Source organism: Saccopteryx leptura, chromosome 2 (genome assembly GCF_036850995.1).
Source record: "Saccopteryx leptura isolate mSacLep1 chromosome 2, mSacLep1_pri_phased_curated, whole genome shotgun sequence".
NCBI classification, from domain to species: Eukaryota; Metazoa; Chordata; class Mammalia; order Chiroptera; family Emballonuridae; genus Saccopteryx; species Saccopteryx leptura.
Window position 1 is genome coordinate 119,238,408 of NC_089504.1, and position 72,089 is coordinate 119,310,496.

A 72,089-nucleotide genomic window follows, 5' to 3' on the forward strand; every position below is an offset into this window, starting at 1 on the left:
GAATGATGTCAAGACTGTAAAGCTGAACTTCAGCTCTAGCGTATCCCAGTGTACCTAGATCTCAAGCTGTGTCTATAAGCCAAGACCTTGACTGAAAGAAAAAAAAAAGTCTCAGTCTAGCAAGGGAGAAATGTAAATAAAAGAGAGAGTGAGAGTACGTTTTGTATTCTGAGGTATGCACAAAGGTCTTTGAAACAGAAAAGAAGAACCCTTAGCTGGTGGTGGATGGGCTTTGGTTATAATGCTTCCCTGGGGTCTGACTCTTGAAGTAAGACTTTGCCCAGGGACATATGAGTTCCCCTTATCCTTTTGACTTGTCACACACACACAACTTTTCTGGGACTTTCTAAGGAAATTTTATTTCACGATTCTTTGTTCTCTAAATTTAAGCATGAGGATTCCAAGTTCTCCTTTTCTTTCTTCACCAATTAGTTTTTCCTCTTGTGCGTACCAGTATTTCTCACGTTCCTTTCCCCAGAAGAGCTACATTCACTTCTCTCTCCGCTTGGACCTTGTAGGAAGCCCCGGCACTGTTTCACATTTCAGAGGAGACTCCCAGGCTGTCTTCCCCAGCGTCCTACCAGTTTCATTAAACAAAATTTTACTCATTATAAAAGCATGGCCCGCCCTTGCTTTCTATGGCGCAGCAGACAGCAGCTGGCCCTAAGTCTGCACCAGGAGACGGTGTTTCAGTTGAGGCTCTGAAGTAGATTGCTCAATTCTGACCTTCTCTGGATGATTAACCTCAAATTACTCATCCCCTCTTGTGCCCCAACTTCTTCTTCTGTAATATGGAAATAATTTAGTACCTACCTCACAGGGTCATTGTGGCAATTTAATGAGATAATTCATGTAGAGTATTTAGTGCTGTAGTTAGCATGTAGTCACATTTTAATAAATATTGGTTATTATTTTTAAATGTTCAGCCAGCCATTTAGTACTTTCTTGCTTTGTATGCCACATGTTTACAGCCTGTGATGGTTAATTTTATGTCAAGAATTAACCAATTTGACTGGACCACAGGATGCTCGGTTATGTGGTTGAAATTCATGTCTGGGTGTGACCAGGAGGGTGATTCTATTTTTATTTTTAATTTTTAATTTTTTTTTTTTTTTTTACAGGGACAGAGAGAGAGTCAGATAGAGGGATAGATAGGGACAGACAGACAGGAACAGAGAGAGATGAGAAGCATCAATCATCAGTTTTTCGTTGCGACACCGTAGTTGTTCATTGATTGCTTTCTCATATGTGCCATGACCACGGGCCTTCAGCAGACTGAGTAACCCCCCCGCTCGAGCCAGTGACCTTGGGTCCATGCTAGTGAGCTTTTTGCTCAAGCCAGATGAGCCCACACTCAAGCTGGCAACTCCAGGGTCTCGAACCTGGGTCCTTCCGCATCCCAGTCTGACGCTCTATCCACTGCGCCACCGCCTGGTCAGGCAGGAGGGTGATTCTAGAAGAGATTAGCATTTGAATAGATGTACTGACTAAACAGATGGCTCTTGCCAACGTGGGTGGGCATCATCTAGTTCTAGTCCACTGAGGACCTGACATAGAACAAAAAGGCTGCAGAAGGTTGATTCTTGTTCTGCTAAACTGAGCTGAGACATCAATGTTCCCCTGCTCTCGATGCTCTTGACTACCAGGCCCTCATGCTTGGACTGGAATCTGCACCAACGGCTCACTGGCTCTCAGGCCTTCCAACTACCCTACAGGCTTTCTTGGATCTCCAGGTGCATACAGCTGATCATGGGACTTCTCAGCCTCCATAACCGCATGAGCCAACCTTCATACTAAATCTGTTTGTGGGTATATATCCTATTGGTTCTGTTCTTCTGGAGAAACCTGACTTAAGGCACAATCTTTTTAATCAAAGTGTGGTTTGTAGCCAGCAGCATCGGCAGCATCTGGGAGCTTATTAGGAATACAAATACTCAGCCCCTTTTCTGTAATTTGAGCAAGATCTCTAAGTGATTCAAATACACATTTGAGCACAGAGTGCCCATTCCTCATGAAAACTCCATGTTTATATCAATGTGCTGTCAACTAGAGAAAAGCCACCTTCTTTGTTCCACAGACTTTGAAGAAGATCAGCCAGTTAAACTACAACAATTTCAGCCAAGACACAGTTAACATAGATCTACCCCCATTTCAAATGGTGCAGTTATTAGGAAATAAATTCTATGGTTTTCAAGACCTATCTAGCAATTCTCAGGGTGATGAGGACAGGAGAGATGGATCCCTACTCTGAGTACACTTCCACACTGCGGAGAAACAGGGGAAATAGAGGGGAAGAGACCCTCTAACCTGGGGCGGTATTCTTCACCCTGCTCTTTAAAATAAGGTCAAGAAAATCAGGGAAGTAGGGAGAGACAAGTACTTGAGAATCAAACATCTACTGAGAAAAGTGAACTAAACATGTAAAAACTAACCACTAACAAATGACCTTTGAGCCAAGAGCTCTCCCACTGACTTGGTTTCTTATGGAGTTAACTTCACCTTGAAAGGAGAAATGATCAAAATTTAAGAGGCATTTTTGTTAATGGGATTGGCTGGGTTGAAGATCAAGACATGTTGGAAAAGTGCCTATAGACAACACCTTCAGCTGCTCATCACCTATGTCTACCTTCTCTATGACTCTCCTTTCCTCAGTTTTCTGACTGAAAGCATATTACAGCCCCACAAAAGTCCAGATTTCCAGCCTGAGTTCTAAGCACCAATTCAAGGGACCAGGTAAACTTCAAAGGGACATGATGGTAATCCACCAATGCTACTGGGCAGATTATCAGGACCAGATAAAATTGTGCCCAATAAAAGTTAAATAAGAAGCAGGTCATAAAAAAAAGAGAAAGAAATGTGACATGTGAAAGAAAGGTGGCACATAAAACACATTAGAATAATAATTCCGGAAATAAAAACAATAGACTACATTTTCTCTCAAAGGAATTACCTTCATCGTGAATGAAAAGGAGAGCTGGGATGCTTAAGAAAGACATTAAAGGGGAAATAGGATCAGTTTTGAAATGAAAACTGCTTAAGAAGCTGAGAGGAGACAGAATCTACATTGAAAAAAAAAAATCAGAGACATGAAGGGTAGGCATGAGAAGAAACCGTCCAGAAGGAAGTGGAAAAATACAAGGCAATGAAGGAAATTAACTAGGAGCTCATAGATTCAGAGACCCAACATAGGGATGAACTGTGTACTGGAAGATGAAAAAACTAGAATGAGCTGGAGCGAAATAATGTATCAACATCTTAATAAACATACTTCTCAAACAAAACAAAGCAATGGCAGAGGGATGCATGCAGATTCCTTTTATTTATCTAACTAAAGCTTAAAAACATACGAGTTGTAATGACAAAATATAAAGCAATGGATGAGAATGATAAACGCCTAATTCAAGAGTGGCTACCTCAAGGGATTGGGGGATGGAATCTAAAATGTATACACAATGAGCTTCAGTTGTGTTGGTTACATTTTGTTTTATTTTTATTTAGGTAACTTAGTGGGCTGGCTACTCATTATATTATCATATTATTTACAGTTCTGTATTTTTTGTGCTGGTCAGGATGTGAGAGAACAGGCCTTCTCATACCTTACAGATGGGAGTATGAGTTCTGTTAAATTATTTATAGAACTTAGTAGGCATTTTTTTTAAATTTTGTTTTTCAGTTAAAGTTGACACATACAATATTATATTAGTTTTAAGTGTACAACATAAAAATTAGACATTTTAGTGGGCATTTTTAAAATTCACATTCAGGAATTCCCTTATTCAGGAAGTATTTCTTTTATGTCTTAAATTTTTATAAACCTTTTAATTGTAGTTATTAAATTTCTTATTAATAAATAATAAAAAATTTCTTACTGGTATTAAATTTAGGTTCTTATTTGGAAAGATTAACATTTTAATAATATTAAGATTTTCTATCTAAGAAAATATCTACATTCATTTATACCTTAATTTTTATAATTTTTTGCATGTTCTTGTTAAATATATTACTAGATAACTTATACTCTGTATATTACTGTGTGTAAAATAAATTATATATGTCCATTTCTAACTCCATAATATTAATATAAAGATAATTATTAGTTTGTCCATAGTATTCTTATGTTTTGATGCCTTGCCAAATTTTCTTATTAGTCTTAACTAATTGAGCCTAGGCTCATTCTAGTGGTTGGTCTTTCATGATATTACAATTTATTCTTTGATGAAGAAGAAAGAAAGCGTATTAAATTGTTTTTACATTGTCTTTTTTGTATTATATTTATGTGTTTTATATACCTACTTATTTGTATGTGCTTGATCCATCAAATTCTAATGCAAAATTCTTCACTATGACTTGTGATTTTCATAGTGGTTATATCTGCCTTTGTCAGAGTTTTGCCTTATATGTTTTGCTGCTGCAGTTTCTGGTGTACAAGAATTCATTAATTGTACTTGTAGATCTCATAATACGCTTCTTTTCCTTGCTTAATGGTCTTGATCGTGAATTCCTTTTATCTGATTTTGATTCTACCATTTCTGCTTTCTGTTTGCCCACATTTGCCTGGCGTAATTTTCCATATATCTGTATTTTCAACGCTTTTTCATTCTATTTTAGGTATGTTTCTTGAATATAGCATTGAACTGGTATATCTATTAGATTAATTTGGGTTGCAAATAATGTGCACTGGTTTCAAAAAATTAAAGGGAATATATTTGCTCTTATAAAGTTGGAGGATAGGGTTAGTTTCCAGCATGGCTTGTTTCAGTGTTGCTGTTTGATTTCCCTCAGTTCTTTCAGTTCTGTGTTGGGTTGCTTCTCTCATGGGAGCAAAATGGCCATAGAAGTCCAAGGCCTTCCATGTGTTTATACTTTACAGGCCAGAAAAAGAAAGAGCGCCTTTTCTGAAAACCTTGAAAATTCTTTCATCATGTGCCAAACCGTAAAAGAAAACCCACCATGACTGAGTAGTGTGTCATGCCCCATTGGGTGGGAGCCTGTGCTACTCACCCTTGAACCAATCACCTTGGTGAAAATGGTATTATGATAAATGGTTAGTCTGAGTAAAGTAAGGCTCAGGCCTAAAACCAAAATTTGAGATTCATTCCCATTCAAGCTAATGAAGACAACAGAATAAGGAGTGTAAAAATTTTAAAGAAGTTAATGCAAGTCTCACTACTGGATTACAATAGAATGCTTCATCTTCAAAAGCTAAGTGGATCAACTGATAAAACATACCAGAAATAATTAGAAATAATAAGAGGCCCTGACTGGTTGGCTCAGTGGTAGAGCATCGACCGGCATGTGATGCCTCAGGTTCAATTCCATGTCAGGGCACACAGGAGAAATGCTCATTTGCTTCTACACCCCTCCCCCCTCTCACTTCTCACTCACTCTCTCTTTCCCCCTCCTATAGTCATGGCTGATTGAAGGGAGTTGGCCCTGGGTGCTGAGGATGGCTCCATGGCCTCCTCCTCAGGCAGTAAGAAACGCTTAGTTGCCAAGTGACTGAACAATGCCCCAGATGGGCAGAGCATTATCTCCTGGGCTTGCCAGGTGGATCCCGGTACGGGTATATGTGGGAGTCTGTCTCTGCTTCCCCTCCTATCATTGAATAAAAAGTAAATAATAAATAAATAAGGTTATTGTTACAATATTAATATCAATAATTGGAAAAATCAATGGTTTTTCTATCACAAAGAATAACCAATTAGAAAATATAATTGAAGAAAATATTTTATTTATAAAAATTATAAAATATATTGAATAAGTTTATTAGGAAACATGCAGTATTTATATTAAAATATCTGTACTTTAACTGAGAGATTTAAGATGTTTCTATATAGAGAAATTCAATAATAGAAAGATGTTTGTTTACTTTTAAATACTTTCTACATTTTATGCAATTCTAATCAAACTCAGAATGAGATTTCTCTTGTGGCTATGTATTGGAGGAAGGCAGTTTTCCAGCTGAGACAAAATATTTTAAATATATCTAATAAAATTAATTATGCTAAACTATCCAAGAAACTTAAAAAAAAAGAACAACAGCAGCAAGAAACAAAAACAAACAAAAAAAGCAGGTATGATAGGCTTGTATGAAAGAAAAAAACCTTTTCTTACCAGATGTAGAAACATAATATAAAGTTTCAGTAATTAAAAACAGTGAGGTACTGATGCAAAAATAAAGAGAAAAACAATAAAACAGAATAGGATATTCAGAGAAAGACCAAAATAATATAAATGTGACTTAGCACATTAATGGAATGTGTATATGTGTGCATGTGTAAAATCCAAGAGAGTATATAAATTATTCAATATATAGTTAAGCAATAATTAGTTATTTGGGGAAAATATAGAGCCAAATCCTTATCTCACACACAGCTCATACTAATATCAATGCCAGCTATGATGAAGTAGAGTAGGCCGTTCTATGAATGATGAAAAAAAAAATCAAGAACTATGACTATAAATATTTTAGATTTATGTGTGTAAAAACAAGCATATTAGTAAACAATTCTTTTCTTTCTACTAAGAAAATTACAAAATCTGGATAGAATATCAAGGGGAAAGAACCACTGAAGTCACCAGAGAGACAACAAGTCAAAGAAAGAAGGAAACCTAGAGAACAACTTTGCATCTGGGACTGCTAGAGGCATCTACCAGTCCTGAAGGTTAGGTGAGCGGCTGAGAAGGGGAGCAGAGCTTTGGAAAAACTCTTGGGTCTAAGGGAGGGACAGGAGTTCAATGCTGCCAAGGAGAGAAGCATTAATAGGGTCACAAGTTGGGATTTCAAACTGGAAGGTAACACTCCATGAATAAGAGTGATCCTGAAATAGATCTTCCCCCGAAGGGACTGAAACCTAGCTTCTAATCATATCATTTTGTCACTGAACTGGTATAATCCAGGATTGCTAATGTCCTTAGCCACCTGTCAGAAGCAAACAATCCTCTTTGAAGGAAGGTAGCATTCTAGTCTCAAATGATCCCCTACTGTTTTTCATATATAATATCTGACACTGAGTGAAAAATAATCCGACATAAAAGGAATCAAGACAGTGTAGTAGAAAGTCAAAAGAAGTATAAAACTCATCAGGAATCTTAAAAATGGAACTTTCATACATGAATTTTAAATTATCTCATGTAGCTGAGATAATAAAACATCAGATTGACAATTTTAACACATAACAGTATACAGTACTATAAAAAGATACAAAATGAACATTCTAGAACAAATAAATACATAACTGAAATCAAGAGCCCAGTGAACAGAATTAACATGAGGCTAGACACATTGAAGAGAGAATTAGTGAACTAGAAGATAAATATGAAAAACATATATACAGAATGATGCAAAAAAGATAAAAAGATACACACAGAGGGAACAAGGTAAGAGACATAGAGAAACTAGTGAGAAGCTCTAAACTTGTATATTAACAGAGCCAAAAGAAGAAGAGAAAGATAACTCAGTGAGAAACAAAATTTGAAGAGATAATATTTTCTTTAAGAAAATTTTGTGAACTCAAGCTGGATAAATACATACACACACACACACACACACACACACACACACACACACACATATATAATGCCAAGGCACAATGACAAAGCCTCATGTAGCCAGTTAGAAGAAAAAAAAACCCCAAAACAACTACCATCAAGGCAGCAACAATGAACCTTATAGCTGACCTCCCTACAGGAAAAAAAAAAAAAGAAAAAGGAAGCCTGAAGACAATGGAATGATATATTAAAAATGCTGGGAAAACATCTGCAAAAGTGTTTCTATTAGCTGAAAAAACATTTTTTCAAAAATGAGCATAAAATCAAGGTATTCTCCTGTAAACAGGAATTTTGCACCCGCAGACCCATGCAGAAGGAAATGTCTTCTAGCTATGTGACTATTAGAGAAGAACGTTTTGCTAAACAGAAATTCAGAGATACAGGACCGGTTTAAGAGCTTCAAATAGCATTATATAATGTTGATATGAAATGATAATATTATCTTGTAGGGCTGCATATATTACAAATAACATGAGTTAAGAGGATAAAAGCAGTTACCATGCTCTACGGATTTTGCATTGTCTGAGAAGAGGTTGTTTGTCATATAATAAGTCATCTATGCATGTTGTGATCTCTGGGGTAACAAATAATAATAAGAGGCTGTTGTAGTGACCAAAGTAATAGCAGGAGGAAATGGAATTATTAAAAATAAGTGAACAAAAGAAAGAAAAAAAAAACAGAACAGCAAGTACAGATAAAAAGCAAATAGCAAAATGTAGACCTAAACCCAATCATATCAATATTTACATTAAATATAAATAGACTAATATTACACTGAAAAAAAACCAATACTGTCAGAACAAATTAAAAAAAAAGAGCCATTTATATGCTATTTATAAGAGAAATACCTAAAATATACAGAAGAGAGTGAAAAGTAAAAAAGATGCAAAAGTTAAATAATGTAAAAACTAAGAAAAAAAAGCCATCATCACTTTTATATATATATAAATATATTAAATAATAATATATCAGTTTATATCATTAAAAGTGGGCTTATGAAAAGCAGAGAAGAAAAAGTTGTAAGGGGTAGGAGGACAGGGAGAGCAAGCCAACGATGTAAGCAATCTTGTCCCCTGAGGCAGTGGGCAAGGGGCGGGGCATGACTGGGCTGGTGAGTGTGCAGCATGGCAGAGTCGAGAAACTAGCAGGAGATAGTGTAGGTTTGGAAAAAAGGGGCCAGGTTTTGCAAAGCCTGAAAAGTATTTTTAGTGCATATTATGTCATGGATTTAGTCATGACTGTAAGCCATGAAAGTTGGTTTATTGATAGTTAATGATTATGAGGATCTGACAACCATTATGTCTAATGTTAATTCAGTCACACCAGATTTATTGATTTTAGTGAGAGAGAGGAGAAAGGAGGAAGGGGAACAGAGAAAAAGAAAGAGAGAAAAAAAAAAAACAATGAGCTGTTCCTGTGTGTGCCCTGACCGGGGATCGAAGGTAGTTAATAATTATGAAAAATAAGAATTTAAAATTTAGCATGCTCAACCCCATTAACAGACTTTAGATTATTGGAATAAGTCTATTATCTACTATAAGTATTATTTCTTTTTTATTCTTTTTTGAATTTTTTTCATTTATTTACATATTTATTTTTGATTGGGGTGACATTTGTTCATAAAAACCATACTGGTTTCAAGTGTACAACTCAACAAAACATCATACTCTAAGTATTATATTTTCCTTAGCCAACCTTAAATAGATGGTTAGGAAATATGACACTGCAGAAATTGCCTGGGTTCGAACTCTGCTGTCACAGTCTGCATCTAGTTATTCCTAGGTTGGGGTATGACTATGAGCAGAGACACTTCACCTCTCTGTAACTCTGTTTTGGGGAATAGTAGGAGACCACAGCTAGTAGGCTTGTTCTGAGAATTACATGACTTAGTAGTCATGAAACCTGAGAATAGAGGCATAGTAAGCGCTAGCAAATGGCTGTCCTTTTTATTGATAATTATGACTTTTACAGGGGGGATCGTTTTCTGAATTAAATGCTGATTCAGTAAGTCTGTGGGCACCCAGAGAACAGCTTTTTTTTCTGGTCTTGCCCTGTCCTCAACTCTGAATCAGGAGCTTAGTAATAAATAGGTCATGGGGCTGGTCTTTCCTGTTTGAAATATATTTGTGGAAATCTGACCAACAATGCAGGGATCCTTCCTATGTATGGACCTTCTGCTTGGCACTGGGAATATTGTTCAGTAACATACAGGCTATAACCTTGAAGGAGTTCACAGGCCTACAAATTAAGAATTTCCATAAATAGAGGATTTCCATGCAGTGGAATGTGGCTAAAGGAGGAAGGATGCATCTCAGAAGTAGGATAAAGAATGTACTTTGCCAGCAGAGGGGAGGGGTACAGTAGCTCTGACCCCATATGCTCAGGGGATACATTCCCCCAGTGGATGCCTGAAATCAAGAATAGTACCAAACCCTATAGATACTGTGTTTTTCTTTTTTTCCTATACTTACCTTTTATTTAAAGGAAGCATTTTATGGCTTCTTTTTGGCATGTCTGAATTGCCAGCATCACTATTATTGCACTTTGGGGACATTATTAAGTAAAATAAGGGTTTCTTGTATACAAGCATTAGAATACTATAACAGTTAATCTGATAACCAAGATGGCTACTCATTGACTAATGAGAGATGGGGGGGGGGGAGGGGGAGGGTGGAGAGTACTTACAGCACGGAGGAGGCTCCAGACAAAAGGATATCATAATTCGCATCCCAGGTTGCAACTAGGGGAAGGAAAGATCTTTAGGAAATTATTATTCCTAAGAGATTACAGTTTGAATTTTATTTTTGATTTAGAAAAATAAAGACAATTCTGTCAAATAAGACTATGGTTCTAAATCGGTTATCTTCCCTGGGTTGAGACTGGTATTTGCTACGTTAGAGATTCTAGCAGATATACTAAGTTTCAAGCAGGCTGAGACTTTGCCTTCTGTATCTGCCTATCAAACCAGGCTCAGAGTAAGTCCTATAACATTATCTCATATCTCTCCCCACTCACCACGTTTGCACAAGATCAGGTACCACCTCAAGATAGTCTCTAACTCTCTTCTTAGGAATATTTATTTACCTGTTTGTGGGGAAAACAGAATGAACATTTGAGACTCTTAAAGTACTATCAGGAAAATGTCAATGCATATGCCCTCAAGTCTGGAATTAATTACACAGAGAAATTGTGATGGAATAGTCAATTTAGAATTTAAATCTTGGACTTAGATTCAGAATTTTTTTTTTTAAAAAGCAAAAAACCCCAAAAAACAAACAACAACAAAAAAACCGCTCCAACCTCTTGCAGAAAGTAGGTATTTGCTTAAAGTTCTTTTTAATCCCTAACAACTGTGGGTTGAAGATTTTTCACAAAATGAGAGGAAATAAATTATGTGTAATTTTCTCATCTGAACTAGTCTCCTTTTTGCCCACTGCTTTCCAAATTTCAGCTACTTAGCATGTCGGCCAAATCCTGCAGTGAACGTCACTTTCTAACAATCTGAATGGGAAACCACAGAGCCCAGAGCTCTAAAATTATGCACAGACAAATCCAGAATAATCAGAGAAGGCACAAGACAGATTACGTTTTACCTAAAGTGGAATTTGAGACATGCCACAAGTAATTGATTCTCTTTCTAGGATAATTTAAGGACAAAGGCTTATTTGACTTTTTGAACACAAAAGCAGATCACTATTTTAACATCAGGGTAAAGTCAGAATAGTGAAGACCTTTTCTGTTACACTGATCTATTTTTTCTTTTTGCCCCATTGTGCTGTCCCCTCTATTCTAGCATCTGTCACTCTATTACAATTCTTAGTTTATATGCCTATCTGATGGTGGCATCAGATTATGAGATTCTCCAGAGTAGGAATCTCTTCTTGTTTACTCTTGTAAAAGGTATCTCAAGATTTGCCACAGTATCTGGTATATGGTAGGCAGTCAAGCAATGCTGTTGAATGTGTGAATGGATAAATGTATGCATGCTGTGGTGAAAGCAATAGTGAGAGGTCCTGAATTCTATTTAAGCTCTGTCATTAACTAAGTTAGCCTGATCAGTTGATTTGTTTCTTCACCTACAAAAGGTGATCCTGAAAATTTCTTCCAATGAACCTTTATTTCTATAGCAAGTAATACACAGTTTTTTACAAAATGTGAAGTATAAAGCATATATTATGAATGAATAATTCCGATTTTCCTCTCTGACCACCATGTTTCAGGTACCTATCATGTACCCACTTTTCCCTTTACCTTGCCAAAGTTTTGATTTCTTTATTTTCTTGCTCATTGTGTTTCTTTCCCACTGATTCTTAGAGAAAGAAAAGAAGTGGGGGAAAACAGTCGTTGTATTGAGGATATTAAAAGTCAGAAAACTTTGTTTTTGTTTCCTTTTTTGCTTGAATATTTTATGGAATTTGTTAGGGTGACATGGGTTAATAAAATTATATAGATTTCAGCTGTACAATTCTGTAATCCATCATTTGTATGTTGTGTTGTGTGTTCACTACCCCACTTACTTGGAGGGAACTTTGTCCTTTTTTTTGCGTGTGAGAGGAGAAGAGATAAAAGGACAGACTCTCACATGCGCCCCAACCGGGATCCACCCAGCAACCCCCATCTGGGTCCGATGCTCAAATCAACTGAGCTATCCTCAGTGCCTGAGGCTGACTCTTGGACCAATTGAGCACACAGGACTGATGCTTGAACCACTTGAGCCATTAGCTGTGAGAGGGGAAGAGAGACAGAAGGGGAAAAGAAAGGGAAGAAAAGCACACACTTCTCACGTGTGCCCTGACCAAGGATTGAACCCAGGACGTCCTTATGCTGAGCTGACACTCTATCCCCTGAGCAACTGGCCACAGCCGGGAACTTTGTTCTTCATGCTGGCTGATGGGGGCTTCATTTCTATGAGCTTGGTTTCCATGCCAGCCTGAAATAATGATCTAGGCCCTTATGTGTGTTGTAAGTCTACTACAATTTATGACAGTGAAGAGAAAAACTGGGAGAGGAGAAATCAGGTGGGATTTTCAAACCACAGATTGGTTGTGAGGTAATAGCTACTTGTTTTAAAAATCATCTGAATTCTTACAATTGTGTATAGGTAATAACGGCCCCAGAAATTTTCCAAGCTTTTGAAATGTTTACATAATTGCTTACGTGGCAATTGCAAAATCATCCCTTGATGTGAACTTAACCCAAAGAAGGAAATTTCAACATTTGTCCTCCTGAAAATTTTAGGCTTTTCATACTGCAGAGACGGAGGTGGGGAGAAGGGATGTTAGTGGAAGATAGGAAGGGGGCGGAGTTTGTGTAATGAGTGGAAAAATCATCAAAGAGTTTATAAACAGTTGCAGTGCATTGAGGCAACCACATTTGAAACTGTGGAAAAGAAATACATAAACCCGGTCATTTGTCCTCCTTTCAGTGCGGGAGGAGATTGTCCATTTTATGTTTTGGTCTTCCTTGTTTCCAAGATTGATGTCAAAATAAAGATAATAAGATACTCTTGATATTTTCTTTCCTAATTTGCCAATTGAAAACCAGCTATCCAGAAAGTGGGATTTTGAGTGTACTGCCCATGAGTTTATTCAGAACCTTTCTCTTAGCTGCTGTTTTCAGAAAAGTTTTTTTCTTCTTCATTGTAAGGGAGCAATAAAAGGCTCAGTGAGAAATTTGTTACCAGAAATCAGTTTCAAAGTCTCTGATTTAGGGGAGGGTTGGTGGTCTATAATCAAAAATCAAAGACTGGAGAGATCTTTTTCAAAATTATCAAAAGCACGTTGATACCATACGCTGATACAGGAGAGCCTCATTCAAGGATCTTAAAGGCAGCTACTTCATGTTTCTGCAGAAAGTCTTGGTGCTTGAAAAGGAGAAGCCTTTAAATCCTTGTCTCTTCCCGGGCTCGTGTGCCCGTGGTGTGGTGTGGTGTGGTGTGGTGTGGTGGTGGTGGTGGTGGTGGTGGTGGGTGTGTGTGTGTGTGTGTGTGTGTGTGTGTGTGTGTGTGTGTGTGTGTTTGCTAAGTAAATTTAAACAAACAAAAAGACAAATAAAGCACCCCTTTTCAGCACTGCTGAGTATGTTCCCCTCCGGCAATCTCTGCAATCTTCCCTTTTGCAGGTTCAGGGCAGCTTGGCCTGTGTAAAACAATAGATATGCAAGATAACAACAGGGCAGTTGCTCTGAGGCCTTGGCCTTTATCAGGATTAACTGTTACACCAATAAGCAAAATAGGGCAGCAGGGTTTTTCCATCACTGGCCTTTGCTGTTCCTGGGTGCCAGATGGCATTTTATCCATGAAAAAAAAAATGCTGCAAGTTATAATGTTGACCAGGCGCTGTTACTTCCACTTGATCACACTGTTTGGGGCTCTCTTTGATGTACAAAACACTCCTCAGATAATGAAATGCGTTGGCAGCTGGCTAATGGCTGGGAAAGTGCAAACCCTGCACTGAACTCTCCACCAGACTATTCAATGGCAAGGTAACCTCAGGCCCACACTGGAGAGGGAGCAAAGAGGCTAGTTGCCAGGCAGGCCCGGGACTCCTGGGCAAGCGGCTGTGGAGGAGCTGGTATTTTTCTCTCTTCAATAGAAGTGGTCTGTGCCTGCAGCAAATGAGAAATAAATCCATCAAGGCCAAGCTCAGGCTTAGTTTTCACCAGCTGCTGGAATTTGCATAAGAGCCTGTGCACACAGGTAAACAAAGATGGTTTGCCCATACAGACCTAAAACTGTTAGTTTTTGATTGTGTACAAAGTAGGGCCTTGTCTTTATGCAAAAAAAAAAAAAAAGTCTTATGAATTAAATTTGACTTTGCTGTTGCTAATTTTTTCACTGGCCTGATTCGCTGGGAAAATAGAGCATGCATAATTGGATAGGGAGCCATTGTCTCACCCCTCTCTCCCTGGACGCTATAGGCCAGCTCTGGGGAGAGACCCCCTGGGTACCAGACGCTTTGGGAAGTCTTCCTGGGCTCCTGCACCTTCTGTCCCTGCAATCCTCCTCCAATTCCAGCTGAATGGATGGCCAGCAAAAATCCGCCTCCCTGCCCCCCCCCCCCCCCCCCCGCCCCCGTGGACTTCCCCGACGCCACCTAAGCAGAAATCCTCTCCATTTACAATGCCTCCGGATTCTGCAGTGTGCTCTTATCAATGTGATTAGAGTGTAAACTTGAAGCAGGGGCTCCGCTTTCAGACCGAAGGTCAGGAACGACCTGCCTGGCGCAGCTCACGGACCACATCCAGGCTGGAACCGGTTCTTGTACCGCCAACAAAGCTGTGAAGAGTTTTTATATTTTTAAAGAACTGAAAACACACGCAAAGGAGAATATTTTGTGACACGTGATCATTCTATGAAGTTCAAATATTGGTGTCCAAAAATAAAGTTTCATTGGTGACCTGCCACGACCATTCGTTTTATATTGTCTGCGGTGGTAGGGGAAAACTACAGCTGTGCATCTGGGTTGTTTCAGAGACTTTAGGAAGGCCAGCCAAGCCTAAAATATTCACTGTCTGGCTCTTGACAAAAATAGTTTGATCCCTGCCTTGAGCATTTTGCAGAATCACAGAGTGGGGGCTTCATGTACTTTCTGACCATTTCTGAATTATGAGTGTTTAGTGGGGTGAAAAGTTCTCTGCAGTTCCAGAATTTCAGTCACTGTTACTGAAGAAGTTAGTGCTACCATTTGAGACACTTTCCTTCCTTTCTAGCTTCACGTGGAACCAGTTTTTAAAGTTCTTGCTAACACTTCCTTTCTGTATTGTGCCTCTCCAACAGTCAACTCTTGCACTGGCTTTTGAACAAATACTTCAGGTGGGAAATGTCCCACTGGTGTCCGTTCAGCTTGAGTGGAAACCTAAGGGGAAAAGTTGGGGTGGAAGGGATCTGATAATAAAGCTTTTTCCTGTGGCATTTTCACTTTCCAGACTCCGTCTGTCAGTCCACAGTGTTGTGCAGGTTTACAGCTCAAGGTTGTGCACTTATCTGAGCCAACAGAAATGGATCTGCCCATCCCACAACTGTTGTCTTGTGTTTCTGCTCAGAGTTCTGTCTTTGTTAATTGGAACAGTATGCTTTTTTGTTGTTGTTTTTTTCAAGAAAGCCACTGACCACGTTTTTGTTTCCTCCTCATCCTGTTTGTCAGGGGTACTGGGTGTGTGGTCTATAGCTTCCGACCTACTCCACTCCGTCTTATGGGGCTGGGACCTTGTTATTGAACTCTGGCTTTTGCAAGATTGTTGGCTACAGCTGTTCTTGGTCTGTTGAACATGGAACCCCTTTTTATCAGAAGTTTCAGTGGTTGGCGCAGTGTGGTAGATTACGGGTAACTGTTTCTCCTTTGTGCTTTCCTCTGTTTCCTAGAGGAACATGTAGTTCTTTTATATCCAAGAAAAAGCATTTTAAAACCAAAGATCTAAGAGTACCAGGATGGTAGTAATCTTTACTTACTAATAAGTGTCTCAATTCCTTCCTTCCCTCTCTTGAAGGATGCCCAGATATGTACAGATAATATTGAAATCCATAAAAACTAGATAGATCAACTCTGCATATTGTGATTTCATTTAAAAAAATTGTATGTATGAGAAAGAGAATATCTGAGGGTATATAGTATTTTCAATTAAAGAAAGAAAGAAAGACAAAACGACAACAAAAAAACCCTTGACATCTAGTTTCCAGTTCCAAAATCTGAGACTAATATGTAAAAAGATGAACAAACTGAAAAGAAGACATAGAATGATATTCATCAAGTTACCAACAGTAGTTATCTCTGTAAATAAATTTAGAGATAATGGGTACTTTTACTTTATCCTTAACTTGTTGGATTATTTTAAATTTTTGACTGTGAAGATGTTATTACATTTGTAATGATAAAAATATTTGAAAATAATTTTAAAGCCCCAGTCCCACATACATTTTCCACAGACCTTTGACTGCCTGTGGTCCCCGCCGACACTGTTATTAATCAGCCCCTTATTCCCACCTCCTTGCATGGCAAAATTCCTTGACGCTTAGGCCCCGAGATCACCCTCCACGTAACAGTTGAAAATGCTGGTGTATGGATCATCTGGGATGGGTAAAGGGAGCCAGACTGCCTTTATGGCTTTAGATTTTGGGATTAAACATAGAAAGGCTTTTTAAAAATTATTTTTAAGCAGTTTCTTAAAATTGTATTGATAACACCAGAGTAAACGGTTCTTCAGGCTAAATCAATGGAATTAAGGTGATTCTTCTTTATGGAAATCATACCTTATTTTTCTAAATAAGTTGCTTTTTATTCTGATGTCATTTACATAGGCATTGGTAAATCTTTAAGGCTGGTTGGCAACGAACCTTTTGCATTTACAGAATTCACATACTTAGGTCTATATTCGGACTCTGGTTCATTTCATTTATCTGCTTGCCTAATCTGCATTGTTTTTAATTATTGTAGATTTAAAGTAGTGACTAGTTTAAAGTAGTGAATAGTTTGCCCCCTATTAGAATTATTTTTCAATGTTGTCTCACATTTAGTCTTCCAAGTAAACTTAGCATCAGCTAGTTTAAATAAACTTGAGATTTAATAACTGGTTGACAAACTCTATGATATAGTCATTTAATTTTAATTTCCTGCTTAAATTTTTAAAAATATCTTGGCTTACTTTCATCTATCATATGTTATAACTATTTATCATCTAATCTTTATATAGCTATATATCTGTATAATGAGACATATACTATATATGTAGTTATATGCTTGGTTTTAGCTTTTAAATTAATCACATTTATAGTGGTACCTTGACACACAACCACTTTAAATCATGAGCAATTTGAGAGACGAGCAGTCATTCACGGGATTTTTTGCTTTAAGTCATGAGAAGATATTTGAATCACGAGCTTCTGCCACCCTCCACTAGATTTAACACACTTGAGTTACGAGCTTGGCCATGAAACGAATTAAACTCGTGGGTCAAGGCACCATTGTATTTCATTTTGGGTTTTATAGTTGTTGTTGTTGTTGTTTTATTTTGAGCCCTTAGTGACTCTTTGTTGTTCATTTCTTTTGAATATAATTTTAGTTAGTATATTATGTTTTGTCCACTATTTATTTTCTACAATAATAAGGCCTGAGAGCCCTAGTACTCCTGCTGTTCCACTACAAGATAATTTTGGCACCTATTTGATAGTAAAAATGGCAAAGGTTTTTTTTTTTCTTCTGAAATTCAATGTACACTCTAAGTGTTGCTGAAGGGCCAGGATGTTTAAGTGTCCTTGCTAGTCGGATTTCCCAATGTCTTCCTTTTTCTCTTTTCCAAAGAATAACAATCTGTTATTCATCCTGTCCTTTGCTGTGTCCTCTACATTCTTGGATGAAATTCACAAGGAGCTTTTAAAGTCTACCTCTCCTATGATGATAGTGGGTGACTTGAATTTGCATTCTAATGTCTCTCCTGAGAGGAGAGCCTCAACATTCATCATGCTATACTTTGCGAATTTGATGGTAGATAATGGACACTTCTTTGAACCGTTATCTCATTTATATATCACTTGTTTATGGTTTATTTCAGGGTTAATCATATGACCTTTGTGTTCCTACGTTTTTGTTTGTTTTTGAAAACCACCCTTTATATACAAGTTATATTTCATGGAGATGGAAATTAAGTCTAATTTCTAATTCTATCTTCAGTGTATAAAATAATGACTGCTACATAGCAGGTACACAGTAAACATTGTTGATTGACTGACTTGTGTATCTTTACTTCCAAACACAACTTTTGAAGAATGCTAGGTTATCTGCCCCAGATGTCATTGTAGCATGTCAGAAACAAACCTGACACCCCAGAGCCTCTCACTCCCAAACTCTGATATTGGTGTCCTCCTCATGTGTTTAGACTCTATGCTTTTCAATCATTTCGAGCTTCTTCTCTTCCATCTCTCTCCCATTCCCTTCACATCCACATGCAATGATCCGTCACATTTATTGATTCTACTTTACAGTGTTCCTACACCCACTCAGTTCTTTCAGCTCCACTGCCTTACTTTAAGATCTTGCTCCCTCTCACTTGGGCATTACAATTCCCTCCCTACTATTCCCTTTTCCTTTAGGGGCTCTCTCCACGCCATCGCTTCACCAAAACCCATGTTAATACTGTTTCTAGAACAATCATCCTTACACAGGTGCCCCATCACTCGGCGCCAGTAATAATTTCTTATTACCTATAGGTTATAGTTTAAACCCTCTAACTTGCTTAACCTAGTCTTCTAAAACGCGAAGGTCCGAAATATTATTTTTGTTTTCATCTGTAAACTGCCATGCACAATTTTCTCTAGCCAGGGTGGCGTCCTGTCATTCCCTGGGCAACTCCAGAACCTCTTTGTCACTGATCTTTGTTCCATCTCTGTGCTCCAGCCACACAGGTTCTTTTCGGTTGACTGCCCTCTTCCACTACAGGCTTTGCCAGCAGTGCCCTCCTAGCTGGTTTGCCAGCTGCACTTTGTGGTATAACTGCCACTCATTCTCCGCATCTCACACCACAATCACTGCAGAAGGCCTTTCCTGATCCCTTCCCAGGGAGCCTTCCCCGTTTCCCACTCTTACCAGTCAGATTAAACGCTATCATAGCTCCAGTACTAAATGGTGCACAGTTTATAATTATATGTTATAATTATAATAATATAATTACAAAATATATAATTTAGAAATTTTTTTTATATTTATATGTAATGTATAATATATACATAATATAATTTATCATATAATCATACAGATTCATGAGTTTATTTAATTACACTGTTTCCCCACTTTACTCTAAACTCTGTGAATGAAGAAATCTGGACCATTTTGTTCACCATTGTATCTGCTGTACCTAGTCCAGGAGCATATACTAAATACTTATTGAATGAATAAACCAATGTCTACAAAAGTCTTGGCCATGATTTTTATCCCATCTCCCGTCAGAAATTGTCCAAGACTTCTCATGTTCAATTAATCTCTCTTTCCTCTAATCCCAACATTCTGACCTCCTCTCCCATTGGTGTTAGTTCCTAGAGGGTAGTTGTCTTGTCTTATCCACACCATAAGTATACCCTAAGAAGCCAGGAGGTTGTCAGATTTGAGTTTGAGGATGAACACTACTAACACAAGGCTTTGTTTATAAGAGTGAGCAATATGGAGGTCCAGAATGAGTCACCCCAAGGTGTGACTCTGTGGTACGATGATTGTTTTGAGTTAAAGGCAAAGTTAGCCATAAACTTAACAGAACTTTCTGCCCCTCTGTTGACTACCTGGAAGAACTTGAATTAGGGGCCTTGCCCATAATGGGAGATTATTAGAAACAACGTCGTTTGACCTATCTATAAGCAAGACAAACTCTTATTTACTTAACATCTGCTCTTCTTATCACCCTGCAATAAAAGGACCCGTAGAAGCCCCCGAGGTGCATAATCTCATCCCTAGCTCAGGTCTTACATACCTTGGGCCCCGTTTCTATTTCTGAACCTCTCCTGCCCATGAGGCCTCTGACACACTCACATTTGCAGGGTTCCCATACATATGTATGTATTAATTTGGTTACTTTCTCTTGCTAATCTTTCTCATGCCTATTTGATCATTAGAGCAGCCAGAACAACCCTGAGGGCAGAAGAAAGTTTGTTCCTCCCCACAGCAATAAAGGTTTGCAAAATTGAAATATTGGTTAAATTTGAAATGTTCAGAGTATTATATCATGCTTCTAATGACACCAAAATTTGGCTCAGAAACCCATTTGAATCAGTGTCTTCTGATTATACCTTAATCTTATCCAATCAATTCACAAATGTGTGAAGATGTTAATTAGGGAGACTGGGCTAGAATATGTGATGAGTTCAGTGGGAATTCACAGCCACTGGTAGGAAGCCATGCCCAAGCGCTGGTGGGTAAATGATATCTTCTTACAGTTTTATTTGGTTTTCTTCTGCACACCTAACATGATAATCTTGTTAATAAATTCTAGTGGATAACAATAATCAGAAAGTAATGATTAACTAGTCTGTGGTTCTCCTATCAACTGCACACCTTAGCTGAGGACATAAACACCCTCATGGAAAAATTTGGCCTTTGCCTATTTAAATCTCTCTCAAAGGCAAGGTAGTTCGAGTTTTTCTGAAGCTGCAGGTTTATTGCTCTTAATTCTACTCATAACAGAATGAGTTGTTCTTCAGCCTGGTTTTGGCACATGTTTCATTTGGAGTAATAGATGCTATATTTAAAAAAAAAACCCAAAACTGTTCAAAATGTGATATAATAAAATTAGCTTTGGACTCCCACAAAGGGTTTAGAGAATTTCCTGGAGCCTGAGTGCTAATTTGAAGTCACAGGAAAGAACATAGGAAGGGACAGGAAAAACTGTGGCTATAATTGGTCCTGGAGCTTTGGAGGAGGTAGATATTAATGGCATCTCACAGGGCTGCATTCTGGGTATTTTCTCAGTTATTAGAAAGGTGTGGGGGGTAGGGTATAGCTTTTCATAACAAAAATATAATCATTTATCATTTTTGCTCTTGGGGATAGTAAGAAAATTCCTAAGAGATATTCTTCTGAAAGTCAGAAAAGTATTATTCTGATCCCTGTGGGTGCTCAGAGATGCAAATTACTCAGTTCTGTTAACATTGCACCTAGTGTGTTTCTTGTTTTTGTTGTTGTTAAAGAGAAGACTTTCTTTTTTTTTTTTTTTGTCTTTTTCTGAAGCTGGAAACGGGGAGAGACAGTCAGACAGACTCCCGCATGCGCCCGACCGGGATCCACCCGGCACGCCCACCAGGGGCGACGCTCTGCCCACCAGGGGGCGACGCTCTGCCCCTCCGGGGCGTCGCTCTGTCGTGACCAGAGCCACTCTAGCGCCTGGGGCAGAGGCCAAGGAGCCATCCCCAGCGCCCAGGCCATCTTTGCTCCAATGGAGCCTTGGCTGCGGGAGGGGAAGAGAGAGACAGAGAGGAAGGAGGGGGGGGGGATGGAGAAGCAGATGAGCGCTTCTCCTATGTGCCCTGGCCGGGAATCGAACCCGGGTCCCCTGCATGCCAGGCTGACGCTCTACCCCTGAGCCAACCGGCCAGGGCTAAGAGAAGACTTTCTTGATAGATAAAGGCTAGAAAAAGAAGTTAAGTTTCAGTGCTCTAGAAGAAAAAGCTGAGGTCTCTGGGATTTCAGGTAACCTGCTCAGTGGGGAGTCAGGATGTATAAATCAGAATGAAAGACAATAAGATTATTGTCAGGTTCTGAGACTTTTGTGACTTGTCCATGTTTGCCATTGTGGTCATTCTCTATCCACATTATGACTAACAGAAAAATGCTTAAAATAAAAATAATTTATGGACAATGTGTTGGATATGGTAAGTTAATTAGTTAACTAACTTACTAATTAAACCAATTTTTATTTAATGTTTACTCTATGCCTGGGGTTCCTCCAGAGCCTGGGAATATAGCAAAGATCTACATCCTCACTGAGCTGACACTGTAGAGGAAAGACAGACAATGAAGGAAGTAAATAAAATCTATAAATTATTAGATGCAGATAAGTGCTACAGAGAGGAAACGCAAGGTAAAAAGGATAGAAAATTTGTTACAGAACAATTTGTCCACCCTGCACTGGCAGAGGCAGACACTAAACACCAAGAATTGCAGTGGAGAAAGATTGGCTATTTTATTATGAATACCACCACCCACAAGAATGGGAACCTAATGCTCAAAAGCCTGAACTCCTCAATCCAAGGTTCAGGGTAGGTTTTAAAGGGTGTAGGAGAAACAGGTAGGTGGAAATGCTGGCAGGGCAAGAATTGGAAAACCTTGGAGCTTGGCCATTTATGTTTAGTAGCATCAACACAAGATATTTCTGGACAATGGACACTTTGCTTTTGAAAGAGTCCTGGTGTTAAAGTTCCATTTTGTCCAAGTCCTTTGGTTCTGTGGGAGAGGGGTGACAGTTTGGTGCTGTTTGCAGCTGGAAATCAGAATTCTCTTTTTTGCCCTTGCTTTGGCTGGATGACTTGCTCTTTTGATCTGTCATCTCTGAAAAGCAACTCGGTATCTCATTAAAAAGTATGGGACCATTTTCAGCTGGTACTGTGGTTACAGATGCTATAGATGAAGGTTGCAATTTTAAATATGGTAGTCAAGAAATGTTTCACTGAGAAGGTTTCTTTAAGTAAAGATTTGAAGGAAGGGATGGAGCTAACTATAGTTATCTGGAAGAAGGGTGTTCTGGGCAGAGGACTATGAAGTGCAATGGTGACTTCTGGAACTAAATTAGAAAAAGAACTTATTGGCTCAATGTATATGAAAACTGAAGGGCTCATGGTGACTTCAGCCACCAAAGAGATTAAGAAAACATATTTTCTTTTCTGTTTCACTTTAAGTGAAGGTTTCATTCTTACATAGATGGGCCTTTTGTGGCTGTAGGATAGCTATAGTGTCTTTGATTCTTACATCTTTATACTTCAACTCTGGAAAGAATCAAGGACTTTCAGTAGTAATGGAAAAATTTCATTTTGTCTCTTTGGCTTTGATTGGGACATTACCTATTTCTGAACCAATTATTGTGATCAGAGCAAATGCTGTGTGCTGATTGTTTTATGCTTGTGTCACTTGCTCTACTGGAATGACACAGTCTGAGAAAGGATGTATGTGCCTTCTTTGTGGGGGAGAAGCATTCTCTTAAGAAAAACTGGGGAACCATTAGAAGGGTTAACAGATAAGGATAGCAAAAGTAGTGAGTCCATTATACCATGTCTTTTAGCTTAAATAAGATCTTTGATGGAGCATTATCTATCACAAACTTGCTGGGGAAAGTCACTTTATCTCTGTTGAATCCAGTGAACAAGTTGAATTCATGAACGTTAAAGTCACATTTTAATTTATATTCTATGGCTAATTTATTCTTTATTTTAAAGTCTTAAATTAAAAAAAATAGGTTATGATATTATAAATGTAACCTATTAAAGGAAAGTAAAATAATATATTTAGCCTTCACTCTGGCTGTAGATATCCGGCCTAAGAGCCAGCACGAATTCTTGAATATTGGCTTAAAATGAAAGTTTCTTAAAAGTTGGTGTGATCAATCCCAGATGCCTTTGTACACTCATTTACTACTACTTCTACTTGATGAACGTTAGGAAGAAAAGGACAAAGAAAGTGTATGTATCAGGATTTTTCACGGGACTAATTTCCAGCCTGGAGTTGGGGGACTCACTTGAAAGGCCCGTTCAGGAAGCATATTTAACGCAGCTCTCCATATTTGAGACTAAGAGTGGAGAGTCCATGCACCTTTTGTGCTGGCCTCTGTGACATTATGATGTGAGCATAGGCTCTGCTAAAGATAGAGGACCCTTGGCATTCATTTCCTGAATTTTCAGGATTGCACAGTCCTTTCTAACGACTGAAGGAAATGGCCACTCTCTAATGAAGTACCTTGAGTCTTAGACTCTAACAAGGGACCTCTATAAGTGTTTGCTTACATTTAATATCAGAACTCAGCATTTTACACTAAACTTTATGTTAAATTTGTGAATATGTGTGTCAGATACATGGCATTGCATAAGAAAGACAAGTATCTTCTTCAAGCTTTCTGCATGATTTGGGCAACACCTAAAATACCTTCATGTGCAATTTCCATGTGTTAAGTTTAATGCACTTAGGTAACCCAAGACTTGCCTCTGTGAATACTCTCTTGGAAATTTCCATGTTCTTCAGTATAGTACAAAAAGACCACATCAGACCCAAAGTATCCTGTTTCTTCTGTGACAGATTCAGGGATTTATGCACACTTGGCTTCCTTAACCAAATCAAGAGAAATCCTTATCCAGTCTCAGGAGGTCTCAGAGGCCCCGTGAAGACCATTTGCTTTTCTCCAGTCAGCCTTTGTTTCATGTTTTAAGGGGACTATCTCAGGAGGAGGTGGGGTCCCTGAGACGCCCTCCTTACCCACTCAAAATATTCTCCTTATTGTGGTTGCTTCATCAGAATGATATTTGTCTCTGAAATATATTCCAAAAATAAAATATGTGCTAATCTATTACAGTACACTGTGATCACATATTGTTCCCATACTCTGAATGTTATCATATGCTCTCACCAGTAAGAGCTGACTCAACAAACTGTGACAACATTCTGTATTTCCTGAGTTGTGTTTGCAATGTGTGTTGTTTTTTTCTACTGCAGTTTCTCTGAAATTTTATGTGTTCTTTTCATGGCCAACAACAACAACAAAGCAATAACAATAGACTTTTTGCAAGAAATGGAAGGTATTTGCAATAGATATTAAAATGTAAGTTTTGTCAACAGAATGAGAAGACAAACAACAGAGTGGGATAAAACATTTGCAAATAGCATATCTTATAAAGAATTGTTTACAATATGCAAAGAACTCTTAAAACTCAACAGGAAGAAAATAACCTGATTAATAAATAGGCAAAAAGCCAAATAGACACTACATCAAAGGTGACCTACAGATGGTAAATAAGCATATGAAAGGATGCTCAATATCATCTGTCATTAAGGAATTGTAAATCCAAACAGCAATGAGATATCACTACATACCTATTATAACTGCCCAAATTTAGAACATCAAATGCTGATGAGAATATGGAGCAATAGGAACTCTCATTTATTGCCTGTGAGGATGCAAAGTGGTTCAGCCACTTTGGAACATAGTTTGACAGTTTCTTGCAAAACTAAACATACTCTTACTATGTGATACAGCAATTGCTCTCCTTGGTATTTACCTAAATGAGCTGAAGGCTTATGACCACATAAAAGCCTGCCCATGGATGTTAATGGAAGATTTATTTATAAATGCCAAAAATTGGAAAAAACCAACATGTTCTTTGGTAAGTGAATGGATAAGTAAACTATAGTATCTAGACAATAAAATATTATTCAGCATGAAAAATAAATGAACTATTAAGCCATAAAAAGACATGGAGGAACCTTAAATGCATGTTACTGAGTGAAAGAAGCTACATTGCAAAGGCTGCACTCTCTATGGTTCCAACTGTAAGACATTCTGGAAAGGGGAAAAACATGAACACAGTAAAAATATCAGGGGTTGGGGGGAGGGAGAGATGACTAGGCAGGGCACTGAAGATTTTAGGGGCACGGAAACTATTCTGTAGGACGGAATGACCTTGATACATGTGTAATTCTACATTTGTTCAAACCCATAAAATGTACACCAGCAACAGTGAACCCTAAGGTAAACTATGTGCTTTGAATGACAATAAGGTATCAATATAGGTTCATGGATGGTACAAATATCCCAGTCTGGGGGGTAGATATCAACAGTAGAGGAGGCTATGCCTGTTTTTGTGGTGGCAGGGGGTATATGGGAAATCTCTATACTTTGTACCTCACTTTGTTGTGGCCCTAAAGCTGCTCTAAAAATAAAGTCTATTAAAAAATGCAAATTGTATGAATTTTTGAGGTGTCTTCATGTGGAGTTCTTTGACGTTATAAAGGGCATCGTCACCTCACCATGGGAAGACCAGCGTTTCTGTCCACAGGGGAGAGAGGAAACAAACCGTGGTGCCAGCGCCTCTCGATCAGGGCTGAGCATTATCCACCTGTTTAGAGCCATCAGCCAACAGGTAAGCTTTCTTGGGTCTGTGCTGTACCTAGTTTGTTACTCCAGTAAGAATAAGCAAGGAAGATGGAGAGGGAGAGTCACTTTGAGTTTCCAGGAGGCCTTCAAAGGTCATCGTTCCCTCCCTTATCAGAGTCGGGCAATGTGAAGGCCCGCCTTATCTGGGAGGACAGCTCCGTGGCAGCTGGAGCCCTGTTTACCAGTGCAGCTGCCAGTAGCAGCTTGGGTCCACTCCCCTGCTGCTGCCATCATGGCCCATGCTGGCTGGACTAGGAGAAGGGTTCATTGAGTGACTTTAGTGAATACTTATGACAATGACCAACATATACTGCTCACAAAAATTAAGGAATATTTCAAAATGAATATGAAACAATTTAAAAAAAGCATTTTTTTTTATTAAGAACATCAGAAAAGCAAAAGACAAGTTAAAGAAAGTTGTTCCTTTTGCAGATGAGAAGCAAACTCAATTATTGTGATTGAGTAGTAAGTGACATATTGGTTGGGGAACAGAAGCATGTCAAACTGGACGAGAGTGCCACACATTGACTATTCAGTAGGGTGCATGGTCACCCAAGACTGCCCCAACACACTGACAGCGATGGGGCATGGACAGGATCAGACTGTCCAGCAGTTCTTGTGGGATCCTCTGCCACTCTTGCTCCAGGGCAACTTCCAGCTCTAGAAGTGTTGTGGGAGGCATGGGACAGTTTGCCAGACATCTTCCCAGTGCATCTCAAGCATGTTCAATGGGATTCAGGTCTGAAGAATATGAAGGCCAGTCCATGCATTTAATTCCTGCCTCCTGAAGCATGCTGTTGACAAGATGCGCACGGTGGGGCCTTGCATTATTGCCCATGAAAAGAAAGTTGTTTCCAACTGCTCCAGCATAGGGTACCACTATAGGGTGTAGGACCTCATCTCGATATCTGACAGCAGTCAGCGATTCGTTTCTGATGATGTGGAGGTCGGTATGACCACCAATGCTGATGCCAGCCCACACCATGATTCCATCACCACCAAAGTAGGTCCTTTCTTGCATGAAACATGGATTCTCCCATGTTCCTCGTTCACGCCAGATCAGGACACGATGATTGTCAGGCTTCAGACTGAACTATGACTTATCAGAGAAGAGGACAGTTGACCACTCATCATGGATCCAATGATGATGCTCATCAGCCCACCTTCTATGGGTTCTATGGTATTCAGCAGATAACAGAATGCATACCACTGGTCGCTGGGCATGCAGTCCAACACGATGGAGCTGATTCCATATAGTCTGGGTGCATATCCATTGTCTGATGGCAGCAAGAAACTGTCCCTGCAGCTCTGTTGCATTGCTGTGCCTGTTCCTTCTTGCCAATAAGGTCAAGTAGCGGTCATCTCTTGCTATTGTGGCAGATGGGTGACCCTGCCCTCATCATCTTGGTACTATGTCAATCTCTTGAAAGCAATTCCACAGTCTGCTAATCTCGCTTTGGGATGTTCCAAGTGCTGTTGCTACTTGTCAGCTGTGTTTGACCAGCTTCAAGACATCCTATGGCTCTCCAGGCTTCGCATTCAGGCAAATTATGTTGCAGGGGCATTGCAAGGGCTGGGAAATTGCAGGATGTGCACTTCCAAGATCAAGGAATGTGCAATACTCCATCCAGTACTTCCAGCCTTTTGTATAGTACATTTTCACCAATGAAATAAAAGTTGGTTTTGCATCTCATTTGCATAATTGGACAACTTTCTTTGACTTGTTTGCTTTTCTGATGTTCTTGTTTAATAAAAAAAAATCAAATGCTTCTTTTTCTATCGCTTCATATTTATTTTGAAATATCCCCTAATTTTTGTGAGTAGTGTTGATTTTGACAAGCAGGACACTAAATATTTTAAGTGGATCATCTCATTCCTCAAAAGAATGACAGCTAGTAACACTTGGCACGTACCAGATATTATTCTCAGAGTTATACATATACATAATACTAATTTAATTCTGACAAGAACCTAACGAGATGGTAGCATTATCTTTCCTGTTTTACTGATGAGGAACCTAAGGCTTAGAGAAGCTGGGTCACTTGGCCAGTGTCACACAGCTGCTCAGTGATATAGTCAGAGATCAAACTCAATGATAGGATGACTCCAGAATCGTGTTTTATAGTTGTGCAGGGTTGAGTCATTATCATTTTATCCCAATTATTTTCTAAAAAATAAAATGTATATAAATATCTATTACAGGACAATGTGAATACATGTTTTTCCCCCATGTTCTTAGTGTGCTCTATGTTTTTCACTAATGAGAGCTAGCATAACAGACTGTACCACACACTCTTAATCAGTTTAGGTGATTGTATCCTGCTATGATTGCAGTGGTTAACATTTAGAGAAGACAGCATGAGACAAGTTTGGAGAAGTAGCAGGATAGGTGGGGTAACTATCCAAAGACACATTATAGGTTTCCATCACCTTGACAAGCTTACTTGATCTAGGAGCTAGCCTACATATCTGCAGAAACCTGATTTGGTCAGTCCAATGGGAGGCTTAGCCCAATCTGGGGTGGGGTCCTAGAGACTATAGTAAAAACCAGAACACAAATTTACCAAATATACAATGAGAATTATAACCGTCAGGGATACCAAGGCTTCTCCTTTTTGGGTCAGCACATGTTCTCCTTATAGACATGCTCAACAGAAAGTCAAATTATAATTACGTTGTTAGATGAGTATGAGATCAAAGTTAGGGATTTTTTTCTATGATGCAACTATCTCAAGGTTATGAGAGCTGGATACATTGAACTTCACTGCAGGGAGAAAGCTCCCACCAAGGAGCACCTAGCTTGACTCTTTGAGCTCAAGTAAAAAATTGGGCAGTGTTCATTCTGCTCTGGATAGTGCTTGCCCATATGAATTATCTGGATGTGAGAGGTAGAAAAAAATAAAATGAGATAGGTGTTTATTTCTAATACATGTAAAAGTCTGAATTAATAACCATGAGCCCCAAGCTAGCATAATGTTTCATTATGTCAGAGACCCACATTCCCTTCTTCTTGTTTCTTTACCGCACAGAGCTTTGACCTTATTGTCCAAGATAATGGGTTTCGTGTTTCAGAAGTAGGCCAGAAATTGAGCTAGAGAAAGATCAAAGAGCACACGCATGTTCTCCTCTTAAGGTAGGCTCCTGGAAACTGCCACATTGCATATTTGCTTATAACACATGGTCTCCTGGCTACACCCTCCTGGAATGTAGTTTCTGTCCTGCAGAGCCAAATGCTCTGCTAAAAGTCAGAGTCCCCATCAGCAGAGATAAAGTGGAGAGGGGTGTTGGGGTGGGCAATAAGGAGTCATCATCCAAAACTGATCTCCAAGGCTTGACACCAGCCTTTATCATACCAGAGAGAGCCAACTGCTCACTCTCCACAAACAGATATAGCTAAACCTGCTGCCACCTCGCTACATCACACAGTTGCAATTGCAAGGCTTGGGCCCCAGCTCCTGATCACTTTAAAAAAGGCACTGGGAACTTTCTTCCTTTGAGCCCTGAAGCTGAGGCAAGAGGACAATCCTGGAAGCCAGGTTCTTCCATTTCTGAATTCAGTATCTTTCATAGAGGAATTTCTAATAAGCTTTCAAATCCTGGGACTTGATTCTTCTTTTAAAAACAAAGCCTAATTTAAATACACTGCTAGGATTTGCATTAGTGAACTAAATAAACATCATTTAAATCTGTTTCTGCCTGTTCTTTCATGTTTGTTCTTCCTAGGTGTGCCAGGTGCCTTCATTAGCTTCACTCTCTGCTTTCTCCTAGCGTCAGTTTTCCTTTCATTTTCTGTCTGAGCTAGTTTGAGCTTGTGGTCTCTAATTTTAGGCCTCTCACTCCTCCCTCCCCAAATAACTCCATATGCAATCGCTAGAACGATCCTTTTAAAGTGCTAGAGCATTTCAGATAATAGTCTTTATGGTCTGACCCAGGTTTTCCTTTGCAGCTGGAGCTCTTTCCTCTCCCCAGCCTGTCCCCTAAGACCAGCCACACCAAATGACTTACAACCCCTCCAGACTCCCCATCCCTACCTTTGCACCACACATAGCTTTACCCTCCATGTAGAGCACTCCTGAATCCAGATGGAATTCCTTGTCATTGTCAGTCCTAAAGTCAAGCTACCCTATTCTGATTCCTCTATCCGCTTTTCTTTGGAATCATGAAATCCTGGACATACCTTCATCTCAGTGTAATAAGTACACACTTCAGCTCACATAATTTTTTTCTATTGATCTAATGTAATTTCCATTTTGAACCCTCATGGTACCTCTTGTTGGATACCTAAGCTCAGGGAAAGCAGGCTACTTTTCCCATCTCTTCTTGGGGTTATGTTCAAACACATGTGTCTTACATGTCTCATTAGGACCAAAAGCATTTGGGGTAGGAAATGTGTCATTGGCCATCATCTGTTCTTGCCGTCTTCTTCTTGAAGCCTATGTATGTCTTTACTGTCCCTTTGGTTATCAGTCCAGACAAGTGGTTTTATACCACTCGCATTTCCAAAACAATTTAGCAAAATTCCCTGCTTTAGCACCCTCTCTGGGAAGACAGAAATATATGTTCCCAGGCTGTGCTGAGCAATGGGACAGTTCAAAGTGCCGATGCCTGCCTCTTTCTCGATCATTCTCAGAAACATGAAACCATTCTGCTAACTCAGGGAGGCTGTCTGAGGCCCAGTGCTTTGGTACAGTGTACTGGTATTTCTTCTCTGGGATCTGAACGCTCCTCTAGGGCTCTCTGAGAGACTCCAGAGCAAATGCTTCCATTGCTGAAGCCCTCAATATCATTTGAAGGTTGTGTCATCTCTTCTTCTTCAGAACAAGGGCCCTCCCTGCAGGCCCTGCGGCATGTCAGTTGGCCTATCTTCTGAGTCTCCTTCTTCCCCACTCTGGGAAAATGTCATTCAGTAGTCAGTGAGGTGGATGGAGGGTGGGAGGGAGTGTGTGGAACCTACTAGTTTTAGGGTTTTTTTGGCAATGAGCCTATATTGTGAAATAGGGCAAGAGCAAAGAATTTCTAAAGCAGAGATGATATGTGTATTTCAGAATAGTTTCGTCCCACTCTGGTAATATTCATCACAGTATTTTAAAGCAGATAATTTATTTTGTCTTTCACTAGACGGAGAGCTTATACCTTTCTAAATCCTGGCATAACCTCAGAAAGAAAGATGGAGCAAGGACCTTGATTTGTCTGAGCATTAGTACCTATCAATAGGCAGAATGAGGATTCAAAATGTAAATTGAATTGAGCAAGAGAAGAAAAAAATTACATGAGTTGAAACATGTACTTAGTGCACTAAAATCAATGTATGTCTAGGATCCCATGAAGGCACAGTGCCCCGGAGAGAGCAGGAACTCAGTGTCTGGTGAATGAATTAAGTCATTATGTGGCTAATGCTAACAGCTTTCATTTCTCTAGTGTCCACCATGTACCCAGTAGGTACAAGCCAGTCTTCTCAGCGATCTTACAAGAACAGCATTTCCCTCATTTATAATTGAGGAAAGCAATGGAGCTTTAGAGAGGTAATATTTTTGTCCTAAATTGAACAGATAATGAGTTGCAATTATAGAATTCTTACCCATGTTTATTTGATCCTAAATCCTGATGTTTTTCCTCTGGCCACACTATGCAATCAATTTTCTTTAAGTTATGAGGTATTTAAATGTGCAAGTTTCCATGTGAGATATAAATGTATATATGCATATGTAAGTTTATGATAAAGTCTCTTGTTTTGTTAGGTATAAAAAGCATATTCCAACCACCAGATAGGATTTTTAAAATATATTCTCTTGCTCTGCTGTATTGACCCTCTAATATTATATTTACTGTCTCACATATTAATAAAAGCAGGATGCAATGTCATTTACACTTAGAATCTTAACACTTGTAATCACGGTATGTTTCAGCCAAATGATGTATTTATCATTTAAGCTATTTAGGTTTTGGTTGGGATGACGAAAAAAAATGTTTGTGTTAGTTACGTGAGGATAAATGTTTCCTTCTTGCACTGCTTGGCAAGATGGTGGCAGTATATTTTACAAATAGGATATGTAATTGTGTGCATATTCCAAGCAGCTTGTTTATATTTTCCCCTAGGGTTTGACTTTCTTAGATGTTGAAAACACTCTGAGGGGAGGAAGGAATGCATAAATTTTTACAAACAGACATTGTCCTTGTTTCCCAGGCAAATTCAATGCACCTTCTGTTGGGTAATTGGAATCCAAGAAGTAACATGGAGTGTTTTAGCAAATGTGTGTGAATGAGCTGTATTTATAATGGAATGGCAGAAATTTGGAAACCTAAAATATTTATGTGAGAGAAAGTGATTAAAAAGGCACAATAAGAGATCAGAGTGTATCGACTCAGTTGTAGAATCTGGCATTTAACACAGGTAAACATAGGTAAATGTGAAGATTGGCTTCACAGCCTTATTTCTGGGGTAGAGTCCCACTGCATTTTAATGATAGTATATATTATTCTTTTGGGGGCTGGTGGTAAACTGCACCATTAAAATGTGCTTTAGTATAGTACATGTCAGAGTGGTATTATCTTTGTTTTTCTGTTTAGAGTTAATTTGATAGGAAAAAAGAGGGAGCTGTGAGTAAGCCTCACATTACTTTTTTTTGCATATTAATAACTCCTTTTATAAATGGCCATATGCTTGCCTGCATATTTGTGTGTGTGTGTGTGTGTGTGTGTAATGTGAATGTAGAACCTCAGAGCTCCTAAGACTTTATAAATGCAGTGCCTTTACATTTGAGGACACTCTCCTCAACAGTGTCAAGAGCCAAAGGCAAAGGCCAGATGCCACGTCGCTGGGAGGAGCGGAGGCTGGGCTAGGCTGTCCAGTCTTCTGCGAGGAAGAAAAAAATGCAGCTGGTGATTGAAAATCTCTGTGAGCTTTCCATTTCCTCTTGTATTTATTTCTCAAACAGCCCTTTAATGAATGTTTACTCATATGAACATATAAATACCTCCTGCCCCCCCTTTCTTCCCAATCATTCATTCTAGTTTTCCATTTGCCTGGTTGGTTGTCTAATCTCTCAAAATTCTCAAGTTGCTTTTTCTTCTGTGGGAGAGCAGTGGTTTTCAGTTCTCACATACCTTTGAGAATTTTATAAATGGTAGTATCTTCCTAAACAAAAAAATCATAAATACTCAGAGAATATTAGGGGTTCCAAGGTCCCCAGCAGATTGTCAATGGAGTTCCAGTTAAGAACCACCATTCTCTACGATCTCCTGTTCTCATTTATCTCGAATGCCATCCCACTGCTTCTTGTCCTCTTATAACACCTTCCACTTGCAAGTTGGCTAACTGCTCTAATGTTAGTTGGTCAAAGACATGTTGTTTTTTTTCTATCATAAAGTAGTGGAGGTACAAGAGCAGGCAGTGTGAGTTCCCTCAGTCCCAAATCACCTTAGTAAGAGTCTTTTTCTATACTGGAAGAGGTGCCTAATGAACTCTTCCTTCTACCTGGTGATGATGATACTGACATACAATAGCAGAAAATGATTGTTCAGTTGTTTTTCCAGGAATGGCAATAAATTGTGTATAAAAATGTCTATACCCTTTGACATGGACCCTCTTGAATTGAAACTGCATATTCATGTGATAGCATTCCCATCAGATAGAGTCTTTGGTGGAAGAGCTGAACAAAGTTAATCGGTTCCCACAGGAATTCTGTCTCTGATTAGAGAGCAGGTCTACATGAAAAAAGCTAAATGTCTGGGTTTATCAAACTAAGAAATCTCTTTAAAATATTACAGATATTCAAGATTGTGTGTTTACCTATTCCAACTTGAAAAATGCTGATTTATAAAGAAAATACTATTTTAAGTAATTTTTCAGTTGCCAATTATAAATGAAAAAATGTTTCTGTATTATGCAGAATATTGTCGCCCCCTTGACATCTACCTCTTAATTTCCCAAAACCTATAAATATGTTACCTTACATGACCAAAGGGACTTCGTAAATGTTATTAAGTTTAAGGACCTTAAAAGAGGGAGATTATCTAGCTGGGCCCAGTCTAATACCTGAATCATTATACTCGGAGTGGCTTTCTTCTAGGCTATGGACAAAGAAAGAGATGTTGTAAAAAAAAAAAAAAAAAGGAAGGGTCAGAGAGATGCTATGTCACTAGCTCTGATCATGGAAGAAGGATGCAACAAGCCAAAGAATGTGGGTGACCTCTTGCAGGTGAAAAGGTAAGGAAATAGATTTTCCCATTAAGCCTGTGGAAAGAGGCCCAGCCTGGCTGCTACCTCATTTTTAGCCCAGTGAGACTCGTGTCAGACTTCTGACCTCCAGTACCATAAGAATAAATTTGTGCTGTTTTAACTCAGTAAGTGTGTGTTGATTTGTAATAGCAGAAATAAAAAACAAATACAGTTCTGTTGTTAAAGCTGTAAAATAGCTTAGAAATAGATCATTAACGTTAATATGCAAAACAATTGAAAATTTTATGTAATTCATAATTTCTGAACAGATGCTTGGGGATTCTCCAAAAATCCTTGGGTCCCAAAGTGAGAAATACTGCTGTGTTTAAATATAATATTTAATTAGAAGTAGCTGAGTGGATCCATAGATTCCTTTCATCTGTGCTTCTGTGGGTGGATTTGTAAGCTCCTTAGTTCAGTACTTCAGATTTAGCAGGGACGTGTGCTGAGCCACTTTCCCTTACAGTGTTTGCATTTCTTATCTGTCCGCACTCAGGTTACTAATAGTAGCCTATAAATGATGTATCAGATGTATCATGGCATCTAATAATTATTTAATAATAAGTAATAAATTTTTTAGTAATAAAATTTTAGTAATGCATTTTATAGTCCACAGAAGCTGACATTACTTTTTGCATAATTCAAAGTTTCTCTCTTTAGGATTAAAATAGCAAATTGGTTTATCTATAGTGAGAGTCTTTTATTTAATAAAATTTTATCTAGTTTTTTTTTTATTAATACCTTAAACTGCTATTGTTATCTCTTGGAATATTTCATTTGTACCATTTATACCATGTGGAAAAGTATGCATCTCAGACAATACGGTGGTCCTCTTTCTATCTAAATTTATTGATAAATTGATTAAAATATAGCAGAGAGAGACTAATATAGATCAAGAAAGGATTTTGAGAGGTCATCTTTTTCTTCAGACAGGACTGTATCTAAGGGATTCCAAACAGATAAATATCTACCCTAGGGATGAAAATAGAATTTTTTCCCTTAAGGGAGCTCTAAATGTATTTCAGTCAGTTCATTTGCATGAATTATTTACATTGATTTTCATGAACCATTCCTAGGTCTCTATTCTTCATAACGCTTGACTTAATGAGATTTTATCTGTCTGTCTGTCTCTCTGTCCTCCTCCTTTTTATTATTCATTCAATTCATTATTGAATGTCCACTCTGGGAATGGCCTTATGCAAGGGTATCATGAGAACCTTTGAGAAATAAAGTGAAGAGTCCTACCTGAAAGAACTTACACTCTACTGAGGATGACAGAGTTTGGGCCTTCAGGGAAGGATAAATGACTATGCAAGAGATCTTTCTAAAACATTAGACAATGAAGTCCAAATAAAAGATGGTAACAGATACGTGTAGGTAATGGGGATGGCAAAACAAGCATCTGCTGAGTACCTACTATATGCCAGCCCCCTTGTGTATGTTACCTCTTTTAATCCTCAACAAACTTTTGAAAGACAGGTTTTTATTGCCATTTCTGTAATTATATATATTACATAAGTGTAATATGTATAATCTATTTTAAATACAATATCAGAATATTGAACTTGGTATTCCAATGGACTCAGATTTATTCGCCTCTAAAAAGCATGCTCAGTTTGTTGGAACACGCTATCTTTCATGTGTGCAACCGCAGAAGGATGTTTTCCCTTCAGATTTAAAGTGTTCTGGAGGATGTAGTAATCGTTAGATTCATTTACCATGCATCTGCTATGTGCCGGGCACTTTCTCTATCTATTCTCCCATTTTATTTTATTTTTTAAAATTTATTTATTGATTTTAGTGAGAGAGGAAGGTGGGGAGAGACACACACAGAAACAGATCTGTTCCTGTGTGTGCCTTGACTGGGGAGCGAACTGGCAACCTCTGTGCATCAGGATGTTGCTCCAACCAACAGAGCTATTTGGCCAGGGCTCTATTCTCCCACTTTAAAAATGAGAGACTTGACCTGGGATGGTGAACACAATACGGTATACAGATGATGTATTGTAGAATTGTGTACCTAAACCTGAATAATTTTATTAACTAATGTCACTCCAATAAATTCAACTAAAAATGAGGAAACTAAGGCATAAACAGGTTAAGAAAGTTGGCTAAAGGCCCATGTTAAGTGAGTAGTAGAGCCCGGATATGAACTTAAGTGGTCTAGTTCCCAGTACAATGCCGCCTTCTCGGCACCGGGCTGGATATTGGGCTATAGTGCTGAGTGGCACAGGAGGTCTCTTCACTACTTTCAGAATAACACAGAGTGGAAACAATTCACCAAGTTATACCATAAAGTGTGATAACTATTTTGATAGGGAAATAGAAGACTGGGGATACAGGAAAGGGTTTCTAACTTGGACAAGAAAAAAAAAGAAATCCTTTCTCAAGGAAATCAACATTAAGCTGAAACCTGAAGAGGACAGGAACACAGGCAATTTAGTCAATAAAACCCAAGCCCTTAATCTTTAATCACTGACTGGTGCAGAAATAACAAACAGTGTTTGTTATCCACTTCCCCCAGACATATACACTTGGCTCACTCCACTGCATTTAGGTTGACTCAGATGTCACCTTCTCACTGAGGTCTTTCTTAACTTCTTATTTAAAATCATACCACACCCCTAACCTCCCTGATTTCCTTTCTTGGGCATCTATTTTTCTCCATGGCATCTAATTTGCTACTACATGTTTTATTTATTTACTGCTTTTTATCATCTATTTTCTCTCACTAGAATATATGGTCAATGAGGGAAAGGTTTCTTTTTCCCTTGCTTTTTGTTCACTGTTATATCTCAAAAAATTAGAACAGTGATTATAACATGGTGGGCTCTCAATAATGCTTGCTGAATGAATGTGAAGATATCACATGTTTCTGATTTCTTTTCTTTCTTTTTTTTTTTTTTTTGTATTTTTTCTGAAGTTGGAAACGGGGAGGCAGTCAGACAGTCTCCCGCATGCGCCTGACCGGGATCCACCCAGCACGCCCACTGGGGGTGATGCTTTGCCCATCTGGGGCATCGCTCTGTTGCAACCAGAGCCATTCTAGAACCTGAGGCAGAGGCCACAGAGCCATCCTCAGTGCCTGGGCCAACTTTGCTCGAATGGAGCCTTGGCTGTGGGAGGGGAAGAGAGAGACAGAGGAAGGAGAGGGGGAGGGGTGGAGAAGCAGATAGGCACTTCTCCTGTGTGCCCTGGCTGGGAATCGAACCCGGGACTCCTGCACACCAAGCCGATGCTCTACCACTGAGCCAACCGGCCAGGGCCCTGATTTCTTGACTACTCTTTCACAAGTCAGAGATACTTTCACTCAGGTATCCCTGGAAACATCCTGATGCTCTTAATATGTCGTGTTCTATTCCAGTCACTCCAGGAGCCACCGGCCATGTGGAGAGCAGGCACCTTTCATCTGGTGTTTTTCATCTCGTTACAATCTGCATATCCCCTATAGAATGTTCTTCAGCTGTGTGTGGAGCAGAATCACTGAATGTTTGTCTCCACCCATCACTGGTGCATTCTCCTTTCCATTTCCTTTTATTATTTATCGATTGATTTTGATTTTCTGGGGTGACACCAGTTAATAAAATTATATCGGTTTTAGGTGAGGTGTACAATTCTATAACATATCATCTATATATTGTATTGTGTGTTCACTATCCCAATTTCTTTCCATTTTCTTATTTGAAGAAACTTGTTTCTAGAGCTCTTTGTCTAGTCAGTCCTCTGAAGCTCGTCTCTGGAATACATTCTCGTCCCATGATGGTTATTACATCACAATTCAACACTGCCCTTTCTTATTTCTACGGAACTTATTAGACCTCGGACTTTTGGTTGACTAAAAATCTTTCAACCTTGAGGTGTACTCCCAAAAATATTTGGCAGAGCAGAGCTACCGAATATACCCTGTTCTGTCCAAGTTAACAGCTTTTATTATTTTCTCAGATCGTCTAGTTTACTTTACAAATATGGACTGCAGGTTGGTACTCAGCTTGTCCTTTTCCGTCCAGGTGGAATAACTGAAGCAGAGAGCCCAAGGTCTGTGTGCAGAGGTCTCATGATGGCAAAGGCATTCAAATGTGCGTGTGCGCGCGGGAGAGGCAGAGAAACAGAGAGACTGAATGCGGTGAGTGTATTAGTTGCCTGACCAGCAAACTGCAGAACATAAGCATTCCTTTACCCTTTCTGCATGGAGGTTTCAAAGAGGTATAATTTTGTTGCTCTGTTGATATATTACTAATGTGAAAGATTTTGGTTATGGTTACTCTGTGACCTTTGAAAATGGTTTGTAGACTCACTGGTTAAGCAGGTCAACTCCATCCATATCATATCATTAGGGTCATTTTACCAGACAATAACTAGCATATTAGAAATTATTAGCATATTGCCTGACCGAGTGGTGGCACAGTGGATAGAGCGTCGGACTGGGATGCGGAAGACCCAGTTTCGAGATCTCGAGGTCACCAGCTTGAGCGCGGGCTCATCTAGTTTGAGCAAAGCTCACCAGCCTGGACCCAAGGTTGCTGGCTCAAGCAAGGGGTTACTCTGCTGCAGCCCCACAGTCAAGGCACATATGAGAAAGCCATCAATGAACAACTAAGGTGTCGCAACAAAAAACTGATGATTGATGCTTCTCATCTCTCTGTGTTTCTGTCTGTCTGTCCCTATCTCTCTCTCTCTCTGACTCTCTCTCTGTCACTGTAAAAAAAAAAAAAAAGAAATTATTAGCATATTAGAAACTGGAAAGGAAACTATGAAATAACATTTAGTCTCTGACTCCTTGATGTGACCTGAACTTCACATCATGTAGCCATACCTAGAATAGTCTGAGAAAGCCAAGGTCAAAATAGCAAGCTGTTCTGCGCTACTACTTCCCTGTTAACCTCGTTTCAGCCCTTGGATTACAAAACAGGCTCAATTTAGAATTTCCCCAGCTGCAGAGGCATCAACTTAAGACTTTTTTTCAGTGGTCTGTTTTTTTTGTTTCTCCAATATTAATTTAGAAAAAAAAAAGCATAAGATCTATTTATGTCTTTTAACCAACCAATTAAGTGTTTTCTTTGGAATTTGAGCAGACAATTAACATGAATTCCTGAAGGCCAAGCATGTAATTCTGAACAAAATATAGAAGAAGGTTTCAGGTTTCATAACTGTTGAATCTTTGCGTAATAGTTTCCATGTGTTTCTTCTGATGAATCAACCTATAGTCATTTCATAGTTTCATTAAAAACATTTTCTTTCTTTTCACAGTTTTGTTTTTCTATTACATATGTGATTCTCTTCATCCCACATAAAATCTTCTATTTCCCAAGAGACTTCATGAATGAGAAAGAAGAGAGGACCAAGCAATAAAGTGTTGAGCACAAAGTCCGTTGGACCAAATCCCAAGGCTCTTCACACATGAAGAATAACAAGGGCGGGGCACACAAAAAGCAGGAGCAAATACTGACTGAGTCACATAGGGGCTAGTGCTCCACGCCGTGACCAGAAGACTGTGGCAGACTGGCAAGGAATTGTCTGCAAGTCTTCTCAGAGGTCACTGGGATACTGAAACCACTCTCTCCAGTCATACGATAATACTCCATCCAGCAACTCAACTTCTAAGACTCTTCCTTTTGACTCATGTGTCTCACTGCCCAATAAAGATCATTTCATGAACTTATTTGTGGTTCAGAAAGAGATGTGTAAGACATCTGAAATAGTTAGTGCAAGGTAGCTCCCAGAGTTAGTTAATTCAAATCTCTGCATGGAACAACTGTTATGCATCATGAATTTTTTAAAGAAATTAGTGATAGAGTTATGGGTCACCACTCTCTGAAACTTATATTCTCGTTGTGGGTAGACAGTGGTGAAGAAAGATATTCAGCAGTTAAGACAATAAAAAATATGATGATTTCCATTGGTAGAATTTATAGACCTGGGAGTTTTGATTGAAAGTGTTGAAGGTGAGGTGAGGTGGAGCATTCCAGGCTTAGAGAACAGAATATGTTAAAACACTATTGTCAGACAAGGGGGTGTCTTCCATCCACCCTTTCTTCATCAACATCAAAGATTTTCTGGAAATTCTGACAGAAGTTCTGACATCATCAGGGGGCAGGGCCCTCTACTCAGTTGGTATTCAAATCTAGGAAAATACAGGCCCGTGGGCAGTATGGCCTAAATTTATGGAGTAAGAAGACACAAGGTGAATTACAATTAAGCAGAATGGTATGTAATTTACCGTGTGTGCTCTTTTGCCATTTAGCTGTTTTACTTCTCTCAGCCTCTATTTGCTTTTTAAAAAAAATCTCACCCTTTAGGGCAGCTGCATACACAGCCCCTAGGGAAATGCTGAGTGAAATGTTTGGGGAACTTCTGTAAATAACTATGAGAAATGATACTATAATCACACTGGGTTTTGGTAAAAATTCTACACTGTGGGATGCTGAGTTTTAGTACTTTAAGCCAGTGAGTCTCAACTGGGATGATCCCCTCTTGCCCCAAAGAAGACTTTTGGCAATGTCTGGAAACAATTTGATTGTTAAACTTGGGAAATTGGCCAAATGAGTAATGAGGGTGTAGAGACAAGAAACTCCTCTAGACATCTGACAATGATGCACAGGACAGTCTCCCACAACAAAGGATTATCCAATTCTGCATTAAATGCTGAATCCAGATTCCTTTAATTATTCTTAGTAGCATGAAACTAACCCCCTGCAGCAGTCTCCAATACTGTCTGGGTACAGAATAGGTTAGGAATTTCTGGTTATTGCTAATATTCTAGACTCATCATTGGAGTTCAAAGCCCAGCTCTGCATCTTACTAGATACATGATTAGATGTCTGTGTAAGACCTTGGGAAAATTAGTTAACATTCTATATCTCTGTGTCCTTATCAAAGAATGAAGATAATACAGTTAAGTCCTGACCTCTTAAAGTTATTATGAAGAAGTGAAGTGGTCCATTTTATTATTAACAGGGTCTGACATACAGTGATTGCTCAATAAATGCTCTTTTTTTTTTCCTTGCCACAGTGGCCTGGTTTCTGGAAATGTGATTGGCAAATATCAGAAAAGTAGGGTGGAGATCACTTACACCAGCACACCCTGCCTCACAAGTTCAATTCCACCCCTTCATTGATTGGCTGCTGCTTGCCGGGTATTCTGCGGGGGATATGGAGAGGATGATGAATGTGGAGCGGACAGACTCTGTGGAAGTTTTCTCCTTGGGTGCAGCAGCGTGATGACCCTAGAGAAAATCAGTAGACATATTTATCTTTCACTTGAAAGCAGAGCTGATATTTTACAGCCTCGCTAACTATCTGAAATGCATGTGTCACTGCACCACTGTCCACTGCATCTGACCCTTACACATTACTCAAAGTGGAACTGAATCATCTTTGATGTCTGCTAGAAGGTTTATTAGACGGGTTCTGGGGATAAATCTCTAAGTGAGTGTGGAGTGTTAGTAAGGTTTCTCCAGAGAAGACAGAACCAGCAGGGTGTGTGGATATATATATAGAAAGAGATTTATTTAAAGGAATTGGCCTATGTGTTTATGGAGGTTACCATGTCTAAAATCTGTAGAGTAGGCTAGTAGGGTGCAGAAATCTTAGATCAAGGCCAAAGGGCGTCCACTGGCTGAATTCTCTTTTGCTTGGGGGAGGCCTGTCTTCTGTTCCTCTCAGGCCTTCAGTTGATTGGATGAGGCCTATCAACATTATGAAGAGCAGTCTACCTTATTTAATATCCACCTATTTAAATCTCACCCTAATGCACCCTCACAGAAATGTCCAGAATAAGGTTTGATCACCTGCCTGAGCATCCTGGCCCAGCCAAGTTGAAACACAATCAACCAGCACTGTGAATAAGAAAGTGTGGCCAATTACTAGTCAAGAAATAATATTTGAAACTGGTTTCGTTCAGAAGTAGTGGCTATCTCAAAAGTTTCTTCGTCTGAGTTAGGCATAGAGCAAGCAGCTAAGTGGCAGAACTTGCCTTTCAATTACACGTGTGACCTGGCAGGAGAATACTTCATCACAAGGAGCTGCAGCTTCCTCTTTCTGAAGAGTCTAGAGGCTCTGGTTTTCTTACTGATGGACCAGGGTGCTAACCTTTCATTAAAATCATCTGTGGCATTTTTGTCACGGGTAGAAAGGAACAAATCTTCTCCATGTCCAAATATTTTCTTAGATTTCTACCATCTTTTTAAAGCTTAGTGACAAGGATTAGCTGATGCCCTGCTGTCCTATTTGAACCTCCTAATCATTTAAAATTGTAATTTAAGAGACTCAACTCTTACAGAAAAATTCTCTGAGGAAATGGAGCAGAGACATGGAAAATAGATTGTCATTTGTTTATAATCAAATTCATGCCTTTTAAATACATTTTATATGAGAAGCTGCCAAATCTACTTGCAGCTTCCTGTTCCTCCTGCAACCTGGACACAAAAGCATTTCATTCAACCACCCCTGCTAGTGACTGATTCCTTGCCAGAAACTCCCAGCATGCACTGCCATCTGGTCACCTCTTGGCTGCTTGAACCTACCTCCTTCCTAAATTAATGCTAAAATGTATCTTCCAAATGCCAGTCTTTTGGCTGGTCCTTTAGGCAGCAGCTCTCTACAACCTAATTCAGGGTACAGGATCCACCCACTATTCTTTAGGATTCCTTCAGAATAAAAAAAAATAATAAGGAAACCAAACCTGTCCAAATGTATAAGCAAAGGCAGCTGCTTAAAAACAGTGTTGCAAGTATGTTTCCCAAACAGACTATTTGAATTAAATTAGAGTATTTGATATCAGATTTGAACTGAAGGGCCTTTAGAAGAAAGTCTATACTCTGCCCTCACCTTCTCAACTGCTATTGAATTACCAGGCACAAAAGTTCACAGCTCAAGCCTTTTGGGAAGAAAGTTTCCAGATCAATAGTTATTCTTCATTTTTCTTTCTATTTGGCCTTTGGGTACAATTAACTACTTATTGTGATGTCTGAAGCTTTTCATGAAGACCTGTTTTGGAAATTAGAAAAGATAGAATTCAAGGAGGGGGAGGAAAATGGAGTAAAAATCCAACTCTCCTCAAACATGTCTCTCTCTCCTTTGGAGAAGCTGTGCAGATATAGCAGTGAGAGGACAGATGTGTGGTTGTGGGAAGTGATCTTGTGAACACCTAAGTGTATGTATGCATTCACTAGGGCTGCTGTAGCAAAGTAGGACAAGGTGTTTGGTTTAACCAACAGAAATGTATTGTGCCCTAGAGCTGGAGACTGCGTGTCCAAGATGAAAATGTCAGCAGGGTTGGTTCCTTCTGAGAGCTGTGGAGAATGCATTCCATTCTGGTTTCCTAGTTTCTGAGGATTTGTTATTGATCCTTGGCATTCTTTGGCTTGTAGATACATCACCCAGATTTCTGCCTTCATGTTTACAGGCCTTCTCCCTGTGTGCATGTCTGCCTCTGTGTCCAAATATCCCCCCTTTACAAGGGCACAGTCATATTGGATTAAGACCTACCCTAATGACCTCATCTTAACTTGATTATTTGCAAAGACTCTACGTATTTCCAAATAATGTCACACTCACAGGAACTAGGGATTTGGACTTCAGCATACTTTGGGAAAAACAATTCAACTCATAGCCTTAAGATTGTATCATACTTGTATGATACAATTTCAGGATTGTATCATTTCAGGATGATAATTTGTACAGATTTCAACATGAATGTTTTTTGATGCTTAGCATTACTGTCAAACCACCGATGCCTTAGACCAGTGGTCGGCAAACCACGGCTCTCAAGCCACATGTGGCTCTTTGGCCCCTTGAATGTGGCTCTTCCACAAAATACCACATGCAGGCGCTACCTCAGTAAGGAATGTAACTACCTATATAGTTTAAGTTTAAAAAATTTGGCTCTCAAAAGAAATTTCAATTGTTGTACTGTTGATATTTGGCTCTGTTGACTAATGAGTTTGCCAACCACTTAGACTGCTATCTACCACGTGCTTTACATTGTACTGTTTTCTTATACAAATATTTTTATTACATTTTTTGCTATCAGTGTAATTTTCTTCAAGAGTATGGCTACATATAGTTTTGGAAATGATGAGCAAAATTAAACTTTTCATTTCAAGCAAGAGAAATGGATCTAAATCTTATACTACTTAGTAAGAGTGTAGAAAATAAGAATTGCTTGTGCGTCCTCACTAGCTATTTTTTCAGGACCTTTTCACTCAAAGGTTTCCCTTCCATGCACACGTCCACACAATCCTAAAATGCACATGCATGCACATGCATACAGGTAGACAGACAAACAGACAGACAAAAAATGTAGTTTCCAAATGAAGTTCTTACCTTGGTCCTAAACAAGGTTACCTAAACTAGGTATTAATTTTAATTTCTCTTCTTATACGGTAGTACTCCCTTTATGTTCTTGTTCTTTTTTTTTTTAAATAACCTTCCTCTACTGGCAGATGAGTGTCTATTAGGTACCCGACCAGCTGTGTGTTAGCTAAAGAACAAAAAGATAAACTGCTGCTGCTTCCCCCAGAGAAAACCCACTTTATCTCAAGGAGCTGAGCTGCCAGGTAGAGTTGAGTAATCTTTGGAGTTGCGATACAGTTGAGGCACAAAGTTCACCACCAACGTAAGGCAGCCGACCCAGTTCTGCTTTTTAATGGGCTCTAAACTAACGGAACTGAGAAACATAAACAAGGGTGAAACAATAGCTTCAGCAGGAAAAGGGTCATGTTGTATCGACAACTAATGAGTACACTGCTGTTTTAGTGTCTTTATGAGAAGAATACAAATTTCCTTTTCTCTCAAGTTTACTGGTGAATCAAAACTGAGAAGGGAAAAGCTATGTAAAAATTTTGAGAAAAAAATTGTTCGTTACCTATTAGGCCAATTGATACATGGGCTTACAGTGTTAGAAAGGCCTTTTTGAGAGCAACCAATTCAACCTTCTTGCTTTCATAGGTAAGGACCCTGAAATTTAGGTAAGTTAAATGGCATGGATTTGTTTGGTTTAATGCATAGTTAAGGAACTTGAGGTTCAAGCCTCTAACTTTGTGAAATGGAGATGTTAATATGCATGTTATAGCTTGCTATGGGAGTAAAATGAGAGTATGCTGTTTGGGTTTCTAATGTGTCGCTTTGGGAGTTCCCTTCCCTCCGTTGACCAGGATCACTCTGCTGATTGGTCCCAGAGAAGGGGCTAGACACCATTTTTTTAGTTCTGTGTTTCACCTTTGTCCATTTCAGCTCAGCATTTGGAGGACAGGACTTCCAAAATTGCCAAATAAATGAACCTTATGATTCAACTAGAAGTCTCTTTTCAGATAGTTGTTTCCAAAGGCGCCGCCAACAACCTCTACCATAGCTGTTAATAATTAACCAAAGGGAGTGACTGGACAAAAACTTTTCCAGTCCTCTCCAGAGTGTACTTTCTGAAAAACGGTGTGAGAGACAGCCAAAGTAAGGATGAGAAGGGAGAGCCAGGGGCCTGCAAGACTCATAGCGGGATTGAATGTCTTGGCTCTTAGAGCTGCAAGGCACCGAAGCACTTTCTTCATTGTGTATTTACAGATTCAAAATCTCATTTAGGATCCAAATTTAGAGGGTTTTCTCAGCCATTATTACTTACTCAATGACTTCATTAGCAACTTTTGCAGCCTTATCTGAATCACAATCTTTATTTTAACACCTTGACGTTACTAAGGAGTGAGACAGTGGGTTTTGGAAGAGAGTGTATGTAAAGAAATGGAATGGGGAATCTGCTGGTTTTTGAGTATAAAGCACTTCGTTGTTTACACTTTGGTGCTTTGCCTCTTTTTGTCAAGATAGAAGATTAGAGAATGTTTATATTAGATATGAAAATAGAAGAAAAAACTAGCAACCCTTAAGTTCTCTCGAAAACACCAGTGAAAAAATGATTTGCTAAGTTCCAGTGGTGGATGGCTAAGTGACAGCTGCTTTCGTGGCCCCGTCACTTTCACCATTCAGTTGCACTGATCAGTTCGGATCAGGATCAGGCAGAATTGCTTTGTCACTGGAGGTTGCTCCTTTCTTAGGAAGGATGGAAATCCTACCTCATAATGTTGTCAAAGTAAGGCCAATCTTCCCCACCCAATTTCAGAATGAGAGGTCAAAAGGCATGAGGGTGATGTGAGTCATTAGCCAGCCCAAGCTATCAAACACTCAGAGGCTGTCACAGCCACCAACACATCCTGAGGGTGGAGAACAGTGCAGAAGTTGTTTAGTGGGCCTTTGGTGAGAAAATGAATGACACAAGAAACTAACTGTGAAGACAGTTACCCTTGATTTAGATGACTCCCACCAACCTTGACTTGTTGGGCAGATAAAGATTCATTTGTGGTAACCTGTTCATTTCCATCTTCCAGATCCAGGCACTAAACAAAACATACCTCTGTGTTGGGTAAACAAATGGTTTTTTTTTTTAAGGTTTTCTAGCTTATATTAGGGCAAGGCCACTGTGTGTATAGTCTATGGAAGGCTGGGGTGCTTGCCCTCAGGGCTGCAGATCGCAAATTGTGGATTGCTTTCCTGCTTGGGAGGGGCTATTGTTTGCCAGAGAAGGGTTTTGTCCCCCAGCAGTTCTGCTGGAGTGTCTAGAGAGAGAGGAGGAGTGTTGAGGAGCTGGGGAGCCTGAGATTTTGGACCAGTCTGTTTTGTTGGGGAGTGCTGAGGTTGGTGGGTACTGAGAGAAAGGAAAGCAGTCTTCCCTGACTGCTTGCTCGTCTGCTGTTCCAGGACTTTAATAAATGGAATGGGCCACCATTTTCTGGCTCCACAGTTTCTTTATCATCTGCCCAAATCTAATGGGTACCTGCATGGCCATGGAGGTGGCCACTGGCCTTACACTCTGTCACTAAAGAAACAAATAAGATGATTGGTTTCACTTATATTTTTCAAAGGTACTACTCTAAAGTTTTGAAGGTGTAAGCCAACTTACTCTTCCCCTGTTGATAAGAGAGATAGTAAAGCCTTGGCCGGTTGGCTCAGTGGTAGAGTGTTGGCCCAGCATGTGGATGTCCCAGGTTTGATTCCTGGTCAGGGCACACAGGAGAAGCACCCATCTGCTTCTCCACTCCTCCCCCTCTCGCTTCTCTCTCTCTCTCTCTTTCCTTCCTATAGCCATGGCTCTATTGGAGTGAGTTGGCCCTAGGTACTGAAGGTGGTTCCATGGCCTTGCCTCAGGCATTAGAACAGCTTGGTTGCTGAGCAATGGAGCAATGCCCCAGCTGGGCAAAGCAGTGCCCTCTAGTGGGCTTGCTGGGTGGATCCCAGTTGGGTGCATGCAGGAATCTGTCTCTCTGCCTCCCCTCCTCTCACTGAATAAAAAAAAGAGAGAGATAGTAGTATCTACATTGTAAAGTGGCTGTGAAATTGTTAAGTCAATACATGTTTAAGACAGTCCCTGACAATAGTAAGGTCACAGTAAATAATTAGATGATTATTATCTTTTGAACTTGCTTATTATTTATTTATTTTAATTATTTCTTATGATTTATTAAACATTTTTTCCATTTCAATTTATGTTTAATATTACTTTGCATTAGTTTCAGGTGTACAACATAGTGTATCCACAATCATACTATAGAAAGTGTTCTTCCTGATATTTCTAGTCCCTACCTGACATTATTACAATATTATTAACTATATTTTCTATGCTATACTTTGCATCTCTGTGACTACTTGAAACTACCAATTCTAAGTTTGTTTTGGAAACAGAGTTTTATTTTTTTGTAATTTTTTTGTATAACGAGCATATATATGATTCTGCATAATTGCATACATTATTTTATATATGCATTTACCTGTTATTTAGAGAAGTCTTGTTTTGTTTTTTAATATTTAGCTTCAGTTTTTTTTCTTTTCTCCTGTGCATTCCCTCTGTACCCCTCCCTGCCTGTCACTACAGTAGTGACCTGAGTGGTACTTCTATCTTTCCCCCCTTCCTCATATGATCATATACACATTTTACATTTACACATAGGTTTTGGGGGGGTTGGTTATTGTGTATTTTATTAACTTTGAATAGTATACATTTTTGTGTCTTTCTGTTTTTATTCTGCAGTGCAGCTGTATAGAAGTATCTCAAAAGCAGCTCTTCAGCTGTCACTCAGTTTTTTGGAATAGCTGCTTAATAATCCCTGGTGTGGATGAGCTGTGGTCTATTTAGCTATTCTCATTGATTAGCACTTACTTTGATCCCTGTCCTCCTCTCCATTTCTTGTCATTAAAAACATTCTGACATTAAGTGTTCTTTCACAAAGGCCCTTGCATACTGGTGATCCAGGAGGTGTCAAGGAGAGAGATTGCAGCATTGAACGGCACGTGAATGTTTTATTTTTTTATATATGCTGCTAAATGGCTTGCCAAACAAATTTAACAGTTAAATTTTCTCAGCAATGGATAAGCACCCATTTCTTCACATATCTGTCACCAAGAGAGTTTATTGATTATTTCAATTTTTGCCAGTATGATGAGTATAAAAAAGTAACCATTGTTACTTTAATTTACATTTCCCTGACTATGATTTAATGTGACCATCTTTACATATGCTTGTGTTGGTCATTTTGATTTGCTCTTCTATGAATATTTTATCATAATTATTTATTCATTTTTCCATGAGTTTGTTTGTCTATTTTTGTTGATCTGTAAAAACAAAACAAAACAAAACAAAAACAATGTTGTCATTGGTGATATAAATATTTCTTGACATATCATTTGTCCATTGACCTTTACTGGAATGTTTCTTTTACCCTGTTTATCTTTTCTTTATAGATTCTACATTTGATTATGAAATATATTAGTCAAGAAAGTCTCCTTCCACCTGCATATTATACATATATGTACATATAGTAGTCTGTAATTTAAAAGGCATTTATTTTTGTGGATGGCATATAATTTGTGCTCAATTTTTAAAAATACAGTTGAATAACTGCCATAAACAGTTAAATAGATATATAAATGTGTGTGCACATTTATATTCATATGTGTATGTATATATATTTATATATATATATGTATATTTGTGTATATATCCATAGAATGTATATAATTATCTATATATGATGTGTGTGAATGTTATTTGTGTGTGTGTGTATATACATAATATGTTTATTTGTCTCCATATGTGTATATGCATGGATATATATCCACATTTATTTATATATATTTCCATATATATATAATTATTGATGTTCTTTATAATTTTTTTGACTTTTACCACTATTTGTAAGCCCCATCAACCATTTGATTCAGGAACCAAAGAGAAATTTGAGTTAGTTGTGTGAAAGAAAAATACTATGTTCAGTTTCCTTTGATCCAAAACCTTCCCTTCTAAACTTTTTGATTCTATGACACTGTAACTCATTATCTTCTCAAAATGAACCACATTCTTTTCTCATGGATGTTTCCCTTGTACTATTTATGTCTATTAGCCATTAGAGAAGTTTCTTCAAGTTCAGTTAGTCTCTAAAGATTCCACACATATCCTGCCCACTTATTTTCTCTATAGAAAATAGTTAGAGAAGCAGCAGGCTATAAGAAACAGTTACTATATGATTATATTTTTTATCTTTTACTCAGATATTCTGTTTTGGCATCTTAGTACCTGAGACCCAAATTTACTTATAGTTCCATTAAAACATGAATACCAGTTCTGAAGCTTTGCTAGCAACATCTACACCAGTAAAATTATAGAGCATTTCAGAAAAACACAATTAGACATACTTAGAAACATTTTCTAATAATCCAGTTTCATTTCAACCTGAATTCTATTTAAAATCATGGGGAAAAAAAGGAAGACATAACAATTTAACTATGTAATCTAAAATGTGACATGCAGTGATGACTCTTCTTTATCCTAGGACAGTGGGTCCCATACTTGCAAGTGACTAAAGGGCAATGATTTTTTTTATGGGTTTTCCCTTTGATGACCTTTATAAAAAGTCCAAAGGAAAGGTCGAATTCAGTTCATTCTTCCTCCCCCTCACTGCTCTAAAATACGTATTAGAGAAGTGTCATTTCTACAAATCGAGTCCTGACTCAATGCCAGAAAACGTTAAGGAACAGTATTATATACACAGATTGCCTAAACTAAGACAACCTTATATTTCCTAGCACATTTTTTTTCATATTATTTCCTGTGCAGTTTTATTATATAAAGAGTATCCTCTTTTCCTTTTTCTTTTCTGTACTTAAGTAAAAAAATAGTTTTTTCTTTCTTATCACAGAAACTTATAGAATCATAGAAGCCTAGAATTGTAAGGGACTTTATAAATTAGGCAATATTAGAAATCAGCTACTTTAAACTCTTACTAAATACTGTATTCTTTTTTTTTTTCTTTAGCTGCCAGTTGATTGAAAAGAAGGCAAGATTCTGTGAATGACTCAACTCTGTTCCATGTCCTACGTGTTCCTCTGAACACTGTTCAAATGGTTTTGCCAGGAAGACATTCCAGGGGTGGAGCTTTGGGCTTGAACACGTGTGAGACTCCACTTGTGCCCTAGATACTAGGGGAGGTGATATCAGCAGGGGAATTTTGCTACGGGAAGGGAGAGTGTATGAGTCCATTTTTTTTTCCTACTTGGCACAGCTGCTGGTAGTTTCCTACTGACTGGTATTTGTTTTGAAGTCACATGACAAAGCGGGTTTCTGCCAATATTTACTCATTACACATTCAAATATGATACCCTGATGCCCATTCACAGGACAACTTTAGTGTTGTTCTCTAAATCTCCTGCCAGAATCAGAAAGTTTACTCCCAGCACGAAAGTTGCTTTCTTTGCAAATGCAGGAGGTTTTAGGCTCTATAGGCATTTTTTAAAAATTGTTGCTTTTTTTGAATATTAAATTTATTTAGTTACTTAGTTTTTGCATTGTTTAAGTTGACTGCTTGCCTGATTATATCTGAAATACATTTCTTAATCAGTATAGTACATTTATTAGAGAATAACTTCATGGCACAAGGAAGGGAGGTTGACAACTACTTATACGTTAATACCCTGACATAAATGGAAACATTTTTACTCCTATGTGGGGCCCCTTCCTATGGAAGGATAATACATTTCTACTATATTGCATGTGGACAAGGTCACGTGACTTGCTTTGGCCAATAAACTCAGAATGACAGCCACTTTCCATCTGAGGTTATAAGAGCCAGTGTGGGGTTGGTCCATCATTCCTGCTCTTACTCTGTCATGTGACTGACTACGCTCACAGAGTCTGCTTTGTCAGCTGGGTTCTACTGTAAACACAAGGTCCATCAAAGACATAGCTGACATGGAACATGAGCAAGAAAGCAAGCTTTATTATTGTGAGTTCCTGGGCTTTCTAAAGGCCACTTGTTACTGTGATACAACCTCACTCATCCCGATGGGTGCAGATCACATATCAGAAAGAACAGAAAGAACCTAAGTTCAAATCCTGGTTCTGCCATTAAATAATGATTTGAACTTGGACATTTCTAAAGTACTAGGGACCTTTACACCTTGAACCTCAGTTTCCTCAGAAACAGGTACAATAACCATCACCTTCTGTATCTCACAGGATTGATATGAGGTTAAAATAGCATTGTTTATGTTACAGCACACAGAAAAGGATTAGGCTTTATATAAAATAAGGCACCATTTTATAGGGTTTTCTCATTTTAGTGGGTTGTAAGCACTGATCTGTGTGTTCAACTTTATAATAAATAAATGTTCTGAAGTGTATCATCCTTATAAAGTTTTATAGGCAGTCAAACATGGATAGGTACATATACTTGTTTTAGAATGGCACATTGGGCTGTAGAGGATCATTCTTCTTAAGTATTCAGCTTTGAGAGGGACACACATGGAGCAGTGCAGAGGCGTGGGGACACTGCCTGACCAGACCAATCAGCCTAATTTTCTGAAGCTGTGAGTAGCTCACGTTCTGGACAAACTGCTGTCACTTTTTGAGAGAACATTATAAGTGATAGTGAATACTATAATATCATTTATTTTACCAGGACAAGTTATAACATGGAAAGAATATTAGCTTTAGAATCATATGGACCTGGCACATAGTAGTCACTCAGTAGCTATTGAATAAATAAATGAATCAGTTCATAATTATGTTAACCAGTGTAATCCCTGGTTACTGTAATTTATTAAAAAATAAATCAGTTCACACCTCACTACCAATTTCTAGCTATGTGATCTTGTGCAGGATACTTAACTTCCTGTTAATTGAGCTTCAAGTGTGCCCACTTGTGACATAAGAAATTATGACCTCTACCAAATAGGGCTTATTTAAAATTAAATAATCAAGTGGTAGGTGTATGAGGTCTCTCAGAGTGCTTCATAAATTTTAATAAATGTGAAAGTGTAGTTTATTAGTTATGCTATGTCCTGGGGTGGGTGGCAAGCTTATAAAAGAAAAAAACAAAGAGTGGGCTTTTGAGCTTGTTTGCCATATTCCATTAACGAAGTCTCTAGATTTCTTCTGAAAAAATCAGTAGCATTTTGATAAGACCACTCTTTCTTGGCCACAGAAGCAATGCCATGAGTACATCTGAGGAAAGCATTTAAAATGCTTTTGACACACAAAAGCTTCAAGGACTTTGCCTGAGAAGAGTTTTCCTAACAAAAGGCACCATGCTGCCTCCCATTGCCTGGTTTCTAGGTTGGGTTTCTGCCTCCTCTCAATGCTATGGCCTCTAGCTCTGCTTGTACTGCCTCTTTCACACACTTGCAGGTCCTTGAAAGGCACTTCTGCAGGTGTTCCTTAGTATCAAACTCAGGAACTCACATCCATGACGGTAAAGTAGATGGCAAACTTTTAAATGATCTTTGTCAACAAAGGGTGCAGAGCAGAAAGCACGAACTATTTACTATAGACCCACTGCTTTTCCAGGTGTTTATCATGCATTTAATTCTCAAAGCAACCCCGGGAGATGAGTGGCTTTATTTAGTACTTATTTTTTACAATGGTGATTGAAAAATCAGAATATTGTATTAAGGTACAAAAAGGTTTATGGATTTGCCCAAAAGTCACAACACCAAGAAGTGGTATAGCTGGAAATTGAATGCAAGTCTGCCCAGTTCCACAAACATTCTTTTCCTCACATTACCCGGCCTCACTGCTTACTGACTATCCATCACCTCCTCGGTGCATGATGCAACAAAGACCTCTGGCAACCTGGTGTGTTGTGGGGAGAGCCTTTGGAGCCAGGGAACCTGAGTTCTTGAGCTGATGATGTCATTTACTAATTATGTGGCATTGGGCATTATACTTATGTCTCTGAGCCTCAAGGGTTTTATTAGTTAAAAAAAAAAAAAGAAAATCACCATTTTCAGGCAATGTCAGTGTGAGAACTAGAAACAATATAAGTAGGATGACTGCCTGGCATAGAGGAGATGTTCAGTTATTGTTATCTTCAGTAAACAAATGACTCGATAAGATGCTTAACTCTACAGAGCTGTGCTTGAAACATGTCAAATGGTGACGCAGATGCCATGCGTATGTCAAAGAGGGTACAAGGGAGATGTGTTCTGGCTTAAATAACTGGGACAAGATGGTAGCGTAGGCAGTCACGAGACTGCAAACTTCGTGATGATGTGGATCAGACCTGCTTCTCTTTTTCTTGGAATTGTCTTTCTAGAACAGAAGAGAATGGGTTTGAGCACAAAGTAAGTACTCAGTAAAAGTATGTTGAGTGATTGAATGGAAGTTAGTTCTTAAAGGCTGGATTCTGAACAGGCATAAAGGAGATTGGAGGGACTGTAACAAGTGATTTAAAAAGCCTTGACGGTCAGAACCCTTACAGCATTTACTGGACACAGAAAGTAAAATGATAAGTCTAGAGAAGAGATGCTATTTGGGTAAGTAGATTCGGAAGTCACAGAAAATGGGAGTTTCAAATACAGCATGGTAGTCAGTAGTATCTGATGCTTATTCAATAGACAGGCAAGGAAGAGACCAATGGTTGTTCTTATTATAACAATTATAGAACTAACTCCTGTGATTGTTATGGGGATTAAATAAAATATTACATATAAAAAGCTTGGCACAGTGCCTGTCACATACTAGGTAGTCAGCACATTAGCTATTATTATCGAATTATTATTTATCACTTTTTGACATTTCGGTGAGTGATGAGAGCAGGAGTCACATGTGGTGGACGTAGAAGCAACAGATCAGAAAGACTTGGATGTCAATATTTGTGGCAAACGTATAAAGCACTGTCCAGGCTCTCTGGAGGACACGGAGGTGACACTCTCTTGTAACACTGATGTCCCTCAGGGACCTGTGTGGGATAAATGCCTGCATGATGGGTATAATATTACTAGCCAGTTTTGTAAATTGACCTTGGGGAGCCTTTCCCATGTCATCTCCAGAACCCTGTCGGTTCCTCTGCTATACCCTAATGCATCCTGGGGAAAAAAGAGGAGCAGGGAGATCTAGGGCCTGGTCTTTATCCAGATGTCACTGGTCTTTATCCAGATGTCACTGACTGGGTTACCTAAAGCAACTGTTCACAGTGGTGATTTTAAATTCTGTGATCAATCTGAGATTACACTAAAATTTATTTTGATTTTTTCCCCCCTGCTTTCAGCAGTATGGGGTCTTATGAGGAGGAACAGAGAAATTACAGACTAAATAAAGAGCAATTTTAGAACAAATGTTCTCTGCATAGCTGAGTATTGCATTAGCAATTTTATGACCTACTATGCAAGTACTTAACTATAATACAAGGTAGAAAGTGATAAGCACAGAGTACATAAGTGCTGTGGGAATTCGGAGGAATCACTGCTGCTAATATAGGAAAGGCTTTGTGGAACAGACAGAACAGAAGCTGTTCCACTCTCCAACACTGGGTTTTGAAATTTTAAAACAAACAAACAAACAAATGAACACCAATAATGCCAACAGTTAGATTCAACATTGAATAATATCTTGGTATTGTATTGCTTTCCTTCTATGTACAAAAAATATATGCATGCAGATGTGTGTGTACATATAATACCAGGGTGGGCAAAAGTAGGTTTAGAGTTATTTGTATGGAAAATACAATAATTAATATGTAACAATACAAGAATAAACTCTGGTTTTTGCATACTCACAACTGTAAACCTACTTTTGCCCAGCCCTGTATACATCTGATATATTTTTCAAAACCATTTAAGAGTAAGTTGTAGACATCATGGCACTTGATTCCTAAATACTTAGGCATACAGCTCTTAAGAACTAAGACTTTCTCCCACATAACCACATCATTATCACCAAAGAAAATGAGTCATGATGAAGGAAAGGTAGGGACTGGACTTTTTAATACCAGAAAAATGGCGTCTTAGACAGAGGACACAGGGTGAGTCCAAGCTCAGATGTACGGGTCTATTTTAATCCCATCATTTGACAGGAAACTGCTGCTAGACCAGAAAGCTGAACTGATTTCTTAAAGGCCACAAGATAGTCTGGAAAGTGCTGGGACCAGAAGCCACATTTCCTGATTCCTTTCGCATTGCTCTCCACACCACTCCTCTTTCTGGCACAGTGCTAAATTTAGAACATGACACTCCTGACTTCTGCACAGGGGAACCTTTACATCAGTCTCAATTAAAAACGCTTTTTGGACAACACCTTTCTTCATGGGTTTCCAAGATGTTGCCAATCTGAATCCTGCCAGTTCTCCTGGAAGATCAGGTTGAAGCAGGTGGAGGAATAGAAATAGGGGTGACTAACTGCATAATACGTCATGGAAAGCCCAGAAGCAATGTCCCAGGTTCACAAGAAAAAGCAGTGTTGTAACCTGTGCCTTCTTGTGCCACAGTCTTTATGACCCAGGTGCTCCTCCCCTCCTTCGCAGGTACAGGGAGCTTGCTGGGCTGTGAATCAGGACACCTGAGTGCTGTTTTCTGATTATTGATGTGACTTCTGAAAGTGGTTCTTATTCAGGGGTGATTTTACCACCCGGGGGACGTTTGGCTATGAGAGAAGACATTTTTGGTTCAAACAACTGAGTAGCAACTCGCCAGTGGAGGTCAAGGAATCTCCTAAACATCCTGCAATGTGCAGGACTGCCTCCAACAACAAAGTATCACTCAATCCCAACTGCTGATTGTGCTGAGAGTAAAACACTGTTTTAGGCAAGTCATTCATTTTCTTCAGGCCTTAATATTCTCACTTTGAAATGGAGGGACTTGGGCTAGGGGCTAACTCAGTGGTTTTCAACCTTGAGAGTGCTTAAGAATCCACTGGGATGTTTGTTAAGAAAGGCAGCTTTCTGCATTACCAGGCGGTGGTGCAGTGGATAGAGCATCAGACTGGGATGCAAAAGACCCAGGTTCGAGACCCTGAGGTCGCCAGCTTGAACATGGGCTCATCTGGTTTGAGCAAGAACAACTAAGGTGCCACAAGGAAGAACTGATTCTTCTCATCTTTCTCCCATCCTGCTGCCTGTCTGTCTGAAGGCAGCTTTCTGGTCCCAACATTAAGGATTTCTTTCTTTCTTTTTTTTTTTTTTAAAGATTTTATTTATTGGTTTTAGAGAGAGGGAGAGGGAGAGAGATAGCGAGAATGAGATTGCAGTTACTTCACTATAGTTGTTCATTGATTGCTTCTCACATGCGCCTTAACTAGGCAAGCCCGGAGTTTGAAACCAGTGATCTCAGAGTTCCAAGTTGATGCTCTAACCACTGCGTAACCACAGACCAGGTTGTAGGGATTTTATAGTCAGTTCACAAAAAACTCCACTGGGTAGTTTCTTAGATTGTATTGAGCTATCCTGTTCTCTGCTGCTGATGAAAAACACATGCATTCAGAATTCCTGCATGAGCACAGGATGAACATAAAACAGAAAATAATAATTCTCTTTAAAATCTCTTCATACATACATCTCCCTTCTTGCCCCTGGGCCATATAGAGTAGTCAGGTGTACATGGGATGAGACTCGAGGTCAGCTCCTTTCTCTCGTCTATAATTCTGTGAACATGTAGCAGTGCCAGTCGTCTGGGAACAGCTGGTGTGATTGACAGCAGGAGACCACACACAGTTCTTTAAACTCAAGCATCAATTTTTCAAGCATCTTCTCAGCAGAAACTCTATGTGGCACAAATGACATCACCTGGCATTTTCAGGTTTGTATGAGTTAGTTTACAGAGTACTGTCAAAAAAGGTGTAGATGGGTTTGTTTGTTTATTGTGGGGTTTGAATAATATGTTATTTTAGGGGAGAGGCATGGTTGGGTGTGTTGCTACTGTTGGTAAAAGCATGACTACAAGTGTGCTCATAGCTACCAATTACTGAACATCTTCTATGTGTCACATGCTTATGTGACATCATTTAATTCCTCTAGGTCCCTAGTTTCCTTTTTCAGATGAGAAAACTAAGGCATAGAGAAATGTGGTAACTTGCCCAAGATCAGTGTTAGAAAGTGGCAGAGCCACTTATCAATCCAGGACTGTTTGATTTCAAAGCTCAACCTTTGTCATTATTTCTTCTTTCTTCCTGTGAAGAGTAGAGATAACCCCAGAAGAGCAGAGACAGAGGAATTAGGAGGCTGTTGGGCAGATAAAATATATTATATTCACTTTGTTAAAGATGGTGCTGCCCACATGGAAGCCTGTTGCCCAGGTGATATTAATGTGTGTTGGGGGCGGGCTGTGGGAAGGCAGGATCCTTGTAGCCTGGGGCTTGGTTTTAGGACTAAGACTTTCCCACCCTTTTTGATGTGGGGTGGTGCAATCCAGTTGTGCCTCAGATAAGTGACTTTGTATTAGAGACTTCTCTATTTTGTATATTAGATTAAAAGTTTTGATTTCTACACTATAAAATGGGGGCAGACCAGAAGCTTGCTCTCTCTTGGTTCCTGGGATTAGCATTAGAGAGGAGAGCAGAGAGAGGCCACATGGAGGAGGCCTGGAGAAGTAGCCAAGATGGTGGAGTGCTGAGTGAGAAGCCAGTTTGTGCAGAGTTTGTGCAGGGAGAAGGAAGGAGACGGGGTACAGAGGTGAATGAGACTGGTGAGCTAGAAACTTTTGATTCTAGGAAACTCAGATAAGTCAGTAGCTTTGTGAGCACTGAATGAGTGGGTTACTTGCCTGCCGAGTGTAAGCTAGGATTAAAGATGATGGCCCACCAGTTTTTGGCTCCATTGTTTCTTTGCCGACTGTCCGAATCCAATGTGAACCTGCATGGGCTGGGCTGCTGTGATGGTGGCCCTGGCTACTGGCTTTACAGAGGCCATCAGATGCAAACACCTCATGTGGTGCCTGGCCCCAAACACCTACGTTTGTATGCTCCTGAGCTTAATTTTGACTTGACATTTATGTGCTTATTTTGAAATAAGATGCAATGTCTGCTTACTTCCTATTTCCTTCAATATTCAAACTCCCCCCTCCCTGTAAAGCCAGGAGCCGCCATCGTGGCCATTCACATGCAGGTTCGCATTGGATTCGGACAGTCGGTAAAGAAACCATGGAGCCAAAAACTGGTGGGCCATAGCCTTTAATCTAGCTTGCACCCGGCGGGCAAGTAAAAATACACACTGGGCTCCAAAACCCAGTCACACTCAGTGCTCACAAAGCCACTGACTTATCCGAGTTTCCTAGAATCAAAGGTTTCTAGCTCACCAGCCTTCTTCTCCTCAGTTCCCCATCTCACTCAGCACTCTGCCATCTTGGCTGCTTCTCCTGGCCTCCTCCACGTGGCCTCCTTTAGCTGCTGGCTCTACTCTCTCCGCTCTCTCATGCTAACCTCAGGAACCAAGAGCCAAGTCCCATTCTGCCCCCATTTTATAGTGTAGCTTCACAACCTTTAATCCAATATACAAAATAGGGTAGTCTCTTAATACAAAGTCACTTCTCTGAGGCATGATAGGATTGTACCACCTCACACCAAAAAGGGTAGGAAAGGCTTAATCCCAAAACCAAGCCCCAGGCTACAAGGATTCTGCCTGCCTTTAGCCCACCCCAACACACATTAATATCACCTGGGCAACGGCCTCTTTAACAAAGTGAGCATAATACATTTTATCTGCCCAACACTCCCCTAAAACTAGTGTCTTCTGAGGTAGGAGAATTTAAAAACAAAACAATACGAAAAAACCCATATTTTTTATGTAGGTGCATTTATTTTCCGAGGCCTCACATCAGAACTACTGAATTAGACTCTGGGAGTAGGGTATACTATTATTTATTTTTTTTGTCTATGAATATCAACATTTTTCACAAGTAGGATCAGACTTCTTTATTTTGGTTATTCAGAAAGCTTCAGTTCAAATGTAAACATGTTACCTGGAAGCCATGGTGGGGTGAGTCATTATTTCTGCAAACTCACTGGCATTGGTTGGTAGAAGATTATATCTTGAGAGAAAAAAACCTACAATAGGTAATAATTGATGAGAACTTACATCTGGGAGGAATCTATTTATCCTCCTCAAAGCATGGTATAAAGACAGAATGTGGGCCGGTCCTTCAGTGGGAAGTTGTAGGTAATCTCTTAAATACTACTGGTATTGAGAAAACAGGAAATGAAATTTGGAAAAGCTAAGGTGTATGCCTTATTTGAAAGATTTGATTAGAAGGAGGTGCTAAAGATGAATGCCTTTCACTTTATTAAATCAATGGTAGTGATACCACAATGTGTTTTAAAGGTATTTAACACTAAATAATAATTATATTCACAGTTATTTAACTGTATTTGAAAAAGAAATAAAAATCTCAGGCTTTAATATGTTCTGTCACTGAAAGGATAATGGGATGTTTTCTTATTGGAGTGATCTTTCTCTTTGCAGATAAAGGCGTGTTTACAGTTGGCCATAGCAGACTTGTTATCTAAAACAGCAAGTGCTGTGTCTTTGTTATTTTCTTTCTAATATTTAGAATATTTTAACTGATAAGTCATCCCTTTTTTTTCTAGGTTCCCAGGCACTGTGTGCATATTTCCGTTGTAGGTCTTACTGTGTTTTATTGTACTGTATCTGCTCTGCATTGGCCTCATTAAGCAGTGAGAAGCACCTCCGGAGCAGGCACTGGGTATTATCCATTTTTGTATACCCCCTGGATGACACAGAGGGAGCATTCAGTAAATGTATTATGAAATGAAAAAATAAACCTATTGTCTTTCCACTATTGGCCAAGGCTTGTTTTGGTAGGCTCCCATTGACCATAAACTTATGAAAATTTATCCTGTTTGTACAAGAAGGTCACACTATCGATCTGCTGTCACTCTGAAATGACAACATAGAGTGGGTGATTTACTGGGAACAGTGATGGAGTAGTAAAGGTCAAGCCCACATTTAACCCAAGTTTCTTATAGTCAAACATATTTCAGACCAGTGCCTTTTACTGTCTTTACTGTTGCTAGGCCTTTAATTTTTATTTATCTCTTTATTTTTGGATATAAAGACAACATGTGTTTATTGTAGAAAATAGAAAATACAGGCACGAGTCAGTTAGGGTTCTTTGGTTATAAGTAGCAGAAACTAACAAGATCTAATGCAGCCAAGAAAAGAAAATGTATTGAAAGGAAATAAGGAAGCTTTCTGAATGAATAGGAGGTCTGAGAACCAGTGTAGAACCAGCTTTGGGTGTTAATATAGGAGGAACTTGATAGCTTAGTTCAGGTACCACTGAGGACTGAATGAAATCTGACATATTTCTGTCCCAATGTAACTCAGCTAAAATGTCTTTATTAGTTCATCTTAGGATGCATGCAACGTCCTTGCTTATACCAGGCTGGTGAGGGAAAGTATCTGGCTTCCTCAGCTTCCCTAGTGTGGAGCAAGGAACTGTGATTATTATTCCATCAACACAACTACATGAGGAAGAGGTGATTTTCAAAAGGAATTCAAGGGTACTAGTGGAGAACACAAATGAATGCTGGTCGAGAAAAGAAAGAATTATTTAAACTATAATTCTACTGCCACATGATTATAGTAGTTTTCTTTTCTTACCAGGATTTTAATCATAGTGATAATAACCAGAGTATGATCTTACTATATGTATTTTTATGTCTCACTTAAAAAGTTAATATATGTCATGAGGATTTCCCTTCAAAAGCAGTTTTCTAATCATAGCATAAGATGTTGTCTTTTGGCCATTCCAGCTACTCTCTAGGAAGACATTTTGGCTGTTGTCAGCTGTCTTCTATTCTGACACGACAAAGTGACATGGTGGATCATCATGGGCTTTGGCAGAATTAATTGTATTTGAATTCTACTTCTACCACTTCCTAATTAAGTGCTCTTAGGTAAACTGTCTAAACTCTGAGCTCCAGTTTCCTCATTATAAAATGGGAAAACTAGTAAGTGACTTACAGAGTTGGACATGCCAAATTTGGTATGATTGTGGGGTATCCACATATATACAGAGTAGGGGAAGAGCTCTAGACAGGAGGTGTAAATTTTTAAGAAGTCTATTTTTAGGGGACATTTGAAGTCCTAGGAGGAGATGAAATCAGCTGAGAAAAGAGGGTAGAGAGAAAAAGGCAGGAGCTGAGGATTCAGTGACCCAGGTGCACTGCTATTAAGTGGAAGGGGGAGGGAGAGGAAAAGGGAAAGGGCAAAGCCACATGATAAGGAACAGATGGTAGAGGCATGAAAGAAGAAGCAGGCAAATACTGTGAAGAAGCCAAGGGAATTGTTCTGAGGAGTGACTAGGGAGGGACCAACCAGAGAGGAGCAGTAGGAAGAAGAAATAAGTGGGAGTCAAGCCTGGAGGTAGGAGAGGCACCAGGAGATGCAGGACTAGGGGCACTCAGGCTATTTGATTTGGCAACTAGGAGGCCTTTTGTCTCCTTAGCTGGAATGCCTTTCATGGAGTGGAGGTTCAGAAGCTAGAGAAGGATAGACTGATCACTGTAACATGTACTTTAAAGTAGTTTTTATAAACAAGGAAGGAGAAAGAATGGAGGAAAGCTAGAGGAGATCAAGGGAAAAATTTTTTTGAAATATGTGAAAGACTTGAACAAGATTTTAGGCTGATGGACAGAAGGTCAAGAGGAGAGGTTACAGGCACAGTAAAAAAGCAGAATTCACTCATTTTGTGTGTATTTATTCATTCACCCAATTAAGATGAAGTGTCTACTATGCACTAAGATCCTTTCTAGTCACTGTGGACACAGAGCAATCAAGTCAGTTTAGGTCCCTGCTTCCATTGGGCGAGTATACAGTACCAGGGGAACAAAGACCATAAACCACAATGACAACACAACAGCACCACCACGGAAGTAATTCGGGAAGAAAACATTTGGGAGTAAAATATATTCAGAGCATCAAAATAGATTCAGTGTTTGGTAGTCAGTGGCTGTTTTAGGTTGAATATTCAGAGGTGGGTGAAGGGGGAGCTATTTAATCTAAGGCCAATTTGGCAAGAAGAAGACAGTGTTGCAAAAATCAGTAGGGAGAGATTCCAAGGAGAGGGAAAGGAGGGCATGATGGCTCCCAGAAGAGCTTGGCATGTTTGGGAACCACAAGAAAGTCTGAGTAATGAATGAGGAGAAGAGTTGAGAGGGGGTCTGAAAGAAAGGCAGAGGCCAAACTTTGGAGGACATTGTAGGCTATGGTTTTATTTTAAGTAGGACTAGAAGGCCTTGGAATGGAATCAGATGATTATATTTATGTTTTAAAAGGATCATTCTGGCTGCTGTGAGAGTTAATTTAGGAAGCAGAGCAGAAGATGGGAGTCAGTTAAGATGTTACTGCTGTATTCTAAGAGGTGGGGTAGCTTGGACTGCTTTGGAGATGACAAATAGGTAAGGCCATTGTTCAGAGCAGAGTCAAAGGACATGCCGATGGCTTGGACATGGAGAGGGGTAGGTGGGGAAAAGGGGAACCAAGAAGGTCTCGTTGCTGTCACCAGGAGGGCCTGAGTGGATGCTGGATTACTTTACTGAGATGGAGGAAAGTGGAGAGTATTTGCAAATCAAAGTCAATTATACCTTAAGGAAGCTGAAATTAAAAAAAAAAAAAAAGGTTTTCCTGGACACGATAAGGTGATGATGGATAAAGAAGTGACTTGGAGAAATTCTATTGTCTCCCCTATTTCTGGCTCTACAATTTCAGTTGTACCTCCAAGGCTCCAGGTTACTAAAAGCATGAAAAACATTTTTGGAGTATCCAGTTTTTTACTTCATCCAATATTTCCTGTGTCCATTTGCCCACACTTCTACTCTCTGGTTCTAGTCTCTGACTTCCAACCCATAGGCCTGGTTCTGGAAAGTCATGCATCCCCTTTCTGGATTACTCTTTCAAGATCCCCAGGGTAGGCTCCAAATAATGCTGTGACTTTATGTAGCACTCAGAGCATAATTAGCTCCTCTGGGTAGGGGCTATGTCTAACTCACTCATCCTTTACTTCCTATTACAGTGCCTAGCCCAAAGGGAAACTGAATGCTTGCTGAAAGAATGAAAAGAAATGAAGCTGGAATATTGTAATGGAAGAAATTTCTCGTTTTGCTCTTTGTTTTAAAATATTTTTTTCTTGAATAAGTACATATGGATGGGAATGGATGCTGCATAGGGGAAAAATAGCTTCTTTTAAAAATCTATTTTCAGACTTGATGTGGGGGGTGGTGAACACACAATTGATACAGATTGATACAGATGATGTATTGTAGAACTGTGCACCTGAAACCTATATAACTTTATTAACCAATGTCACCCTAATAAACTTAATAAAAAATTAAAAAAACTAAAAATCTATTTTCCACTTTTATGTTTTCTTTTAGGGCCAACTGGTTGAGAAGTGTTACATGAATGAACAACATATTTCATATTTCATGGCTATTTATGGTTTGGTAGCAAAATTTTTATCCAGAGTGCACATGCCTTTGATTTCTGACAAGTGAAAAATAGCTTTTTCTAATTACTTTAAAATGGATGCTCTGCATATGTTTTAAAATCTAAGCTTTTCTTTGAAAATTTTCTTTCCTTTCTGGGACACATTTTTTCTATGTTGGGAATGGGAAGAGTTTAGTACACATTGACTTTTTCTTGTAATTTTAAGTGTTTTTATGTTATTATTATTGTTATTTATACTTTACAGTCATTTAACTCTGAGACCTGGGAAAATCCCATTTCCCCTTCCTTGTTGAGGATATTATTGTGAAAGATAATTAATCTTGAAAACTCTCCAACATTTTGTCACTGGCCCGGGATAAAAGTTCCACATGTCTCAGTGAATTCACTTCTTAAGAACCTGCTGAAATGCTTCCTTAGCCCCCTGGCTAAGGAAGGTCTGGTTTGCTCCTAGGGCACATCCTTCTCATAACCCTATTGACAGGAACTGCTTCTCCAGCCCCTCCTCCAGCAGGAACTGGGAAGATTTTGAAAGTACACTAGTTGCTCAGGCATAGGAATGGACAGAAGAATAAATAATGCATTGAGGCATAGCACAAATAGTTCAGCATTTCCACCAAGGGGAAGGGGCCTGAGAATCTTTACAGAAGAGGAAATCTCACTTTTTTCAGATCAGTCAAAGGATTCAGCTAGATCATAAGGAAACAGACATAAAGATGTCAGTAGGTGTAGAGATAGCTGGTTTCAGTTATGCATGGTCCAGATCTGTCAAACCTGACTTATTCCACTTTAAGTCAGCTAAAAGATTCCTAATATAATCTTCTCCGGGACTGTCAAGAACAATTTGTGTGTGTGCATGTGCATACTGGTAGTTCTGTACACAAACGTTTTCATCCTGCATGGACAATTATGTTTTGGCTTACAGGTATTAAGTTCTGGTTTTCTTTGTCAGATGACCATAGGTTTTGTCATAGTCAGCAAGATTTTTGTCTTATACATTGACATCTTGAAAAACAAATGGTAGATTCATCAAAGGAGACAAGATTACAAAAATCATAATGAAGAACATCACGAAGGCTTACAACAATAATAATAGTAAATTGCAGCTATTGTCTACAGAAACTTGCTTTTCTAAGATACTTTAGATAATTACCTGTCAATGCTTTTGTATCAACACCCACTCCTTGAATTAATGGAGTCTATTTATATCACATGAAATTCTTATATTTGCCTTTTGAAGTGCATTCCATTCTTAGGCATGGCTAGGTCAGGAATTATTTTATTTTTCCAGGAGGAAAAGTGGCATTATTGAATCTAATACATGTAATCATTGCTTTCCAATTGAAGGGAAGCAAAAAAAAAAAAAGCAACAACAACAACAACAACAAAATAATCAGCTTTGGATGGTTTGGGGGCAAGCATATTTGTGTCTCTAGCAGAATGGCACCTGTTCCCCTCCCTGAGGTTGTCTGACTCAGGTGATGTCTAACTCGTTGCCTTTGTCAAGTGATATGTTGAAGTGTCAATGAAATAACTGTACAAAGAGCAGCAGGGGAGGTGAGAAAAATGGAGTCAGGGCAAATATATGTTAGGAGTGTGGGAACTTTAAGGATTATAGTTTGTCTTTATTGGAAAAATGTCAATATAAATAAATGATGGAATTTAATAAAACTATAAGCAATTAAAGAGAATGGATGTCCCACTGGTTTAGCTCTTCTTTAAGGTTTAACTCATCAGAATGGATGTGGAGGGATTGTTTGTACAGGATGATGTGGCAGGCACCCCTCAGCTCAGGGGACTGTGACTTGGCATCAGCAGTGCTACTATGTGGCTTGGGACAAGTAATGTGTCTCCTGTAAGCTTCAAATTTCTTATTCGTTAAATGACAAAGTTGAAGCAGAGTCTATTCAGCATTACAATTCATTTTTTAAGGTCTTAGAATCTCTAACTATTCACACAATATCTATTATAAAACTTGGGTCAACCAGTGTTTACTAAATAAATTAACAAATGAATGAGTGTTTCTTTTTGACATAAATTTATCTGTGCACATCTCTTGCTCATTCCATTTTATAGATGGACTTCAGAATTACAAGGATTATTGATAAGGATAATGCATTTAATAAATGCACCTCTTCCGGTTTCTTCCTCTGAGTGGAAGGCAGCCTCCATGGTGGGCTCTAGTGACAGCTACAGCCAGTCTTCATGCCCCGTGCAATCTCTTACTCTTGACTGTTGTCTGGACATATTAACTCATTTCTAATGAGAAGAATGATAGGTTGTCACTTTTGAGATTAGGGAACCAAAAACTTGTGACTTCTGTTTTGTTCTCTCTCTCAGAGTCTTTGCTCTGGGGATGCTGGCTACCATGTTGTGAGCTGCCCAATGAAGAGGTCCATGTGACAGAGCACTGACGTCTCCAGGCTACATCCAAGGGATCTGAGGCTGCTGACAACCACATGAGTGAGCTTGGAGTGGCTCCTTTCCCAAAAAGCTGTCAGATGAGGGCAGCCCTGTTGGACCCCTCACTAGCAGCCTCCAGAGAGATTCAGCCATGCACACATTTCTGACCCACAAATACTATGAGATAAATGATTATTATTAAGCTAAGCTTTTTTAAATGCTTATTTTATTGATTTTAGAGAAAGGAAAGGAGAGAGAGAGAGACAGGAACATTGATCTGTTCCTGTATGTGCCCTGATTAGGGATCAAACCAGCAACCTTTGCACTTGGGGAAGAGGCTCTAACTAACTGAGCTAGCTGGCCAATGCTAAACTAAGTTTTGAAGTAATTTGCTACACAGCAATAGATGACTATGATTCTAGTTTGCAAAAAGAAGCTAAGTAAGATATTATTTAAAGTGCATATAATGAAAATAAAAGATATGACAAATAAACCAATAATTATTATGCACAATTATATAGTAATAATAACCAATTCCTACACAGAGCTTACAACGGTGCCCCAAACTAATACAGACACACATATAAAAATATATATACACATACATATAAATATACATACACATAAATATACACATATTAAATATATACACACATGAAAATATGAATATGAATATATAAACTCATTTATGACTCACAACAACACTATGAAATACATGACATGACTATTCTCATTTTGTAGATGAAGAAATGCCTTCACAGAAAGGCTAAGTACTGAATTGCCCAAGGTCACATAACTAGTAAAGTTGGAAATGGTTGACTAAGAGCTTAAACCCAATTTCCAGGTGGTTTGCTTGTTAGCCCTAAGTTGCAGTGTATCCATAAATGAAATAAGGGAAGTATCATGAAATGACAAGAGGTTCAAAAGGCATGCTTGCATCTGATTTGAGGAATAAGAGTAAGGTTCTAAGGAGGACAAGAATTGTGAAGTAGGGAGCAATAAACAGTGAGACAGAAGCATGACATATAGAGTTCCCTGTTACAATGAAACATTCATTTTATTTATTGCTATCTGTATAGAATTATTGCTAAAAGTTGCCACTAACATTCACTCGTTCTTTTGGTAATTGTTTCTTTATTTACTTGTGCCTGCTATGTGAACGCATCGTATATCATTCGGTTCAACTTTTCCCAGCACAGACAGGAAGGCAGACTGCAGGATGAGAGCAGGCTGCAGCTTCCCATTTTCTTGCTGGGTGTGGCCTGCTTGCTAGAGAGGTTTCAAGGCTCCCATTCCACAATCTGGGATCTCAAGAGTTCAACTCAGAGATAGAGTCTCATTTTCAGAGATGTTGCATTTGCATAATCTTACAGCTGGGGATATCAGTAGCTCAGGTAAATCAACGAAGCTTGCACCTCTGCGCAAATAAAAACATGTTCCCTTTCCCCAAGCCTCCATCATCCTCTTTTATTCCTTCGGTTCTGGCTTTTTCTGACCTCCTCCCTATATTACATCGTGTGCTCAGAAATAACTGACTCTGCAGCCATTTCATTCTGACCTACCTCTGTGTGCCATCCAGAGAAATACAAGGCTTAGCTATGGTGATGGAGAAGGGCAGGAGGAGCCTTCATCTGAGGAGACTGGGCTCATATCCTGTTTCTGAACCTTCAGGAGCCACGCCATAGACAACTCCCGCCTGGCCAATGGCAGTTGCTTCTTGACTTGTCTCCTTGCATTCTTTCCCACCTTTTGTTTTTCTCTACATACAGTGGACAGAATATTCACTGAAATCAATTAATTTACTATTTTTTAAGTTTAAAAGCCATGTATGAACATAGATTAAAAAAAGAAGGCAAGTTCAAAAGTGCATGCAATGAAGTCTCTCTATCAGCCCTCTGTCCCCAAGGACATTTTCCTATAGGCAACTACATTTACCATTTATTATATATTTTTCAGAGATAGTCAATGCATATGTATACATGTATAAAATTTATACATACATATTTTATAATTTTTTTCCTTCTATATATGAGTGTTTTTTAATATATAAATTTCACCATGGCATACAAAAGAAACTCGCCATTAATCTTAGGAAAATGTCCAAAACTTTTAACATGGAATTCAAGCCTCTGCTTAATCTGGCCTGTCCCTGACTGTAGCCTTGTCTTATGCCTCTTCATTTTCTGTTTTTGTTTTCTTTTTCTTTTTTTTCAGGGATTTATTTGAGATGCTAAGACTTCTAAACTAATCACCTAGGTTCTTTGAACATATTTCTATTTTTGATCAGAATAGTTTTTCTGCCTGGAATAGAAATTGTGGTTGCCGTTTGCACATATAGCTCACCTATGCTAAGTAGCTATATACTTTGGATGGAACAGACCCACTCTAGGGACCAAAGGTACACAAATCTCATTTTTTTTTTTTTTTACCAAAATGATTGGTTCAGGTAACTAAGACCTAAGCCAACCAAGAGGCACCCACTGGTTAGAAGGATTGATTTGTGTTAGCCTAGTCAGCATAATGAGGGAACTTTCTCTTTCTGTGAAAGTGAACAAAAACTTTGGTTGTGGTTAATACATATTATCATGATAGACACCAAGAGACTGAAACCAGCTTATAAAACTTGACAGAACAGTTAGACTCTTAAATAGCACTTTATTTTTATTTTTTTAGATTTTTTTTATTTATTCATTTTTATTGGAGAGAGAGAGAGAGAGAAGAGGGGAAGAGCAGGAAGCATCAACTCTCATATGTGCCTTGACCAGGCAAGCCCAGGGTTTCAAACCGGCGACCTCAGTATTACAGGTCGACACTTTAACCACTGCGCCACCACAGGTCAGGCAGAACAGTTAGACTCTTAAAGAAATAAAACCAGAGCCTTGATCTAACTATTTGAAGCTGTCCCAATAAATAGTTTTTAGTGTCTTGAGCAAATCTGCATTGGATGTTATTTGACTTGTAGACAACTTAAAGCTGTAGAATATACCATTGCTTCCCACACCAATTTTCTTGTACCTGACTATCTTTTACCCAGTGTCTAGCCTCATAAATGTCACTTCATCAAAGACTTTCCCATACTAGGTGAATTTTCCTTTAATCTGTTTTCCATGCATTTAATCTGTTTTTCTCCTGCATACTTGTCATAATTATAATGAAAGATGATTTTTTAATGTCCCTTTCCTCAGAGGACTGCAAATTAAATTAAGGCAGGGCTATCTCTGTCTGGTACTACTCTAGCCTTAGTTTCTGCTATGTATCTCACACTTACTAACTGCTCAATAAATGTTTTATTAAATAAAAAGTGAATGGGTGGTAGAATTTATTATGGATAACTTGATCATTCACAATGATTTTAAAATAAAAATTCATAGTATTCCCATAGATCAAACTAGAGCTTTTTATATTTTATCAAACTTGAGCAAAATATTCTGAGATTCCAAGATATCTGATTGGCTGTAATTCAGTTTCCACCACTGAATCTCTGTGGAAAGGATAGGTGCATAATTGTTAAGAGCCCATTCCAACATAGGCAGGGAGTCCTGGATTAGAAAACTACATCTTTCACACTGGGTTTCTGGTCTTGGGCAAGTTATTGAACTTCTTTAAGTCTCATTTAATCTTTAAAATGAGGATTATAATGGTTTCTGCCTCCAAGGGTCTTTGTGAGGATTAAGTGATGGGATACATGTAATGTATCAATCTCAACAACAGCACTTGCTTAAAATATTTTTCATCACATAGTAAATACCTTATAAACATATTTTGTGATACATTTAGTTACTTGCCAATATTATTATTATTTAGAGTTAGACCTCAATTTCTAGGGGTGCAAAGTGAGATTTCTCTTATACTTCAGGGCTTGGAGGGGTTTTACTTATGAATGATTTAACACACATGGGATTGACCAAGTGTTGGATTTTTAAAAATTATTTCTGCTTGAATCAGATTCTTGTTTAACCCCGTGATTTTGAACAGCTATTGTTCAAAAAGAAAAAGAAAAAGAAAAAAATGGATTTGAAAGAGTATTGATATTGATTTATTGTTGGTTGTCTGTTGAAATGTAAATAGCCCTGAATGTACCACTCACTGGGACAGGACAGTGCTTTTCATAATGGACAAAATAGCCTTGTTTCACTTTAATAACCTGCTTGTGATCAAACCAGTCATGGGATTCCTTTAACACATCAGAATGCCTGCACTTGTCATTTGCATGTCAATGACCAGACATCTCCCTGTTGTTGCTATTACACAGCACTGTCATTTTCCTAGCTTGGGAACTGCACTGGGAGTTGAAATGTGAAATTCACATGTCTGTCTCTTTCATGAAGACATGAATATAACTAAGCATAGGCAGTAGCTGCTGAAGCAGTTGCTTATCTAGTGCAGTGGTTCCCAACCCCCAGGCTGTGGACCGGTACCGGTCCATGGGCCATTTGGTACCGGTCCGCAGAGAAAGAATAAATAACTTTCATTATTTCCGTTTTATTTATATTTAAGTCTGAATGATGTTTTATTTTTTAAAAATGACCAGATTCCCTCTGTTACATCTGTCTAAGACTCACTCTTGACGCTTGTCTCGGTCACGTGATACATTTATCAGTCCCACCCTAAAGGCTGGTCTGTGAAAATATTTTCTGACATTAAATTGGTCTGTGGCCCCCCAAAATTTGGGGACCACTGATGTAGTGTATATTTGTAGAAGTAAGGGTTAGAAATAGATTACCCCCTTCCAATATCTTATGGACATATATGTGTATATTTATTTTACAAAAGCATGCTAAAGATAATCATTTTGGATTTCCAAAGCTAGATGAAGTCGTGGGGGTGGGAGAGGGAGAGGGAGAGGGACAGGCAGGGACAGACAGACAGGAAGGGAGAGAGATGAGAAGCATCAAATTATTGTTTCACACTAGTTGTTCGTTGATTGCTTTCTTATATATGCTTTGATGGCAGGGAGGGGGGTGCTCCAGCCAAGCCAGTGACCCTTTGCTCAAACCAGCAACCTTGGGCTTCAATCCAGTGACCATGGGATCGTGTCTGTGATCCCACGCTCAAGCCAACAACTCCACACTCAAGCTGGTGGGCCCACGCTCAAGCCAGCGACCTTAGGGTTTCTAACCTGGGTCCTCAGCACCCCAGGCTGACACTTTATCCACTGTGCTACCACCTGGTCAGGCTAGATGAGGTAGATTTAAGAATAATGATACAAAAAATAATAATATTCTGGTTTTTTGTTTGTTTGTATTTTTGCAAAGTGAGAAGTGTGTGGGGGGGCAAACAGGCAGATTTCCGCATGCGCCCAACATGCCGACCAGGGGGCGATGCTAGGCCCATCTGGGACGTTGCTCTGCTGCAATAAGAGCCATTCTAGCACCTGAGGTGGAGACCATGGATCCAACTTTGCTCCAATGGAGCCTTGGCTGTGGGAAGGGAAGAGAGAGACACAGAGAAAGGAAGGGGGGAAGGGTGGAAAAGCGGATGGGCACTTCTCCTGTGTGCCCTGACCAGGAACTGAACCACACACCTGACCGACGCTCTACCGCTGAGCC